Source organism: Homarus americanus, unplaced genomic scaffold, assembly GCF_018991925.1.
Source record: "Homarus americanus isolate GMGI-L3 unplaced genomic scaffold, GMGI_Hamer_2.0 scaffold48406, whole genome shotgun sequence".
In the NCBI taxonomy this organism is placed as follows: Eukaryota; Metazoa; Arthropoda; class Malacostraca; order Decapoda; family Nephropidae; genus Homarus; species Homarus americanus.
In genome coordinates, this window is record NW_024753828.1 from 1,714,519 (window position 1) to 1,786,607 (window position 72,089).

General features: G+C 38.9%; 2 protein-coding genes across 6 annotated transcripts; one reads left to right on the forward strand and one right to left on the reverse strand.

Annotated features, from left to right (window-relative positions):
• Positions 1-3,457: 3,457 nt before the first annotated feature.
• Positions 3,458-45,647, forward strand: LOC121855569 (protein YIF1B-A-like). Of its 4 annotated transcripts, XM_042350572.1 has the most exons (9): positions 3,499-3,550; positions 11,160-11,217; positions 11,339-11,500; positions 18,862-18,971; positions 19,801-19,983; positions 22,231-22,367; positions 26,625-26,780; positions 34,774-34,867; positions 41,903-45,647. In XM_042350572.1, the coding sequence occupies exons 3-9, from the start codon at positions 11,395-11,397 to the stop codon at positions 42,050-42,052; spliced, it is 936 nt and encodes a 311-aa protein (XP_042206506.1). In that variant the 5' UTR covers positions 3,499-3,550; positions 11,160-11,217; positions 11,339-11,394; the 3' UTR covers positions 42,053-45,647. The 4 variants fall into 4 exon arrangements, with proteins under 4 accessions (XP_042206505.1, XP_042206504.1, XP_042206503.1 ...); XM_042350571.1 differs by lacking the exon at positions 11,160-11,217 and having other exon boundaries at positions 3,458-3,550; XM_042350570.1 differs by lacking the exon at positions 11,160-11,217 and having other exon boundaries at positions 3,484-3,623.
• A 2,129-nt stretch (positions 45,648-47,776) lies between these two features.
• Positions 47,777-56,189, reverse strand: LOC121855570 (NADH-ubiquinone oxidoreductase subunit 8-like). Of its 2 annotated transcripts, none has more exons than XM_042350574.1 (6): positions 56,092-56,189; positions 53,962-54,120; positions 53,587-53,668; positions 49,461-49,551; positions 48,604-48,732; positions 47,777-48,395 (listed from the first exon to the last, which is right to left on the reverse strand). In XM_042350574.1, exons 1-6 carry the CDS (start codon positions 56,126-56,128, stop codon positions 48,264-48,266), a joined length of 630 nt encoding a protein of 209 aa, XP_042206508.1. In that variant the 5' UTR covers positions 56,129-56,189; the 3' UTR covers positions 47,777-48,263. The 2 variants fall into 2 exon arrangements, with proteins under 2 accessions (XP_042206508.1, XP_042206509.1); XM_042350575.1 differs by having other exon boundaries at positions 53,962-54,105; positions 56,092-56,146.
• Positions 56,190-72,089: the final 15,900 nt, after the last annotated feature.

Below are 72,089 nucleotides of genomic sequence, written 5' to 3' on the forward strand. Positions count from 1 at the left end.
GAGGCGTACCATATGTCCCAACGGGATGAAGAAAATGTACTAGTTGAGACTGTGTGTGAGAAGGACCTAGGTGTGTATGTTGACAATGAGCTGAAGTTCTCGGGCCATTGTGAGAAGAAGGTAAATCAGGCAAATAAATTATTGGGTCTTATAAGAAGGTCGTTCAGATATCTAGACGGTCCGTCCCTCGTGACGATCTTCAGGAGTGAAGTGCTTCCCCATCTGGAGTACTGTCACCCCATCTGGTCCCCGAGATATGCTAGGGACTGTCAGTTGGTTGAAAATGTTCAAAGGAGGGCCACCAAGCTGGTGCCTGCACTTCGGCATCTCAGCTACCCTGCGAGATTGGAGCGCCTGAACTTGCCTAGCTTATACTACAGACGGGCAAGGGGGGACCTAGTTGAGGTTTATAAGCATCTCAGGGGGCACTACTCAGTTGAGTGTCCTTACTTGGAGCTGGCGGACGCTCGCCCCACAAGGGGTCACAGCTCAAGATTGAAGAAGCCGCAAGTCCGGAAAACCGTGAGGGCAAACTTTTTCGGAGTGAGGGTTGTAAACTCTTGGAACAATCTACCAGAGAGTGTTGTGACGGCACCGAGTGTGAGCTCTTTCAAGAGAAGACTTGACCAACACTGGAGCGGGTTCAGGTACATTCAGGAGCCGGTGCATGCCCAGTATTTGCCAACAGTGCGTGACAGAGACGTGACCGATCGCCCGGGCGGCTAGCGAGCCGACCTTTTGGTGAAGAATATAAAGGAAAAGAGTCGTGACCGATCGCCCAAGCGGCTAACAAGCCGATCAGTGGCGAAGAGGATAAAAAAAAAAGTTAAAGTTATTTATGAAACAAACAAACAACAGCGGGCCCAATACACTACCCTGCGGTACCCCACTTGTTACAGGTACAGATGACGATTTCGTGCCATTAATCACCACACACTGCTTGCGGTCATGTAGAAAGTCTTCTATCCACGCTAGGACATTTCCCCGAATTCCGTACCCTTCCAGTTTGATTTTCAGCCTTTCGTGGGGTACACTGTCGAAAGCCTTGGCAAAATCTAGGTAAATATTGTCGATATTACCACCCCGTTCTAGAATATGGGTCCAAATATCCAATACCTTGAGCAATTGTGTTAAGCAAGAGCGCCCGGCATAAAACCGTGTTGGCAATCTTTTACAAGGTTGTTTCGTAGTAGATGTTCCATCGCTGCATCTCTGATAATACTCTCAAGTACTTTACATATTATGCTGGTCAGGCTCACCGGTCTATAGTTGTTCGTGGAGTGACTATCGCCCTTCTTGAAGATAGGACTCACATAAGCCACTTTCCATTCACTGGGGACCATTTGTTCATCCAGGCATTTACAAAACAGAATCTTCAGGGGCTCTGCAAGCTCGTTGCACAGCTCTCTTAGCACTCTAGGATGCACCATGTCAGGTCCGGGACTCTTATGGACCTTTAGCCTGGACAGTTTATTTCTAATACCCTCTTCTGTGAACACAATGTGGGTCAGTGCTGTGTCGAACCGTCTGTCCTCAAACGCAGGAAGGTTAGTTGCATCCTCTCTTGTGAACACTGAGGAAAAGAAGCTGTTCAATGCCTCAGCTTTATCCTGGTCAGAATCTGCGTAACTACCAACTTCAAGCCTCAGGTCTGATACTCCTACTCGCGTTTTCAATTTCGACTTTGCATAGCGGTAAAACGCCTTTGGGTTTGACTTGACCTCGCGTGCAACCAGCCTCTGGAACTCCTTTTCAGCCCTCCTACACTCTATCTTTCCTTGGTTTCTGGCTCTTGCATAGACCCTCCTGTCTTGCTCATCGTTTGACCCAACCCACGTCTTGAATTTCTGGGTTTTCTTCTTAATTTTGTCGACCGCCGCATGGTTCATGTGTAGGGATCCCCTCGTATTCCTAGAAGCACTGGGTTTGGTCTTGGGTATATATTTATCGATCAAATGGGTCATTTTACTAGTTATGATATTCAGCGTAGTGTCTGCGTTCTTGTACCTTAATAAGTCAGGCCAGTTAATACCCCTCATCTCTTCCCTCATCCCATTGTAATTTCCCTTGTAATATTTGCACCTTGGCCTGGCCTTATCTTGAACTAGGTAACAGTTAAATCTGAATGACAACACTGTATGGTGACTGGTGCCAACTGGGGCAAGGTGTTCCAGTTTGGCCACCATACCCTCCTCGTTTGTTATGATGAGGTCAAGTGGCTTGGGTGTTTGCTCCCCTCTGTAATGTGTTGGGTCTCTCACATGTTGGCAAGTACTGGTTCCAGAATGTATCTACCTGCGTCACTGTTGGTCAAATCTGGTCTTGAATGAGCTCACACTGGCTAAATATCTCAAGTGTGACTTATTTCATGACAGTAGATATTTTGCTAAGCACTGGCTGTACTGTTTATAATATATAACAAGTTGTTTCTAATGCTCTGGAATAAAGCCACTATGCTGCTCTGTATAGCATAAACTAGTTAGATTCAGATTTCAGATTTGCCCCCGAGGGGGCTAGTTTATTGGGCACCCCCTTACATCCTGTGCAAGGTGAAGCGCAGAAGCGTTTACAGCGCCCAACAGGGAAGTATGAAAAGTTCATACTTGCCTTTATGACTCGTACATTAAGGGCGTAAAAGCCTGAAGGGTCATAGGTTTTGTCAAGTTACATAAAGTGAGAGAATGATGAGTGTGTGGGGGGAAAGTTCCCGGTACATTTCATCTGTTTATGGCAAAGAGTGGCAGGTCCCTAATAATGTCAAATGCCAGGCCTGTGACTAGGAGGAGGGATATCTGGTCTGGGAGGGAAGAGGTGTTGGTAACGGCTGGGGACCTATAGGAGGAGGTCATAGGGCAAGTGAGGATGTAGTGAGAGAGGGTGTGAGAGTCGGGTTGGCCACAAAGTTTACAAACAGTGCGGTGAGGCTCAGGGTTGCCAATGTACTCCCATAGGTACCTGTACCCTAGGCGCAGTCTCATGTATATAAGCTGTTGAGATCGAGTCAGGGATTGATATTCTTTGTAGTGGCAGTTGTCGTCACCGGTTACAGCGTCATAGTGGCATAGTGTGATGCTACCCCGTTGTTTCAGGTAGCATAAACTAGTGAGAAAACGAGTAGTTATTTGAATATTTGGACCTACAGGCGCACACCCAATAATCTAATTAAAACAAAGAATATTAAATAAATGATATTCACTATTAATAGTACACGAATTCGAATGGTCTATGAAAATCCAATTGAAATAAGAATTCCCAGTTCATCAGTCTTTTCCAAAATCTTGCAGCTTGCCCCTTTAAATTTGCCGCCACGAGAAGGTCTTTAAATAAAATCTTTTACGAGTTTCACAGCATCTTGAACATGAAAAATTATAACTGTACTTGTGAAAAAATATTAATATCAATGAAAAAAAAATATGTTTTAGAGATGTAAGTGGAATAATATTAATTTCTCATTTGATTGTTATTTTCAAGCCAGTGTGTGTGTTGGCAGTGGTGGTGAGTAGATGGTTGTCAACATCAGCTGGCCGGGTCATCCTTTATCCTGTTTAGTGTGAGTTACGGCATTTTCCTGGGGGTTACGGTGTTGGACAAAATGGACTACTCGATAGCAGGAGGGAGGCAGCGTAAGTGTACGTACAAAGAGGCGCATGACCTGCCTGTTGCAGCAGATGGCTCCTACCTACCCCGCACTCCCTTTACCCTAACCTGCCTAGTAAAAATAAAAAGGGTATAATCCTCTCCTCTTTAGATCTTCAATATAATCTTCACGTAGAGAAACACACTGTAATATCTATGAATTATATTGTAATAGAATGTAATACAAGTAGATTATAAAGGTAATGTGTAGTGTATTGTAGATGGTGTTATCTGAGCTGGTAAGTTCACTCGTATTATGTAACTGATTGTAGTAGTAAAACACTGTAACTTATGGTGACTGTTTAGTAGTTGCCACTTATAAAAAAGAAGGTGGGCACTGGGAGGCTTTATTCAACTTAGTGCAGCATCAGTATCCATAGATGTGTAATAAACAGAATAAACAGAAATTACAAATTAAGATTGATTAATCTTAAGTAACAGAATTAGCTGAAGAAAAATAAACATAGGTTATTATTCGGCTTAGCACATTTTCAAATCGCATAGAAGCACCTACTTTTCGGCAATTTCTACCTAATATATACATTCCTCAACCCTCGAACCTTTTTGGAAACGTGTTTCTTTCAGAAAATTCGCATAAGTGAGTCACGCTTAAGAAATTGATCAATAAATCTCCACCCGCCATTTCTTGTCCCACCGCGAGCTGTCTGGAGCCGTGAGGCATGTCACACTGCCTGCCACCTGCAGGGGTGAGGTTAGCTTAGGTTAGGTTAATTTAATTTAGTCAAAGCTAGGGGTCTAGATGTTTGGTTTCTGATGTATATGGATGTATTTTGTTCATATCTCACCTTCGTTTTTGATGGAAAATAGCCGTTTTTTATCAAGGATGACTTGCATCTCTTTTCAAAAACGACGCATTTCCCATGGAAACAAAGGTCAGATCTGGGTAATATTTCGTTAACCACCCATCACCTTTTTTTCACATGAAAAATGTACTTTTTGCTAGTTTTCTTGCCGTTTTAGATGATTATCTTTGGGGCAAATCACTTTTTTTTTTCTTTTATTAGTTATTCCCCCCCCTTCCACCCCAACAATGTAGGGGGCCACGTTGGGAATGCAGGGTTTGGGGGTAGGGGGTGCTGAAAACGAGTGATTTTCACCAAAAATAAATGTCAGAATCATTTAAAACACCAAGAAAAATAGCACAAAAAAAATTTCAGAAGAAAGGTAAAAACTAAACAAGGTCTATGCACTAACCTAACAGGCCACATCCTACAGATGCACAGTGTTATGTAATTTCCATCCATAACATCAAGTTGGGACTTAGAAAAATTTGTGATTCTTACAACAAATATATCGTGGATATTGCGTTTATTTTTGGAATGTCCCGCTAAATACACATACATATATTCTTTTGTTTCTCGAAGAGATCTAATAAATGGTAAGAGAAAAATTAAAAAAAAAATGTGATGGGTGGTTAACGAAAATGATACAGATCTGAACAAAACACATCAAAATACAACAGAAATCAAACTTCTCGTTAAACTATTCGAGGGTGTGTTAAAACGAATAATGGGTCCGACTAATTACCCAAATGAACCCAAATGTACCCAAATGTAGCCGCAATGAAGTCAAATAATGGTCCTACATGAATAAATAGGACTGCCAATCACTTCTCGACTAGAATTTGGTGTCACAGTCACAAAAAATTGGAAAACTTAATTTAATGTGAGTTAATAGATCGCGTGCATGTACCTAACCTGACCTAATCTAACTCAGATTAAATTAAGTTTATTAATTTTTTGTGACTTTATGACACCAAATACTAATCGAGAAGTGATTCACAGCCTGATTTACGCTTGTATGACCATAATTTGACTTCATTGTGGCTACATTTGGGTTCATTTGGGTAATTAGTGGGACCGCGAATAATTACCCAGACATGACATAACATAAGAAATATAAGAGAACTTCAAACAATATAATCTAGAGCACAACCAACCAAGGTGACTTTCTGCCTCATTTACACACAATTGCAGGGTCTCAATTGTTTCTGTTACCATTGACAGCACAACATACATATTGTATATTGTTTCTCGCTCTTGATCGTTTTTTTCATTTTTGTATTTCTTTATTATTATTATTATTATTATTGTTGCAGTGTGATTATTATCATCATTATTATTTTATTATTTTTATTTTTGTATTTTTTATTATAAATTTTACATACCCCGTATCTGAATTATTATTATTATTATTATTTTTATTTTTATTTTTATTATTACCGGTAGTATATTTTCGCCCCCCAGGCCCTGATGTGGGTCAGTGACCTGTGCCCGGGTGGGCTAATCCCCGTAAAAAAAAATGAGAAAAACACACAACACATGAGCCACCACCTACTGTAATTACCTTTTGAAAAAGGGTTTTCATAGTGTAAATCATCATGTTAAATACAAATATGACCTTCATTGCCGTCAGAAATAAGCAGTACGTAGTTGAGGTATTGAAAAATAAGTGGAAGGTCAAACAATGGAAAAACCTCAAAATCTAAAAAAATCTAACCTAACCTAACCTTCCTAGTGTGTAAGAAACTTACCCAAAGTAAGAGATACAGGGGGATAGAGTGATGTGACTTGAATGAGGAGCTGGTCCTTATACTTGTATAATATGGAGTTAAATATTTCCTCTTTTCATGGTCTGAAGCAATTTTTATGAAAGTTGCACATAATATAGCAGCTGCTTTACAAAACACATTAACTACACCAATACCACCTTGTTTGACAGGTAAATACAGAGTTTGTCTTTTAATTGGCTGATACATACCACTCCATATGTATTTAAAAATACATGATTCAATTTTCTGTGAGTACATTTTATTTAATGGAAATGTATGGGATAGGTACCATACCTTGGACAAAACTTTTGAGTTCACAATAATTGCTTTTTGGTACAAGGATAATTTTCTTTTTGATAAACAATTTACAGTAATGCTGATATTTTCCAAGATTTTGTTCCAATTCATATTAACAGTGTGTTCGTAATTTTCATAATATATAGTGCCTAAAATTCTGGAATATTCTGCTGATCTCATCCACAGCACAGGCCATAAATCTCTCTTCTTCCACTCACCCAAGCCCATAATACTTGTTTTATATTTGTTTAATTTAGCACCTGTTGCTGCTTCAAACCTTTCTATTTCTCTGCTAACCTCAATTATGGACTGGTTAGTGACAACAAAGAAATTGTAGAATCATCAGCATATCCCAGTCTGGGAATTTTTATGTTGTTTGGTATCACTCAGCTTTTTGACACATAAAAGTTGGTGTGTTGCTCCTTTGGGGAGATGATTTTTTCATTTCTGGGATTTACCAGTTTGAAAAACTTCATGACAACAAAAATATCCCCAAGGATTCCTGTAAAGCTGTTTACTTCCAAAATGATAAATGGTTGGTGAGAGAAATCTCAACTTGCATTACAAAAACTCAGACTTTTATCATGTGTCAAAAAGCTACAAAATGGATTTCTCACCAACCATTTATCACAGTGTACAAAAATTAAAGTTAGATTTCTCTCACCAACTTTTATTGTGTCTGGATTTTTCTCACCAACTTTTATCATTATACAGCTGAGTTTTTTATAATGATATAATGTATAATTTACAGTTTCATTCAACCTGAGTTTAGAACAATATACAGCTAGACCCCGACTTACGACGGGGTTAGGGACCCAAATCCAGGTCGTAAGTCCGACAAAAAAAAAAAAAATAAATAAATAGAAAATCTACAATGAAATACAGTACAGTAAAAGTAATAAATAATGAGGAATGGATACAGTGTGACTGAGCACTTACCTTTAATGTAGTCACTTGAATGCACATGGGGCCCCCATAATTTTCTAATTATACATGGAGACTACATTAACTGGAAACGTTTTGGTATAGAAAATGCGTGTGTCATTTGGAAAAAAAAAGCGTTCCCTAGTCCCACCCAGTAGGTCGAGGGTTCGATTCCTTGCTGGTGAGGTCGTTGATTATATGTTCAAAGTCTGCGTGTTATATGGACTAAAAATGAAGTATATATATGTACCTCGCGTTTCATATACCAGCTGGATTCGGTAAAATGCTACTGACACCACATAAGAGGCACGGGCAGTTTCCCAATGAGGTTCACGGCGCCATCAGCTCGATGAATAGGCTTTGTGTGAAATATAACAGAGTCTAGAACTGCTTTTAGTGTCCTTGTGGCCTAGCCGGTAAGCGTTCCCTAGTCCCACCCAGTAGGTCGAGGGTTCGATTCTTGTCCACGTGTTATATGGACTAAAAATGAAGTATATATATATATATATATATATATATATATATATATATATATATATATATATATATATATATATATATATATATATACATACATACATACATACATACATACATAAAGTATATATATCACACACACACATACAGTCGGCCCTTAACATACGCTGGGGTTAGGTAACAGAGATACCCGTGAATGTTAAAAATCCGTGTACTATTGCTAACCCCCCCCCCTAAAAAATCCCTGGCCCCCCATGTCCTTATTTACCGTATATACCTGTGTATAGTTTGAGTTTTTAAGACCAAATTATTTGACAAAAATTGGGGGTCGACCTCTAAACGGGTAATAGTTTCGTTAGGTTGAAAAATATTTACCAGTAACTACCAGTAAACAATGGAAACGACCCACCAACGCACCATCAGCTGTGAGTGTCGGTACAGTCGCCAGGGCAGATCTCTTGCGTCATCATAGCTAGCCCAAAGTAGCCAAATGCATGGTATGGTATACACAGGACGATGTAAAACATAAAGTATTCATTTTTTAAAGTTTATTTATAGATACTGTCCATAAATTTTTGTTCATTACATTTGAAACATCAATCTTTGTTAATTAAATTTGATACAAAAGAAAACTACGATACCGCATTTTCATTAAAATATTACATCACAAGTATATTTTACCTTAACTGTGACTGAATGAATATATTCTCAGAAATAAATATGGAAATGTAATATTTTGGCTGAAATGACGTACATATTACTGTACAATGGAAAGTGGGATAAAATTATGAAAACAATGACTTTCGCTTTCTTTCGTTGTTCAAAAGATTTTACCGTAATCGCTTTTCGAATGGTTTTCAGTTAAAAAACTGTTGTACTGTACTCGTACTGTATTACAATAATAATCTATCTTATCATTAGCCTTATAATCCCACAACTGAAAACCATTCGAAAAGCTATTACGGCAACATCTTTTGAACGAAAGAAAGAGAGAGAGTCATTGCTTGCGTCACAAGTTTATCCCACTTTCCACTGTAATACGTACATCATTTCAGCAAAAATATTACATTTCTATGTTCTCAGAAATAAATCTTAGTTTTGTTGAAACGTAATGTACAGTATTTAATATTAAAATGCAAAAATAGCTATAAAAACAATTAATACACCCGAAATATATTGGCTGGCATCTCCACTCGTCCCTGCTCCTGCGTCCAAGGTCACCTCACCACTCCTCCCAACTCGCTCCCTCCCCTCCCTCCGCACCGTCACTACTGCCGACAACAAACACAAATGCTTTGTGAATAACTGCACCTCCACTTCCTATGTACAGCACTTGTACTGAACTGTACTGTGCTGTGCATTTTTACAAACAATAAACATGGCAAGAAAAGATATTAAAAAAAGAGATAAGAATTTCACTTTACTGTACCGTACCTCTCCTCGGCGACAGGGCGGGGATCATCGGGCTCATCGCCACTCAATTCCATAACAGGTGGTGAAGTGGGGGCGACTGTGGGTTCAGCTGCTTCCTCACTGTCGCCAGTGATTGATGGTGTTAAATCTCTCCTTCGGTGATCAAAGAACATGGTGATGGGGAGTTGTCGTCTCTTTCTTTCATTTCTTCCATGAAGTTTTTGTATGGAGCGAAAACGTCATCCATCCCTCGCATGAATTTCAGGGCGCGCACCATGGAGGGGTCCATACTATAGGCCAGGTTTTTCAGTGCCTCAATATTCCTGGTCATCTCCCCCAACTTCTCCAACGTTATTTCTTGGTGCTCTTCCTCATCCTCTTTCCCTTTCGCTTCCTCTTCCTTGCCTGAGTCTACTAACTCCTGTAGATTCTCCTCGGTCAGCTCAGTGTCGTGCTCTTCAATTAGCTCCCTAATCTCGTCCTCTGCCATGTCCCGGAAGCCTTCAGCAGCCACTATCCTTGACAGTGCCAGGGTCTTTCTGAATATTTTCATTAAAACCCATCAAAATCATTTTCCTTGTCATCGTCTTAAGCACCAAACAGCTCCTCCCAGTCTTCTCCTTGAACAGGGCTAGAGGGTACGTGTTTTTCGAATCGTTTTAAATTAAAAAAATGTTACAGCACATGCATATTTTACCTAAACTGTGCCTGAATGAATATATTCTCAGAGATAAATAGTAGTTTTGCTGAAACGTGATGTATTTCAATGTAAAATAGGATAAAATACATGACGAAAACAAAAGACTTTACCTAACCTTCGAATGTTCAAGAGATGTTACTCGTTTTTTTAATAGTTTTCGGTTAAAATACTGTTATATTACAATGATATTATATTCATACTGTGCTTGATATACTACATTCACGGAAATGTAATATTTTTGCTGAAATGACGTACGTATTACAGTGGAAAGTGACGAAAACAATGACTTTCGCTTTCTTTCGTTCAAAAGATGTTACCGTAATCGCTTTTCGAATGGTTTTCAGTTAAAAAAACTGTTGCATCACAAGTGAATTAGGATAGAATATTATTGTAATACAACAGTTTTTTAACTGAAAACCATTCGAAAAGCGATTACGGTAACATCTTTTGAACGAAAGAAAGCGAGTCATTGCTTTCGTCACTTTCCACTGTAATACGTACGTCATTTCAGCAAAATATTACATTTCCATATTCTCAGAAATAAATAGTAGTTTTGCTGAAACGTAATGCATTTCAATGTAAATTAGGATAAACTACATGAAAACAAAAGACTTTACCTAGCCTTCCGATGTTCAAGATATGTTACTCGTTTTTTTAGTAGTTTTCGGTTAAAATACTCTTATATTAGTGATATTCTATTCATACTGTGCTTGATATAATACATTCACGGAAATGTAATATTTTTGCAACTACAATGCTGATGTCAACACAAGCGTGGTTACAGCGAGACTGACTGAGTGAGGGAGAGCTATGCGTGTGTGTGTGAGGTTGCGGGAGCGGGCGGTGTCCCGTGTTCGGTGCGCGAGTTGAATGGCGCGCGATTTGAATGTACTTCAATTACTTCAATGTACAGAATATTCCTCCGGCGGGGCAATCCGCGTATTTGCGAATCCGTGAATGCTAAACCCGCGTATGTGAAGGGCCGACTGTGTGTGTGTGTGTATGTATATATATATATATATATATATATATATATATATATATATATATATATATATATATATATATATATATATATATATATATATATATATATATATATATATATATATATAATTTTTTTTTTTTTTCTAAGCTCAGGTTGAATGATCCAGCATTCTTAAATACTGTACTGTGGTTACTGCCTCACTCCATACAGGTATAGTCTACCTCTCCCCTTTCTACCATCAAATGTATTATAGTGTACTATAATGTATTACAGTATTAATGTTCTTTGTCAAATAATATATATTTTTTCTTTTTCCCCATGTTTATTTTAGCTCGTGGTCGAAGAGTAGCAAGTGACAACCCATCGTCAACTTTAGGTGGAGGAGACATGCAAGAAAATATGTATGATCAGTACGGGCAACCTCGGCAACAACAGGCACCGCCCCAACTCTTTGAAGATACAAGTGGGCAAAATTATGACTATGGAAACCAAGGTAACAAGTTCAGTACACTGTTTTAATTTATGAGATATTGTAACCAAGGACAGTACATACAGTAAATGAATTGTAGATGATGTTTTGAGGGGATTGGGTATCTATCGTTTGTTTTATACGATTGTGTAATTGGTTCATATTTTTACATAGAATTTGTTAGGTTTCAATTACAAATTAGAGAACCTTACTACCACTCCTGTTGTTGTCAGTACAGTACAGTATTTACTTCTGGGTTTTTATACTCGGGTTAAGGAATAATGTTTCTTTAGTTACGGAGATGGCCGAGGAAAATTTGTACTTTAGTTGGATTTTGTTCTGGTCAGTGGTACTGTACTGTTAATTTGTTGTTATATTATAATCTTCATGATTAATTAACTGATTACAAAATTGTGGTTAGTGATGTAGGCTGGTCAGTAAGTTAGCCCTCCTTAGCATTGCTTTGATTAAGTTTCCATAATGAGAGGTTGATGTATTCATTTAAAAAGATTTAATGGTAATTATGAGATCGTCACTGGCAGTCCTATTATGTTCAGGAAATAAACAAAGGAATAAGTTTTTACGTGCATAGAGATTCCATAATACATTTTCAGTAACTCTGGATGAAAAAAATTTTCTTGTGAATATTAAAATGACTCCACACTGTACCACATGTGGTATATTGGGAGTAAGAATGAAATTAAGCACAGTACAAGGGGTCCCCGGGCTCTGAATGAGTTCCGTTTCTGAGGATGTCCTTAAGTCGGAAATGTACGTAAGTCGGAACACATACCATATGTGCACTACTGGGGGTCCCCGACTTACAAACATCCAACTTACGAATGCCCGCCAATACAAACGGGGTTAAACTTGAAATTTACAGAACAGCATGCCCTTAAAATTCTCGGGGTTAGGTTCTCAAAATGGCCGCGAATAGTCAAATCTGTGAATAACATTTACTGACCAAGGGAGGAGGGTACATTTTCACCCGTGTGCAAAGAAATGTATACAGTATTTCCTTTATGTATTTGCCCTTAGGACAATTATTTCTTCTACCTGTATTATAATGCTGGTATGTGTTTGTGTGTGTGTGTAGACACACATACACGAAACACATACAAATACTGAAAGTAATAATGGGAAAATCCTCTCACGAATAATCAGAAACAAGACAACAAAATGTATTAAAAATGTTAGGGTCTATCCTCAAGTTAACTCTGTGCTTTGTTGTAACTTTAATAACAAATACAATTTTGTTTTGTTTCTGATTACTTGTGAGAGGATTTTCCCATTATTACTTATTTGTATGTATTTTGTGTGTGTGTCTACACACACACATAAACAATACAGGTAAAAGAAATTACAGTGATATCTCCGTTAGCCAGAATCCCTCAAACACGGAACTCTCCGATAGCCGGAATTGAAATTTTCCCAGGGGCACATTTTTGGAAAATTCCGAGAAAATTATCCTGATACCCGGAAAATTCTGGGGATGAGGGAATTTTTTTCCGGGTTCGAGAGATGATGTAATGGGCAATTTCTGGAACTTCCGTTACCCGGAAAATTCCAGGGATGAGAGATATTTTTCTTGGTTCCAGAGAAGATGTGATGGGTAATTTCTGGAATTTCTGAGAAAATTTTTCTGTTACCCGGAAAATGACCTGGGATGAGGGATTTTTTTCCCGGCTTTGAGAGAGTCGTCTCGTTACCCGGAAATCACTCATTCCCGGAAGTGCTCTGCGCCAATTGTTCTGGCTAACGGAGATATCACTGTACTGTCTAGAACAAATGGCTCCCTGTCCCGGCTGTGAAATTACCAGCTACTTTAAAACTACTCTTAGACATTCTTGGGTACATCCAGCGTGTCATCCGTGAATAATCGAGGTCCGCGAATTTTAAGGGCATGCTGTATTTTATTTACCCGATGACTTATTTTTTTACTTTCATTTCCTATATTTTGTCATTTTATTTCTTACGTTGTCTTAAATTAAGTGATTTTAGATGTATATAAGGACTTAGGCTATGATATAGTGGGATTTTCAACATTGTTCTGTAAGTACGGTATGCACATCACATGTGTTCCGACTTACGTACAAATCCGACTTAAGAACGTCCTCAGGAACGGAACCTGTAAGTAACCCGGGGACCCCCTGTATATCATAGCCTAAGTCCTTTTATACATCTCAAATCAATAATTTAAGAGAAAAGAAGAAATTGAATGACAAAATACAGTAAAGGAATCTCGAAATTAAAGTTTAAAACTTAATTTGAAACCTGGGACTGGCTTGGATGTGGAGATGGGCATTTATAGGAGTGACAGAGGCTTTATTGGGATGATTAAACTGAAACTTTCTTCTTTTTTGTCATAAATCTTTCTGTAGCATCGTAGACATTCGGTTATACTTCTGTGAATCTTGGTGAATCTTTGATGTGCTGATATCTTGCTGTTAAAATTTAAACAATCCTTCTCCAATAAGCTTAAAACCGCCTGCCATTTCTTTTGTAACGAGTCGCTTTGGTTCTGGAGTTTGAGCTTCCTCTACATCCTCTGACAAAATTTGCTTCTCCAGTTCAATCAGGTCCTCATTGCTTAATTATTCAGCATGAGACTCAAGCAACTGTGTGACATCATCCTCCTGAATATCAAGCTGGAGTTGATTCCCAAGGTCTACCACTTTCTGTGTCACTTCCCCAACATCATTTTCAAAGCCCCGAAATTGGGAACAAACTGTGGGCAGTGTTTTTTTCAAACACTCTATTTGCCCTTGCCTTGAACTGATTAAACCAGCTCCTACTTGCAACAAAATCTTCCCCATCACTTTCACCAACACATTTAGCCTTCACGTCAGCGTGCAAGCTTCTCGCTTTTTCTTGAATCAAGGTTAGTCTTACGAAGCAAATGCCGTTGATTTTGATCTTCTACCCATATCACTAACAATCTTTTCATTTCAATTAACAATCCATTTCTTTGTTTTGTTACAGTTGAGTGCATTGGTGTAGATCCTTTTACATATTCAAGAATTTTCTGTTTGTCTTTCAAAATTGTTCCGATCGTTGACAGACTGAAGCCCAACGCTTTACAAACGACTGAGGGTGTTTAGTCTTTTTCAGAAAGTTTAATTACATCAACTTTTACTTCCATTGTACAGTAATTTCCATTTCTTGGATGCATTTGCATCAGGTTTGCACTTGGGAGCCATGATGAGGGCAGAAAAAGAGTTAATAAGCAAAAAACAACAGTTTGTACTTGATCACGCAGGTTATTGTGGTGAGGGTAAAGTCTACTGACACTCCTTCAAGGCGTGTGGCTGGATGATGCATCACTCTCCACCCGCCACTCCACCTTGCCTGTACGCCACGCAAACTACCGTATTTTATGGCTTATAAGACGCACTGCCATATAAGATGCATGGCCATATAAGATGCATGGCCATATAAGATGCATGGCCATATAAGATGCATGGCCATATAAGACGCACTGCCATATAAGACGCATGGCCATATAAGATGCATGGCCATATAAGATGCATGGCCATATAAGATGCATGGCCATATAAGAGATGCATGGCCATATAAGATGCATGGCCATATAAGATGCATGGCCATATAAGACGCACTGCCATATAAGACGCATGGCCATATAAGATGCATGGCCATATAAGATGCATGGCCATATAAGATGCATGGCCATATAAGATGCATGGCCATACACTACCATATAAGGCAGCATGGCCATATAAGATGCATGGCCATATAAGATGCATAGCCATATAAGATCACATGGCCATATAAGATGCATATTATATAGATGCATGGCCATATAAGACCTTACTGCCATATAAGGCGCATGGCCATATAAGATACATATTACATATAAGATACATGTGCATATAAGATGCATGTGCATATAAGATGCATGTATATAAGATGCATAGCCATATAAGGCGCACTAACCATATAGGCATGGCCATATAAGATGCATGGCCATATAAGATGCGTAACCATATAAATGCATAGCCATATAAGATGCATGGCCATATAAGATGCATGTATATAAGACGCACTGCCATATAAAGCGCGTAGCCATATAAGATGCGCCAGCCCGTATAAGATGCATGTAGCCATATAAGATGCATGGCCATATAAGATGCATGGCCATATAAGATGCGTAGCCGCCGTAAGACCTGCCATATAAGACGCATGGCCATATAAGATGCATAGCCATATAAGACGCATGGCCATATGAATGCGCCATATAAGACGCATGGCCATATAAGATGCATGGCCATATAAGACGCATGGCCATATAAGATACGCCAGCCATATAAGACGCCGCCAGCCATATAAGATGCATAGCCATATAAGACGCATGGCCATATAAGACGCACCCATGGCCATATAAGACCTTATAGCCATATAAAAGATGCATGGCCATATAAGACGCATGGCCATATAAGATGCATAGCCATATAAGACGCATGGCCATATAAGATGCATGGCCATATAAGACGCATGGCCATATAAGATGCATGGCCATATAAGACGCATGGCCATATAAGATGCATGGCCATATAAGACGCATGGCCATATAAGATGCATGGCCATATAAGACGCATGGCCATATAAGATGCATGGCCATATAAGACGCATGGCCATATAAGATGCATGGCCATATAAGACGCATGGCCATATAAGACGCATGGCCATATAAGACGCATGGCCATATAAGATGCATGGCCATATAAGACCGCATAGCCATATAAGATGCATGGCCATATATAAGACCCTTTATGGCCATATAAGATGCATGGCCATATAAAGATGCACATGGCCATATAAGACACATGGCCATATAAGACACATGGCCATATAAGTTGCATGGCCATATAAGATGCATGGCCATATAAGATGCATGGCCATATAAGATGCATGGCCATATAAGACGCATGGTCATATAAGATGCATGGCCATATAAGACGCATGGCCATATAAGACGCATGGCCATATAAGATGCATGGCCATATAAGATGCATGGCCATATAAGATGCATGGCCATATAAGACGCATGGCCATATAAGACGCATGGCCATATAAGATGCATGGCCATATAAGATGCATGGCCATATAAGATGCATGGCCATATAAGATGCATGGCCATATAAGACGCATGGTCATATAAGACGCGCCCCCCATTTTAGCAGGGAGTATTTAGGAAAAAACTTTTGTGTGTATTTCCTTCCTGTTGCCATAGTTTTTTTTAACAATACTTGTATATACACTACCAATAAGTGTGAGGAATAAACAAAAATATCAATAAATAGCTGTAAGTTACAAAAAAAAATACTGTATTGCGAAACCAGTAAACAAAAGACAAACGAAAGTTTAGCACAGTTGCCATTTGCATATACAGTATATCTGTACTCCCTGTTTACCATAGCAATGGCGACGCTACCTCCGCCGATTATCTAGCAACTCCCCACCAGCAACTGCCTAGCCATCCTCCTGCTTCCCTACTAACCCAGCTAACTCGTGTGCAAAGAAATGTACATTCATTTTATGTGTTTGCTCTTAGGACAATTATTTCTTTTACTTTTTTCATAATATGTCTGTAGAAGGGTGTGTCCATATACAGTGAGTTCTGCTACAACGCGTGTTTTGATAACGCGAATTTGCTCTAACGCGATTTATGAATTAGGAACGATATTTGTATAACGCGAACGCTTGTTTGCTATAACGCGATTTTTGCTTACTATTTCTCCAATTTTGTGGTACAGTGGGGTATGCTATAACGAATCTAATTGGTTCTAGAACCTTGTTTGTTATAGCATTCGTTCGTTATAGGATTAATCCGTTCCAGGCCCCCAAATACAACCACTTAACACTGAAAAATATAATATAAAATTGTAAAAATTGTAAAAAAGTGCATAAATATGCATCTAAACCCCTGAAATAAAGAAGATCATTAATATTTGTAATAAAAAAACAATAAATTAGAAAAAGAAAAAATTAAATAATGTTCGTTGTAGGAGTTTCGTTCGTTATAGCATTCTCAATTTTATAGGTGAAACCGTTCGTTATAGGAATATTCGTAGTAGGATCCATTCGTTATAGCATACCCCACTGTATTAACTGTGAATATAGTTAAGAAGAATATCAACAAGAAGCGTTCTGGTGATAGAATTCCCGGTGATGATCGTAAAAGAAAGGATATAACACTTGAAGAGAAGCTCGGTGTTATCAACCTCAAAATCACCCTTCTCCCTCATCAAGTTATATTCATATTTTTTCAAGGTAAAGTGTTACATTTACTGTATGATTTCATTATTAGATATGAATGTAACATTTATTTAGACTGTGCTATCCTTTGTGTTAGGCTAACTACTAAATTTTTTTCGATTTCGAGTAGTAATCTGCACCTAACCCTATTTTCTCCATAAGCCCTGTTATTTCTATTACGCGATTTTCTATAACACGATATTTTACAAGAACACAATTATCGCGTTATAGCAGAACTACCTGTATGTCAGTAAAAGTAAATGAAGAAAGTTACGTATATCTACCCAAAATTATGAGTTGTAAAACAACAGCCTGGCCCAGTAGCCTGTTGGTTATGGTGACGACTCTAACCTGGCTACAATGCTGCCAGCGATGTTAACAGATGTAAATGTGAAAAGAAAGTTATCTGTAAATCTTCATTTGTTTCAGGTATTTATAGATTAAAAAATAAATGTTGCAGGTATGGCATTAATTGATTGTAATGCTTGTAAGAGTTTAGAAATGGTTATTGCTTAGTTACCTCTGAAGAGTTGGGTGTCTTCCGTATGGATGTTAATTGTCTCAGGTTATCATCATTAGTACACTACAGAGAAGTAACAGATGACCTTTTATATTTACCATAATTATTTTTTAATTAATTAAAATAATAATACCTGTGATGTTTAAGTAAGCAATAACATATTTTTAATTTTAGAGTTGGGTTAGGTAGAATTTAGCCTGCTGGAGACAGCAATGGGGGGAACATCAGCTTGGGGGAGACTGCAACTTCACATATAGCATGCAGGCTGATATTTTTAGCCATTTTTCGGACAAAAAAAATGTCTTGTCTTGTAAAATACGGCTGTTCTCGTACGTAAATTCTACGAACCAGTTGTACTTATATTGGATTCTTAAAATAATTGACCTTATGGAACCTCATTCATTTTGGCGGGTGTTCGTAAGTCGGGGACCCAATGTATGTGAAATAACCTTTTGGTAATAAATATGTTCATGTTAAATATTTGAGGGGTAGCAAATTATTAGTTGACTTTCTCACCCACTTCCATTGATGCAGTTTATGTCCCATTCTTGGTGACTCCTATATTTATATGGACAGTACACCTTTACAGGATATGGTGGCATGAACTATGGGTACCCACCTCCTGGACAACCAAACCAGGGGGCTAGTGGAGGCTATGGAGCCTACCCAGGAGCTATTCCAGGACCACAGATATTCCAAGTCAGTACAGTATTTATTTTATTTATACATTATATTGATTTATTCAGTTTTAATGTTAATACTGTGGGATCATCAGGAAAAATTAATCTATACAGTATGAGTATTGTCTTTATATAGAGTATGTTCTGTAATATCCTAAATAAAATGGACCTCTTTATTACTGGATGTAGTGGTAAGAGTTGAAAGCAAGAGATTAGAGAGAGGACTACAAGTTTGGTGAAAAATAATGATGGGTACTTATGGAATGTGAGTCAGCTGGTGTTTCCTGATACTTGTGCTGAAGTGGGAAAATTAGATGAAAACCTGTAATTATCTGGTGGTTGATGTGTTAACAAAGGGAATAATGGATTGAACCAAAGAAATATATGCATAGAGAGAGAGTGATCAAAATGGGTGTGGATCCAGGAATATTACTTTTTACAATACAAAATACCTGAGTACAATACTGCATTAAGAAAAAGTATTGGAATTTTCTGATGAAAAGGGGGGGCCCGGACCCCCAGAATCCCCCTGGATCCACCCCTGCAGAAGAGGCAAGCATATGGGTTTATAGAGAAATTGTTCACCAGGCATTCTTTTATGGTTATGAACCTTAGGCACTCTATATGCAAAAGGAAGAAGCACATTCGAAGCAAGAGATAGGATATACTTGATAACACAATGTATGGAGTGAAAAGGACTTTGGGAATAAGAAATACAAAAATAAGAAATGGGAAAATTCAAGAAGAGTCCTGACTGAGCAGAATATGATGGATAAATTTTGTCATAGGAGACCGTAGTTGAACTCATAATAGATTATAACATTATTTTATTTATTTATTTTATGCAGGACCCTCTGGTGGCTAATATGGCAATGCAGTATGGACAGTCTCTAGCTAGTCAGGGCCGGGAGTATGTGGACAAAAAACTGGAGAAGTATGTCAGCATGAGTCAAGTCAAGTATTATTTTGCAGTGGATACACCGTATGTAATGAAGAAACTCCGACTGCTCTTCTTTCCATTTACACATTCGGTGAGTTACAGGGTGAAACAGAAGTGTATTTTATGAGTTGTTTTTTTCTAAATGAACACCACTTTGCAGGTTCTTCATATTGCCAGTGTTTTATTTTTCTGTGGTTTGTTATTCTAGTCGTAGATGTTAGTTTTGTATACTCAAATAAAGGCGTCATGGTGATGTTCTTGAATGAAAATAATACAAGATTTAGCCTAAATATCCAGTTAGAACAGTTTTAGATGCAGGTACCTTCACTACATATAGCCTGTGAGTAAGTACAGTATAGTCTGCATTTACGCGGTCAATTGAACCCGTGGAGGTCCGCGTAAAACGAGAAACGCTTAAACGAAATAACAGAACATGTGGGATTAATTACAGGTAGTAGGTATTAGGCAGCTACCAAACAGGGAGGTACTACCGCCTGGGAAGATATTGGAAGCATAATGTGTTGTCTATGGTAGACCCTGCTGCTATATGGCATCACGAAAATTGTGACCAAGTCCCAGGTTGCTGATCTGACTTTTTGCCTCATTTACACACAATTGCAGGGTCTCAATTGTTTCTCTTACTATTGACAACACAACATATATACTGTATATTGTTTCTCACTAATTTTTTTTTCAATTTGTATTTCTTTATGGTTCTTTATTATTATTATTATTATTATTATTATTATTATTATTATTATTATTATTATTATTATTATTATTATTATTATTATTATATTTTCGCCCCCTTGGCCCTGATGTGGGTCAGTGACCTGTGCCTGGGTGGGCTAATCCCCGTAAAAAAAAAAAAAAATTGAAATAGAGACTGGGCCGACTCCCAAACTCCACTTTTTCCGACACAGTATGTACCTTGTAGTAAAAATAACATCATAATTTTATTATGGTATTTACACACACAGTATCTAAATAAAAAACTACAAATATAAAGGTGTTGAACACTTACGTTAGTAGAAGCGATGGGTCGGCACACGTGGATGGAGGCTGGTTCCGAGGCAGAGGGCAGATTAGTTGCCCTCCGGTGAATCACTTTCACTACTCGCAGAGGTTTGCAGGGCCTCCCAGACAAAACCCTCAAAGTCCATATCCTCACTGTCACTATCACTGACTTGGGCTGGCTGTGGTTGTGGTGGGTTGCGGGCAAAGCAGTCCTTAATACTATGTTGACGACTAGCATGGATGTTGTCGAGATACATCTGGATATACGGCTCCATAACTTTCAACAGATGGTTATTAGACACTTCATACTGATGCTTGTGTGGGTCGTTGTCAAAGATGAGCTTAATTTTCTCCCCCAACTCGATGATTTCTTTCACATAATCATGGCTTGGTCCAGGTAATTCAAGGTTTTTCTGGGGTGGTGGGGGTCCAGCGGAAGCCATTGTGAGGGGAATAGCGGGCACAAGAGAGAACTGTATACGCGGACTGAGAACAATGAGACTGGCCCGGCTAGGTCAGCGACTTCTGGTGGCAGGGCACGTTATGTTACATTAGACCATTACATTAGACAGCTAGCGGCGGAGGGAATGCGTGGGTGGTAAGGATGCGTGGCTCAATCACAGTCTGATACGCCATATGACGTCAGCGATAACATAAGAGCAACCTAATGTTCACCCCTCACCGCGCTGCTTCCCGCGTATGGTCAAGAATGGATCACGTGAGTAAAAAATGACGCGGCGCGTCTGGACCTCTCCAGCCGCTCGCCGCGTAAATGATGAAATGTACCGCGTAATTAAAACATTTCATTCTGGCAAGGCACCGCGTAAATGACCAAACGCGTAAACAAAAACCGCTTAAATCCAGACTATACTGTATCTTGTGTGAACTACTACATTAAGTCACATTCTTCATGCCGTACACATTGGCCTGCAGTTTTTAATTGCACAGGCTGTGCATTTTGTGTATGTTGTCAGGGATTTGAATAAAGACTTGGGTGTAAAGTAAATGCAGTGTGTTTTAGATTTTGCCAAAATTTTATCATTCATTTTGTTACGCCTAACGTAATTAAGAGAATACTGTATGGTTGACATTTTTTGTGTGTTCAAAATAGGATTAACTCAATTTGTACCTATCTTTAAATCTTTCCCCTTTGTTTGCCTCAAGAATATACCTGTATATTGTTCAGTGTGGGTTGAATTTGTTTATAATACAGACTAGATTGTTGTGATGGAAAGAAGTCACCAATCTATTTAGAGGTTGATGTCATACGAGACCTTAGATTAACATGAATTGGTTGTGATAAATCTTTACATGTGTAAAGGATTGGAGTGTGCGGTATGAGCAGGATGAGCCGGTGCAGCCCCGTCATGAGATCAATGCCCCTGACCTCTATATTCCCTTGATGGCTGTAGTGACGTATATCTTAGTGGCTGGACTCTGCTTGGGACTACAGGAAAGGTGGGTTGTATAACTGCATACATATTATTTTTGTGATTGTTAATAGCTTAGCGGAAATTTCTTAATATGTACTGTACTTTGAGTTTTATTAAATTAGTCTATTATATATATATATATATATATATATATATATATATATATATATATATATATATATATATATATATATATATATATATATATATATATATATATATATATATATATATATATATATATATCTTGATAAAATCACACGGGAAAATGGAATCAACGGAGTACCTTAGCTTTCGTCTTTATTCAAGACATCTTGCATAAGTTTAAACTTGCCATATTAAGAGATTCCAGTAAGGGTATGTTTTCAAGTTTTACTTACTACATGCTTGAACAGTAGATATTGGTTGGTTCTGAGTGACGCCTCCACTGCCAGTATCAAATTCCACTATTTTCTTTTTAAATACGATTAGATAGCCTGGGATATTTTATGGAAAGTGATAAATATACTTCATATTATGTAAGATAGTAACCTGGAGAGATTCCTTTTATTCATCAAGTTAAACTTAGGTTCTAGAGCTATTGATGCACTGTACCAACCTGCTTTTACTGTATATGGTCTCTTGAATACCTTTTACATATATGAATGTGCTCATTATCCTTTGTAATATTTTACAGCAGAGTGAGTCATGCAGAATCTTTCTTAATGTCAATGGTTCTTGCAGGCAGTGTTACTTTAATAAACAGTTGCTCATTGTAATTGCCCTTCTGCTGACTTTGAAGAATGGTGGATAATGTTGTCTGTTTTGTATGTGCATGTCTCGGTCTTTTCATATTGCTTTGGGAAATACTGTATGCTGTTTATACTTAATTTACTTTTTCTGTGTATGGTAATTGTTTCAATTTGAAAATCTTCACCTATACTCATAATCAAATTTTGTCCATGTGTGAAATGATGAGATGTAGACATGTTACAAGTGTTGGACAAACTGGATAAGGTGTACTGAGGTTGTATGAATGTATTGAGAGATTGGGGAGTGAAAGATATGTCAACAGAATGTATAATTCAGGAATGGATGGTAATAGGGAGACAGGGAACCAAAAAGGATGTACTGTAGAAAGAAAAGGGTGAATGATGCATTAAATGTGAATGGGATAGATAACCAGGAAGCAGAAGAGTCCTTGAATGACATAGGAGTGTTGAATTTAGTGGGTTAATGGGATGGATGGATGATGTGAAGTTGTATGAAGCAGTAGGAATAAACCAAATAGGTTTTTTTAAGAGAACGCCATCACAAAGCTCACCTGTTACAGCAGTAAGTGATAATTGATCACTAAAATATTTGGGGTCTAGGAGTAATTGATAACCAAGATGTGTGAGAAAGGTTCTGCATGCATTGCGCTGTTATTTTAGTAGAAAGGAAATGGCATTCATATGATACAATTAATTGACATTATGTTCTTTGGAGTATACATTATGTTTCTTCTGAGTTCTTCATATTGTAAGTCAAGGCATGAATAATGTAAAGTTCAGTTGCTCGCACATGTAATGTTCCTCACCTCACAGGCTACTCAGTACATGTGGCAACACTGCAGTGATACTCAAAGTTCCCCACTCCATCCCCCCCAACCATCCCCAGTTGGGTACCTTGACTATCTTTGCAGAGTTGCCACATGTACCGAGTCATGTGTGAGGTGAGGAACAATACATATGTGAGCAACTGTACATTTATTTACATCATAAAGGTAATCTGTTAATTTTGTGTACAGTTGCTGGGACTGCGACCTGAAGTACACCAGGTAAACTTGTAGTACTGTATCTGTTCTCCTCTCCTGGTTAATACATTTTTGAGATTGATGTCCCCTGTTTGTAATGAATTTGTTCTTATATATTCTTGAGGAGTGAAAATATCCCAAACTTAAACCTCACATCAGATGTCAATATTGTCTGTGAATCTGTATGTTTTGTTAAAAATGTATGTCCACTGGGAGTTTTGAAGTGTTCACAGTATAGACCTGTTTTAACTAACTCCAGTACAGTACAGGTATTTCATAATCAGCCTAAAACTTGTAATCTAACAATAAGATTTATTAACAGTTTTAAACTTTTGAACTTAAATAAATATTTTGTTGCTTGAAACCTACTAATATTATTTTAACTTGGTAACTATTTTTTTACCTAGTATTTTTAGGTTACTTACTGTAGTCACCTGGTGTGTGTAATGTAGCAGCTTTGTAACCACTTGTAATATGCATTTTCCTAACAAGTGTATGAATAGAATAATTAGAAACGTTTATTCTATTATTAATCTTACAGAAACTTCCTCCATTGTTGTATTAGGGAAAGTGTTTTTTTTTGTGATTTTACTTATACTGTACAGTATATTGACATAGTAAACATACTGAGAGGAGATAATTATTTTAAGAACTTTTGCAGTTGGTTTGCTTGCCTCTTTGAGTGTGCTGGCTGTCAACTGCTCAAATTATTACGGCCATAGCATTGTTTCTGGTGGTGTAGTAGGGAGTGGAGTGACCCATGTGGTGTTATATGGTACGGTAGTATTGGGTCATGGAGTCGACCCATGGCATGCCTCTTTGGTGTTTATATCTTCTGTCATCATCTCTAGGTTGTAGGACATCTTTTTCTTGTCATTAAGCAGTCATTTGGTCATTGGCGTGTGATGTGATGTGCGTTTGAAAACCTTAAACACGTTGAGAATTAGACATCGTATATGCAAGGTTTTGTGGGCGGTTGTATAATTTTTACACCCGGAAATGCAGCTTAAACCTTCTTCATTTGAGTAGTCAGCTCTTATGCATATACAGTATAAAAAACTGTGAAATTAATACTCACCACTGCATAGATGTGTATGTTGCTCAGAAGATACTTTATTGTTCATTATTGAAAAGTACCTGTATATAAATACTGATTTTGGAATCGAGTAATGTTCTATCAGTAGAATAATAGGCAACACAATTATACCCATATACAGTTAACCATAGTTGTATAGTCACTGGTTGGTAAATTTATTGAAGATGATCAGTTGGGGAAACACTGTCAACCACCACAGCAGTGCCTTGTACCTGTGTTGTGTATGGAAGAAAGGGAAGCTTTACTGGACACTACTTTTAGATATTACAGTAGTTAAATTAATGACAAGCAATTAAGTTCAGTAAAATTCATCTTGTGATGATTGATATCTGCTTCTGACAGTAGGGGAGCTGACCTGAACTGATGAGAGTTCAACTAAGAACTTAAAGTGCTGTAGATGCATTAATATGTGGGGTATTATCTCTTGTCTTTTTATTTCAGGAAATATCAAACCAGTGTTATTGTATATGATATTTTGTCTAATTAATATCACTAGCCTTTGGGCTGACTGAGAGATGGATGAAACGATTAAAAAAAAAAAATTTACACATGTAATTATTACAGAAAGTTTGTTCACAAGTGATATACAGTAATATCTCCGTTAGCCGTAATCCCTCAAACCCGGAATTCTCCGATAGCCGGAATTGAAATTATCTCGGAAAATCGTTCCCAAAGCCGAAATTTTCCAGGAAATTTTGGTTTTGGAAACGATTTTCCGGGAAATTCTGAAAAAAAATTTCCCGATGGCTGGAAAAATCCATGGATGGGGGATATTATTTCGGGTTCAAGAGATGATGTAATGGGCAATTTCTGGAACTTCCAAGAACATTTTTCTATTACCCGGAAAATTCTAGAACATTCCTAGGATGGGGGATATTTTCCGGGTTCGAGAGATGATGCAATGGGCAATTTCTGGAACGTCCAAGAACATTTTTCCCTTACCCGGAAAATTCCGAGAATGAGGGATTTTTTCTGGCTTTAAGAGAGTCGTTTTGTTACCAGGAAATCTCTGATTCCCGGAAATGCTCTGCACCAATTGTTCCGGCTAACGGAGATATCACTGTATTTGTAAAAGGTGCGATGATTACTGTATAACAAAGTGACTTTCCACTCCACAGCAAATTTTGTCAATTATTATCTACCTTTGTTAGTTCCAAGGGGACAATTACCCCTTTAATGAGCCCCTGCCCCTTCAACATTCAGGGACTTTTTTGTTATGAGATTTGAAAAAACCTGATGTTATGTGGTTATAGTTTTTGTATTTTTTTAATATAGTTTTTAATAGTTGTAGTATTGTAGAAACTTGTGTTTACAGTGGTATTGCTATTCTGTATGATGGTATTATGTAATTTTATGTAACTGAGTGCTTGCGTGAGAGCAGAGGAAAACTGTATTTATTATGTTTCTTCTAGATTTTCACCTGATGTGCTGGGCATGCAGGCAAGTTCTGCTCTGGTGTGGCTGGTGCTGGAAATATTTGTTATCTTTGCCACCCTGTATGTAACAGCTATACAGACACACATCAAATCATTGGACCTATTAGCATTTTCCTCGTACAAATATGTTGGGTGAGTATTATCCAGTTTTATAACCAGGATCAGTGATACCATACTGTGTTTGTTAAGGCCAAATAGTAGTCATTGTAGTTATAAGGTTTACATAATATATCATCACCGAAAGTGGTCATCATTCTGAAGTATATAATTCCAACTCACACTCATTGCTCTCTGTCCTTAATTTTTATCTGTTAATATTTAATTCTGTATTTGTGGTCTACCTCTTTACTTTTCCATCCTCCAATATGAAATCTTATACTTCTTTTTCCCATCCTTAAGTATTACTAAATCAAAACAATCTTTCCATTTATATATATTGTACGTACAGTAAAGCCTCCAATAACAACAGTTTGACCAACAATTTTTCATATTTAAAACCCTAGTTAATTTAGGACCCAATTCAATTTATGTCCTTATTTCATTCGTATTTACGACCAATATATATTTAAAAAACAAAAACAAAAAACTTACGTTTTCATATGAATAATAACTAAATTCCGATGTATTATAAAAACAAAATGAATGTAAAAATTAGAGCGCCTTGGCATAAGCTACCCTTCCTATTAATTGGTAAACAACAGTAGGAGCTTGGTGGGCCTTTTGTTTTCAAGCATCTGGAAATGGAGACAGGAGAAAAACTTTCTTCAGGTTTCTTACAGCATTTTTGCATCACTATTCAACATGAGCAAGAGAGCAAGTGATGGTAGTGTTGTTTCAAAAGCTAATAGAAAGTGTATAAGCAGCGAGAAACTAGTTAGCTGAGAAACTAGATGTGTTAAAAGCGATATGAAAAGGTGAGAGGTCTGTGGATATTATATGGAGCAGGCAATGAACATATTTTCTGAAGTGGATCCATTAACAGAACAAAGCATAAAAATTTAAATAAATGCAAATGGCCTCTACATAAAAATGTATAATGAGAAAAGAAAGCAGCTGTGCAAGGTTCTTTCGACAGCTTTATTATTCTGAAGGCCTAAACCATCAACTTCAGCTACACCATCAAATTCAGCATCATAAGCAGCTTCAACATCAACTTCAGATTCAGTGACTGTTTCAGCAACAGCTTTATGGAAAGCTACAGCTTCATCAGAGTTGAACCTACAGCTTCAGCCAGAGTTGAACCTGATGACCGTCATCAAGTAAAAACTTCGCACAATATTCATTAGCTGTCCTTATGTTTTAGACTTTACCACCATTGGTAAGTAGAATTTTTTTTTTACATTAAGTAAATATTATTTAAAAACATATATGAACAGCAAATAAGTGTTCTTTCATATTCATATGTAGAGAAATGATATATTTTCACATATACGCACTTACTGTTCATAGTTGGCGTTCCCAATCGTCTTGCTTTATTTCTTTACCATTGTGGTTAGCTACTTGCTACTTCTAGTGTTCTATTTATTAACATTAAATAACATTACTTAAACATACATGCAGGTATTCAATTTTTTAAAATTAACGTCACTACAGCTACAACCAGGGTCTTATTTTCTTCAGTTTCTTATGTAGAACCATAGTCACTCACGAAAACAATGCGTCTTGTCTCCTTGTGTATGTTTAATATTCTCGTATTATTAATGAATTGCATTGTTCATTTCACATATATAAACGTTAATTCAATCAAATACTTATTCAGTAATAAACAATAATGAATCTTTTTATATATTCTTAAGATAAATGACTATGTTTCCTTACAGTTGTATGCGTATACATTGGCTTCACTATCAGTCTCACTATTTCTTTAATATCAGTGGTTACTTCTACTGTACATTAAATAACATTAATTAAAACATACATATTTTTTACAATATGTAAGTGGAAAACGATCTTCCTCAGTTACCGCTGCTAACTCTTCTCTTGTTTGCTGGTGAGGATAACACTTAGGGTGGTTGGGCAGAGGTGAAGCAGCAGCTGCTACCCGGGTCTGACCGGTTCAACCAACGCCATACAGTCATTATCTAGCTACCCGCTGTTCGTCCAAATTCTGGCTGTGATCTCATCATAGGTCCTGGACTCGATGGGCTGTCCCCTAGGCCTTCACTTATCGAATGTCCATTCTCTGGTCATCTACCACATACCACGACTGTCATTCATCTCATTTCCATCTGTGCTCCCGTGTTTCTCCTGCCATTTCAAGGCGTCCGGCTCGAGTGTGGAGTTGAATGGGCCTTCCTACCTAGTGTGGATCACCGTGTTCCAGAACCTTTAGGGCTACTGCCGTGGAAATATCTGTTCATTGTTTTATTCTATCGGTTGTTGACTCCCATTAATTGTTTGATTCTATTAATTGCTGACTCCCCATTAAATATTTGCTCCTTTTATTTTTTACTTCCATTAATTGTTTGACTCCATTAACTGTTGACTGCCTTAATTGTTTGACTCCATAATTGTTACTTGATGTTTGTTGAGTGGTGTCAGAGTTTTGTGTTATATTTTTTATCGTAAAGAGATATCAATCTCAAAGCGGTTTGTTTGCTATTCCTCAGAAAACCATGGCCTTGATTTTCCTTTATTAAGAACCTGATTAGTCTGGTAAGGATTTCTATCCCTAATTTCCGAGCTTGACACAATAATTTTACTCCAACAACAACAACAACAAGGTGCTTATTTTCTTCAGTTTCAGATGGATAACTGACATTTTGGTTAATAACACAGACAACAATGTCGTCTCGTATCCTCTTGTGTGTTTTAATATTCTACGTATTATTAATGAATTGTATTGTTCATTTTCTCATATATAAAGATTAATTCAATCAAATACATATTCAGTAATAAACAATAATGAATCTTTTGTACATATTCTGAAAAAAATAAATGACTCGTTATCCTTAAATGCGCACGTTTATGTTGGCGTTCCCAATCCATCTTTTTTTTCTTTGCCATTAGTAGTTAGCTACTTCTGTTGTTCCATTTATTAACATTAAATAACATTACTTAAAACTATATATATAATTTTTTACATTAATTTTACTACAGCTACAACCAGGATCTTATTTTCTTCATTTTCTCGTGTAGAACTATCGTCCCGAACTCCCTGCTGTAAACATAACGAAACAATGGCGTCCCATCTCCTCTTGTTGACCATATTATTATTCATTTATATTGTATCTTAAGGTGCATTCAAACATTATTTAAGAATATAGTTTGCAATTTTCATTAATTGTATTGTTTTGGAAAAGGGTAAAAGTCACACAAAAGATATGAAAAGGTTACACTTGGGAACACATCTCATTATTATTGCTTTATTTTAATGGTAATTAATGATTCGCGATACGATGATTCACCTTACACTGCAATATTGGAGGACACATTAACATCGTTATTAGAGGCTTTACTGTATCCTTTTTACCATTACTGCTCTTTACTATACATCTTTTATTCTGCTACAGTACTCGTAATTTTCTACCACTTAATTTGTTTTCATACTGCAGCAATTATATAATTTTGTATCTCCTAAAATCACCAAAAAACATTCTTATCAATGGATTTCAATGGAAGTTTATACCAGATTTGCTAAAAATACCTTACTTAATTTTATTCACTTAATTCATTTCACTATGAGTTCTGTCACTGTGTAAGATGTTACACTATAATTAACATTTTGGTATCAGAATGTTAGCACTCTGGTGGCTAAAGTTAGATTAGAAGGTATCCTCCAAATTATTAAGTTCCAATGGTTAATGTTATGATAGTGAATTGTTAAGGCAGTGAGGTTAAAGTCCAAAGTAGAAATGGAATCTTGTCTCTTGCTTGAAGTCATTGAGTTCAGATACCATAATATTATCCTTTTAAATTTTTACGATGACGACATAATTGAAATTATTTCCTTGTAACTTTCTCCTCTCAGATATTCGCATTCTCAATGGCTTCTTGATCAGGGCTTTGCAGTGGAAATTATTGGGAGAAGTGTAAATATGAGTTGAACTTTTATTTTTGCTTTTATTTGGGGTAATCATCCTCTTATCATATACAGTAAGTCCTTGCTAATGTCGTGGTTCCGTTCTTGAAAACCACAGCGTTAATGGAAACAACGTTATCGGAATCAATTTTCCTATAAAAATAGATAAAAACGGAGTTACGTTCCCAGCTACCATTTGCCCCATAAAATCCATTGCATATACAGAAATTCAGTGTAATTTTATAGAAAATAGAGTATATATTTATATATATATATATATATATATATATATATACAGGGTATGCTATAACGAATCTAATTGGTTCTAGAACCTCGTTTCATAGGATTAATCCGCTCAGGCCCCCAAATACAACCACTTAACACTGAAAAATTTCTGTGAAATTGTAAAAAATACGGTATTTTATCTTACCTTAGTGTTGTTCAGCATGACAGGAGGCAGAGGAGGAGGGGAGGAGAGAATTATGGAGAAGAGGTGGAAGGAGGAGTCATCCTTCCTAGCCCTCTTTGGTGACTGTCTTACAGGCACTTTGTCTGTTTATTTATAATTTCTTTCTTAGTTTTAAGGGTTATTAGTTTTCACTCGCTTTTGACGATTCAGTGTTATAATTGTACACTTGTATAACAAAATAGTTATAAAAATAACACGAATTTACATCAAAAGACGAAATTTCAACAAGTTCAGTGGTGCACTGACTAATAATGAACCAATATGGCGCCCGACTTTTGCTGTGAGCCGCGTACAACAATATCTTATGCGCCAGACGAAATAGTCCCGTATTCATCCGCTGCTCGTTGTAGGAGTTATGCTCATATAGCATTCTCAATTTGATAGGTAAAATCGTTCAAGTAGGAATATTCAGAGAGAACTGCTCATAGCATACCCACTGTATATATATATATATATATATATATATATATATATATATATATATATATATATATATATATATATATATATATATATATATATATATATATATATATATATATATATATATATATATATATATATATATATATATATATATATAAATCATTTTTGTATTGTGCTTATTGATGGGCGGAGGTGGTGGAGCGAGTGTGGTGGTGGGGTAGTGAGGAGGAGGATGTGAGTCACTGAGACTTCCATTTTTGTAGCAAGTGATCATAGTATTGGATGGATATATTTTCAGCCTGCTCACTGTCCTCTGGTGGATTGTAGGGAAAGAGGCTGAACATATTCTCTTTTGAGTGGATCATGCTGGGCTTATATTTAGGCCTAAAAGATACTGATTGATAACCATAATTTGAGAATCAGTTATTGATTAATCTTTTGATTAATCTCAGTAGAAAGGATTTATTGTAATGTTTGAAACAATAATTTTGATGTTACTTTTCAATTTCAGTACTTGAGTACTTATGAATGAGACACTTTTTTTTTAACTTAAGTATGTGTATATATATATATATATATATATATATATATATATATATATATATATATATATATATATATATATATATATATATATATATATATATATATATGCCTCTCCAGTATGTTGTTTTCTGCCTTTCCTTTGGTCTTTATTCTGCTGACACTCCTTTATCTCAATACAATTTGCTTCTCTGCTTCTCCATCTTCTAGTTTCCATTGTACCTGTATAAATCATCGTGAACCTATCAACATCAAGCATTTCACATGTCCATGATATTGTAATATGCTCACATATGCTCCCATCACTGTGTATCTCCAAGGACTTATAACCCCTTGTATGCACATATTTTGTTTATCACTGTTCTTCCCTTTGTACATGTTATTAATAGTACTGGGTATTCAAATATTGCTCTAATAATTCTCTTCCTCCATAGAGCATCCACTATGACATTTTCCTCTATAAAAGGCTATAAGATTAATAGTTAGTTCCATAATGAGTTATACCATACTTAGCCTGTATTAATAATATTGAATATGCAAGTCTTGTATTGATTTACAGGCAGTCTCTGAGTTACAAACACTTGCACTTACGAATGGGATCCTGTTACAGTACATTCGTCGCAAAAATCTTTAATTAAAATCCCTTTTTTTTTTACATTACTTTCATTATTCTTTATTGTTTAACATCACTTTATTTACCGTGTTTACATTATTTGTTGTGTATGGGATACAGTACCTTATTACTGTTTTTTTTAGCAGGGTTGTATCTAAAATCTAATTTTTTGCATCACACTCTGACCGTGCAAAAAAATTTTCCTACAAGTCTGTTTTCCGCAAATCCGTGCTTTTTCATGGGCATTCCCCAATTACCCTTGTAGTGTACTGTACTATGTTATCACTTATCTGTGCTCATATGAGTTGAAATGAAAATAAAATCATTGCAATACTCTAATGTGGCTTAGAAATAAATAAAAAGTAATACAAAACTATAAACTAAGAAAAATGAAGAGCATGGGTGTGTATGTGTGGGAAGTGAACACACACGTTTAGGCAGTGGGCTGTAACTACGTCGTTGACTCACCAGCCCAGCAGCCACCCGCACTCCCTCCCCCTGATGTGATGTCATGGTATACACTCATCGCAGCTGCAGCCACATGTCTCTTGACTCAGCTGGGTGGTTGCCTGGCTGAACTGTGTCACATCGCCCAGAGGATGGTTTGAGTGTGAGAGGAGCTATTTTTATACACAGTACTGTACAGTATATAAAATGTGCTTTTGTAATTTATGATAAGCTATGTATCAATTTTATTGTTTATCATCGCATTTTTTTTTCATTTTTGACATGCAATATGAAATTTGTTCAAATTAGGCTAACCCCATTGGTCACTAAATTGTTTGACTCAGAACCACATCATTAATATAGAGTGGAATAATTATTGAAGAACTGTCCAATAAATATGGTATTGAAGCATAAGTTTTTGAACAGTAAAGATTTATGTTATACAATTAATTACTGTAGATTTAGCTTTTTAGCAAATAATTAGAAAATATTCCTATGATTTTTAATGCTTATTCCACATATACTTGCCTTTTGAAATTCGGCCATGGTTGGATACCAATTGGCACTAATTTGTGAGCTCAGGCTGTACTTTACATTTTTTAGCATTACCTGTACTTCATTTACATTATTAGGTGGTACAGCGATAACGCACATAACTCTCACCAATATGTCAAGGGCTCGAGCCTCTGCCCAGACACACGGGAGAAGGGTGTTATCTAGTGTGACCTGGTCCCTGGTTTCCTCCTATACTAACGCTGGATAGACGACCCAAATGGCTAGTAAGCTGATAAGTGGTGAAAATTATATACAGTACGCCCAGATAATTCGCGGATTTTTATTTCACGGTCCTTTATTATTCGTGGATGACACCCTGGATGTACCCTAGTATGTCTAAGGGTAGTTTTAAAGTTGCTGGCATTTTCGTGGCCAGGACAGGGAGCCATTTGTTCTAGAGACAGTAATTTTCTTTACCTGTATTGTATATATGTGTATGTGTGTGTGTAGACACACACATACAAATAAATAATAATGGGAAAAATCCTCTCGCAAATAATCAGAAAAAATTTATTAAAAATGTTGAGTCTACCCTCAACTCCATTCCATGCTTTGTTATTAATAGAGTACAGAGTAGACTTGAGGGTAGACTCAACATTTTTAATAATTTTTTTCTTATAATTTGTGAGAGAATTTTCCCATTATTATTTATTTGTATGTGTGTGTCTGCACACACAGACACACACACATACAGTATTAACAATACAGGTAAAAGAAATAATTGTCCTAAGGGCAAACACATAAAGGGATTTGGTGATTCGTGGCCATTTTGTGAACCTAACCTCGGCGAATATGAAGGGCATGCTGTATTATTTTCATTATTTGTTATGTATGGGATATTATTGTTGTTTTGTTTGGGCAGGGTTGTGCTTTAACCTAACCTAAACTATGGAATTAACACTGTTCCGACTTTCAAATGGGGTCCAGGAACATAATCCGTTCGTAACTCGGGGACTGCCTATGCGGTACTTTGTAAATACTGTATGTATGGGTTATATATTTACAGTACAGTATATATACTCATATGTTCTGGTTTCTTTTTATTTTCCAGAATGATTGTTGCTCTGTTGGCTGGGTTAGTGATGCAAAGTTTGGGTTATTACTGTGTTCTCGCATACTCCAGCTTTAGCCTCGTTGTTTTCATGGTAAGTTGGACTTTTACTGTAGTTTGTTTAGAGTGACTGTTGGGACCCCAGAATGTAATCTCATTTCCACCTTAGATGGAGTTGACTTCTGTTTTATGATATATACAGTCTGTGGGTCTGACAGAACATAAACCTGTAGATAAAGTGGGATCTACTGTAGGGGTGTTTCCCATGAGGATTGATTATTATATCATGAAGAATATGTGAGCATCTTCTGAAGTAACCTCACCTTTAGGGTGTTTGAGGGGTTCATTATGTCTTTTGCATTCATATAATTTCTTTGTTTGACCATAAATTTGACTTGAAATAAAAATGTATAATTTTGACCTTATTCTCCAGACTGGTATAGTTAACGAAATTGAAGTTAAAACTATCTTTTTCCGATGATTCTTGATAGTGTTATGAACGAATTTGTCCTTCATCTCTGTTTCTGATATAAAGCTCTGAATCTACATATTTGTTATAAAATTCAAGGTAAAAAGTGTTCAAAACTAAAAAAAACATTGAAAAATAGTTTTGAACCAAACTTAACCTAACCTAACCTAACTATGGGGCTCCACAGTCGTTTGATGTTCTAGGTGTGTACGAGCATACATAATAAAATTTTAAATATCTAGCTTACACGTAATTTGTGCCAGAAATGCCACTGAAGAAGTGTTTTAGAATTGTCAAAATTACTGATTGCAACTATAAAATTCCTGATACAGTGACCCCTCGTTTAACGAACGCCTCGGTTAATGAAATTTCGGTTAACGAACTGCCTTCCATAAGGATCTTCAATTCGGTTAACGAACAAAAATTCGGTTAACGAATTTCTTACGAACCGACCTCAATATGTTTTCTCTTGCACTGACCGGGCAACCAGCTTTAGCATCAGTCCGCCAATACATTAATCGGTTCTAGGGCTTAAATTCCTTGCTATTTTAGTAAATATCAAGAAGTTTATACTATTCAATAATTTTAAAAGTTTAATATTAAATTTTTTAGTCATTTTAAATTGAACACAGCAAACAGGAGTTAGTCTCTCTCTGTTTTCACTGGAGGTAACATCTTGCTTGAGACTCTCTTCAACTAAACGCTTTTTTTCTGTGTTTCCAAGCAAATTATTGGTCATTTTGAAATATATTTTACATATTGACAATATATAATGCAGTGCAGTGTTGATTTAAAGAAAATAATCTTGAATTACACCAGAGAGCTAAAATTTTATGGGTGAAATGGCACCATGGGGTGACTTCTCTTCCACCCCAATGCCTTCTCTTCTTCCTTCTCCTCCACCCCCATTCTAAATCCCATCATCATCCAGGAGCCTTCTACATACACACCTCAAAGTAAGTGAACTTTTCTACCATTTTTGTTGAATTTAGGAAATTTTCGGTGAGCTGGAACCAATTACCCAAAACCCATTGAAACAATGGTTTCGGTTAACGAACTTTTCGGTTAACGAACGACCTTCTGGAACGGATTGAGTTCGTTAACGGAGGGGTCTCTGTACTGGAGTCAATAAAATCATTTCTAATTTAGTTAAGAAACACCATTATTTTATCAAAATAACCCTGAATACTTTATCTAAAAGTTTGGTTAAATAAATGTTTAAAAAAATATCTATATGATATAGTTGTGAATGGAGCTGTGTGTTACAGCAAAAACAGTGGTATTTTTCATGAGTCTAAATGACACATCTTACAGGACCTGTATTTATTTACACAAACACCACTGTACATACAATATTATTCATAGTGTAAACAAAATAATGTATATACGACTGTATAGTACTACTATACATACTGTACTCACCAGCAGATCCTGTCATCTTTTTCCAAGAATAGGCAGACATTTCACTTAGCTGACTGTAATAGGCAGACACTTCACTTAGCTGACTGTAATAGGCAGACACTTCACTTAGCTGACTGTAATAGGCAGACACTTCACTTAGCTGACTGTAATATACATAACTGTAATCACTTCTTAACACTTATGATGGAGGTTGGTGGGAGATTATTGGGTCATGCTACTAACTTGTCCTGATGCAATGTCAGGTCACCCATTGTAGGGTGGGGGATTAGTGGGTCTTATGACCTGAAGATGTCTTGAATAAAGACAAAAGCTAAGGCATTTTTGAGGCATGTGGATGTTAGCAAAAAAATTTATCAACTTTTATTCACAACATCTGCTCTGATTGTGTTAAGAGAAATGAATTTCGTACCATTGCATATACTGTATGGAAATGCATTTCTGATGACATTATTTTTTACCTATGAGGTATATACATAGTACTGTGCTGTATTGTATATGAAGGGTACAGGTATTAATAATTACAGATTATTACAGTAACGTATCTGTACTAATTAATGAATAACAAATAAACTATATTGTATCATGAAGGTAGGAGTTGCTGACAAACACTAAGTGAGAGGTGACCCTTTGCTGGGAGAGGGGTCACATTTACCCTCCAATAGACCCTTGCCCCTCTCCCTTCCTACCCCCCTCCCTCAGAGTATTTGTTATAAACTACTAATTATGTTAGAGGGGTGAATTTGATACCATAATGATCCTGAATAAATTCTATGAGATGTTTCCAATATGATATCCTTAAACAAAATATTTTGACATGATATAATGGGAATTCCATTAATTTTTACAAAAAAGTGTAAGAAATATTGATACCGGAGTCAGTAAAATCAGTTATAATTAAGTTAGACACACCATTTTTTTTTTGTACCCAAATGATCCTGAATATTTTATTTTACACAAACACCACTGTACACATACAATATTGTTCATACTGTAATACTTTACTGTAATCATGTTTAACACTTGTGATGGAGGTTGGGTGGTAGATTACTGGGTCATGTTACTGACCTGACCTGATGCAATATTAGGACACCCATTGTAGGGGTGGGGGATTAGTGGGTTTTATGACCTGAAGATGTCTTGAATAAATATGAAAGGTAAGGTGCTCCAGCGTTTCCCACTTACTCAATGAACAATGAAAGATAAAAGTCGTGTCATGAAATTTGGTGAAAACATATGCCGAAGGGCTAAAACTTTTGGTGCGCTTTGCCTTGTGGTAGGGGCTCTCATAATGTTTCACGAGTTATATTTAATCTTCGGACAAAACTGCGACACGACTTTTGTCTTTGATTGTCCAGTATAGTATATGTAAATGTAATCACTTTTAACTTTCTCAACACTGCTTTAACACTGTATTCTTGGCTGGTTTTGTTCTGGAACAATAATGTACAGCACTGCACAACACAAATTGTACACAAAAACAGCAACCAGTGAGGGAACGGTCTTCTACAATGACAACAGAATATGAACTAAGCGAACCAAGCAACTGGACCATCCTTCGCCTGGCCCGTGGGGATGGGTTGGGGCATGATGCAATCTTTCGGAATGTCTTGAAAATATATTCCCAGACCCAGAAATAAACATGTGTTGAGATTTTCCATAATTTTTCTTGGAATTTTCATAAAATAAGGCCGATTTTCAACCTCTGATTTTGTTTCCAAGTCTGGAATTGAGAGAATTTTCCAGAAAAAATTCCAAGCAAATTTCAATTCCGGCTATGGGAGAGTTCCGTGTTTGAGGGATTCCGTCTAATGGAGATATTACTGTAATACAGGTTGTACCTCTCTAGTCCGGCATTCTGTGGTCCGGAAACTCCCGTGGTCCGGAACGATTTTAGTTTGTCCAATAGGTAGATAGGCAGCTTTTTTTTTTTTTTTTTTTTTTCCTTATCTGAATTATTATTATTATTATTACAGGAGTATTAAATTTTTGCCCCTCAGGCCCCAATGTGGGTCAGTGACCTATGCCCGGGTGGGCTAATCCCCTTAAAAAAAAAAAGCCGCGGGAAATTAAGGTTTGTTTACATCCGGCAGTTCGGCTGCTCTCTCTCTCTCTGCTTGTCTATACAGAGTACAACATTTAACCCTTCAATATATATGAGCAGTAAATAAGTGTTGCTTTCATATTCTTATGTAGAGTAATGACGATATATTTTCACATGTGTGCACTTACATACGAGCAGTCTCACTTTTTTTTTACCATTAATGGTTAGCTACTTATATTGTTCCATTTATTAACATTAAATAACATTGCAGGTACTTCAAGCAACCATATTCATTTTTTACATTAATTTTACTACAGCTAAACGCAGGGTCTTATTTTCTTCAGTTTTATATGTAGAACCAATCAGTCACTGGTTTCGTAAGCTTTAACATAAACAATGCCGGCAGCGGTCTCGTCTCCTCTAATATTCACGTATTATTAATAAATTGTATTGTTAATTTTGCACACACGTACATTAATTCAATAAAAACAAATTCAGAAACATTAATTAAAATATATATGAACAGTAAATAAGTGTTGCTTTCATATTCTTATGTAAAGTAATGACGATATGTTTTCACGTGTGCGCACTTACATATGCGATCTCTCTTTTTCTTTACCATTATCGTTAGCTACTTCTATTGTTCCATTTATTAACATTAAATAACATTACTTAAAACAACCATATTAATTTTACTACAGCTACAACCAAGGTCTTATTTTCTTCAGTTTTATATGTAGAACCAGTCAGTCACTGGTTTTGTAATCAACGAAAACAATGCTGTGTCATTTCCTCATGTGTTTTAATATTCTACGTATTATTAATGAATTGTATTGCTCATTTTGCACACATAAACATTAATTCAATAAAAAAGACATTCAGTAATAAACAATAATGAATCTTTTGTACATAAGAGAAATGACGCTGTTTACACGATTATGCACGTCGTCTGCACGTTGGCGGGCCGTTCAAACCCGTCGAAATTCAAGTTTCCGCCGTCAAAATTTTTATTTATTTATTTTTTTGTGTGTTCCAATAAAATACGTTAAGAATTAAAAACTCGCGAAATTTGAGGAGCTACTATACGACATTTAACCCTTCAATATGTCTTCAAAGAGACCATGACGCAGAGAAAGTGGTGCTAGTGCTTCCAGGCATAAGCACAAGTCACTATCTATCCAGGAAAAGGGTGAATTTCCATGGTCCGGCACCGGTCAGGTCCCGAGGTTGCCGGACTAGAGAGGTACAACCTGTACTGTACTGTATATATTTTCTTTATTTTGGCAGTCTATTTAACCTAAAAAATTTATTTGTTAAACTTGTCATTACTATCATATGAAGGATAAAACAGAAATATATGGTGTGGTGTCCTTTAAGCTTTATTTTGATTCATAATATTTAAAAAAAATGAATATGTACAGTATTTGTTGAGTAAAATATTTAACAAATACCAACCCTACTTGGTGCAATGGAAAAATATAAATTATTTAACAATTTAGAAAGCTTAACAGATATAGGTACTCCTCGACTTACGACCTACTCGACTTACGACCACCCGTACATAAGACTGCCGCAGTTGTACCAAAATTTTGTCAAGTTATGTATTTTCAAGTCCCTACGTTAGTGATTGCGCTGTGTACCGACAAAATTTTCATTTGTAATTCCCGTTAAAATGACTGGCAAGCTTAAAAGTGAGAGTTTTGTGGTGCTGAGAAGAAAAAGAGACACCCATTTTAGATTTTCTATGTATTATTTTCGACTTACGACCAATTCGACTTACGACATGGATTTGGGTCCCTGACCCCGTCGTAAGTCGGGGACTGCCTGTATTTTAATGACTGTATTACATGTAACTACAGTGGTCCCTCGGTTAACGAGCACAATTTGTTCCAAAAGGTTGCTCGTTAACCGAAAAATTTGTTAACTGAAACCATTGTTTCTATGGGTTTTTGGGTAATTGGTTCCAGCTCACCGAAAATTACATACAAACTAAAAATAAGTTCGGTAAAGTACACTTACTTTGAGGTGTGCATGTAGAAGGCTCCTGGTTGATGATGATGATGATGGGAATTAGAATGGGGGTGGAGGAGAAGGGAGAAGAGAAGGCATTGGGATGGAAGAGAAGTCACCCCATGCCGCCATTTCACCCATAAAATTTTAGTTCACTTGGTGTAATTCAAGATTATTTTCTTTAAATCAACACTGCACTGCACTATATGTTATCAATAAGTAAAATATATTTCAAAATGATCAATAATTTGACTGGAAACAGAAAAAAGCGTTTATGTTGAAGAGTCTCAAACAAGATGTTCCTTCCTCTGAACCGATAAACAAACTGACGCCAAGCTTGGTGTGTTGAGTGGCTGTTTGGCACGCAAAAAACTAGTTTCCTGTACTTCAATTATGTTCAATAATTGTTAAAATTACTAGAAAATTTAATATAAAACTTTTAAAATGATTGAATAGTACAACCTTGTTGATATTTATTAAAATGGTAAGGAATTTAAGCCCTAAAACCGATTACTGTATTGGCGGACTAATACTACAGCGGATGAGCAGCCAAATGCAGGCGAAAACATGTTAGGAAAAATTCGTAAGGAATTCGTTAACCAAAATTTTTTCGTTAACCGAGGTGAAGAATCTTATGGAAGGTAATTCGTTAATTGAAATTTCGTTAACCGAGGCGCTTGTTAACCGAGGGATCACTGTACCATAAAGTAGCTACTTTATTGTTAAAATGTAATCACATAAATTGGTTTAAACTAATCCACCCTGAGGCTAAGGGACACCACATCACCAATTTCTTTGTTTTATCATTTGTATGATAGTAATGATAAGTTCAACAAAAAATTTTGGTCAAATACACTTCTAAAATGTAGAATTAGTGCAAATAACAGATCAGAGTGCATTGATCTGATAGAAGTACAAGATGGTATGAGAGCTGTGGAGTGGGGCCTGGTGTCTTTGCAATAAAAAAGCAAGTTTACTGTAGATAAAAATGATAATTACTGTATAGAAATGAGAGAAGATGAGATTAAAAGCTATAAGGAGACGATCTGTGTTACATTAGTTATAATTGCTGGAGTATGCCGTGTGTAACTGTACGGTACCTGTGTTAGCGACTCGGTTCTCCAATTCTCTCTTCCATTTTTTCTTGTTTCTGTTTAAACTACTACATATTTATTGTTTCCCAACAGTTCCGAACACTACGGTGGCAAGTTCAAGGTGGTGCAGCGATGGAGGCATACAGTGCAGGCAACAAGCGACGTCTCTATTTGCTGCTCTTCATGTCAGGTCTTCAACCTCTAATGATGTGGTGGCTTACAAAACATTTGGTTGCAGTCTGAAATTCTACAGTACTGCATAGTACATAGATGGCCTTCAACAGAAGATCAATGTTACTTTAATTATTAAACACAGTAAATGGTATTTTATCAGATATTTTTGAGATTTCCTTGCATAATTCATGGGTGTTAAGAGGCTTATCAGTTATAGCTTAATAAGAACACAAAATTTGGCAAACAAAGGATAATGTTGCTAAATTATTTTTAAATATAAATTGGCTTCACTCACTCATTCCTCACTGTAATTGAGGGATAATTTAAAAAAAAAAAAAAAAAGCTTGTTTATAGTGAAACCATTTAGAGCAAACCTAATTTTTATTATTATTATTATTATTATTATTATTAGGGATTGCTTTCCTGATTATATATTCTCACTAAGGAAGTTATAGAGAAAAAAGTAATAAATTTAATGAATCTAAAACTAAAGTACACATATGCAAGTAACACCAGGACTCACCAAGGACATGTATAGGCCTAGGTTATCCATATCCATTCAGTTTACTGTACATTACTAAGATATGCTGGTGTAGGGTGAATGCTGAACTCTACATTTCTCACTCAGCTTCTTATCCTCTCTGATAGTGAAGTTGACTGAGCTTTTAATCTAGTCTGCATTTGTCCATGTTGAGTGTACATCTGACCAACTAATGTTAAGCACATGATCTAGTGCTGAGGTTCCCACACCACTTTCAAGTCATCAGAGTATGCGCAACTTGGTTTTCTAAGTTAAGGTCTTAGATTTCTTGATGGGGATATCCTTGAATTGTAGAAGCACTTTATGAGTTGTGGTGGTACCATAATCCTAAATGACTGGGGTGCATGAACAAAGGAGAAAGAGATTGGAAGGTTATTTTAAATTGTAAACACTATGTATGTCCCAGTGAGAGTTAGGCTGTGCATCCTGAATCAATGCGAGACTTGCAGTCCCAGGCATCTCAGCAGCTGGGACTCCAAAATGGCTTGGTGCAATTACCATGTTCATGTGCAAACCACAACTTGTACTTATAAAATTTTGGTGGTAAAAGTTACATCGTTCACCTGCAAATTGGATTGAATCAACATTGTTTAAAGGGAGGAATGGATGCAGAATGGCCCAGGTTAAACTCATTTGAAGTATGTGATGATAACTGTAACCTGGTTGTAATTTAAATACATAACAGTAAACCTCAGATTTCTGTTAACTCCTAGTTTTCAATTTGAATGTGCCTGTGCAATGATGAACCAATTGAGTTCATTATTTGCCATTCTGCCCTACCATTTCCTCTACTGCATTTTTAAAAATTTATGCTTTACTGTGAAATTTTTTATGACTGCGGGATATTTTGCAGTGAATTTAAAAACTTGCTTACAAAGTCTTGCCTTAGACATGTTGCAAATATTCATATGTTATCTGCAAGATTGTTACTTAACCATTATATATTTTTTATGCTGGGTTGGGTGTGTATGTCTGTGATACCATCACTTACTCTGAAATTCTATAATCCAGAATATTTGATATAATGAAATGAGAAGTTGACAAAAATGTAAAAGTGACAACTGGGGAATTTGTGATTGAAATGATTTGTCCCAAGACATGTAAATTTTGGCCAATTTTAACCTTTATCAAAGGTTACCCTGGCCATTGTGTTAACTAAATATTCTGGGTAACAGAATCTCTGATGTAAGAGGTACTACATAAATTACAATAAAGAAAAGGCTAGTAAAGTAAAATATGAGAAAGTAATAAATTCTAGAACCAATTCCAAAGTTCTTAGCACATGTAAATGCATTGGTTCATGAACATTAAAATCTCACTTGTCTTGCTCTGTTTTTGTTTTGTTATTTTTCTTCAATGCAGATCCAGATTAGATCTTGGCCCATTCCTTCTTTCACTTCTGCATCTCCATATTTCTCATTCTCTGCATTCTATTTACCCCATGCATTGCTTTTAAGCTTATTATTTCTGTTGCTTCTAATTTGCTCCTTCCCTTTGCATTTAGGGTCGTTATTTCACACCAGTATAATAATATCAGCTCAAAAGTTCCCCAGTACATCCCTATCTTTTCCTCCATTCACATGGCTCTCTGTTTTTATATATTGTATATATATACTGTACAGTATATAATATGATTTTAGGGGAAGGGTGTGCTGCTGATGTATGTGAAGTGATGGCACACCAGATTTAGGCTCTTGTTGTGATGGGGAAATACAATTGGTCAACACAACTTTACAACTACGAATAAAGGAAGGTCAGTTAATGGAGGGAAGATGTGCCGTGTATGAGTTCCTTTCTGTCTACCTTGAATTATAAGCAGGAAAAGGCCTGGCTTGAAAGTGTGTATGCATACATTTCTTTATTTGTCGTGGGAATATAAAGAGCCATAGCTTTTCTATATTTAAAATAAAAATATTGTGAAACGGTAATACAGTATTGTATATTATCATTTAATAAAACCTAATATACTGTATGTATATGGAATATTTCAGTGTAGAAGTCAATGTTCCCAACTGCTATTTTTATTTATTAAATTTTTTTCACTGAAATTGTACTGTCAAAACAGTGGAAAGCCAGATTGTGTAATTTAAATTTTAATGCATCTTGCCCTCCATACATTTTTACTACTTAGTTTATTTTTATTTAAAGGGAAAGGCAACTTCAGATGTTAACTATTTTTGTGTAACAGAATTATAACCTTTAAATACAAAGAGGAGGTTGTCTGACATCCCAGGCTGTTACTTCACTTTCTTTCTGCATAGAATAGTGACAAGAAAGAATGTATTTATGTGCATGCGTATGTGCATTTTTTTTCCAGAGTTGAGGTAATACCTCGAGTGAGGATATGTGTAGTTGCTCGTAAAAATCCCCATAAATACTTATTAGTGTACTTATGCTTTAGTACAGTACAGTGTATTACTATTACTTTTTTCTTCTTCTGCAGAGCCTTATACAGGAGTATTTGCTATGATGTATAAACTGTCAAGCATAATAGTGACACTTAAATAGAGATCTGACACCCAACAAGAACAAACAGCAGCATTTGTAATGCTCTAAGTCAGGGGTTCTCAACCAGGGGGGAATTTCCCCCCCTCAGGTTTTCAGGGGGGGGGGGGAAACTGATACTAATATGGAAAAAATAAAGGATTTTCAGTATTATATGCAATTATTTGGAATGCACTTTTTTGAGGCAGACAATCTTGGAAAGGAGGGGGGAATGACATTCTGACATATGGTGAAAGGGGTGCATGGGGCAAACAAGGTTGAGGACCACTGCTCTAAGTATTGTACAACAAACACCGAGATTGTACATCTGTGGTCCCGAAAGTTTACACTTGTCACTGCGATTATTGACTACAGTACAGGTTTATAAAAATAATTGCAACAACCTTAACAAAATTAACACAAATAAAATATGACTATAAATTAAGATACAGTTTGTTATTTTTATGCATGATCAATTTCTTTTAAAAATGGTAAAAAAAAATATATATATATTTTTTATACATTCAGAGAACAAAGTTTCAGTGCCCTGAGTAAGTCAGATACTGTATTGACTGTTTTTATACTGTATATGCCTACCATGTATCATTAATGCTTTAGTAAATAAATTGCTCACTTTTATTAATGGTGTATTGACAAAGTTTCAATCATTATCATATTGGCTGTGATAATATCGTATTTTGTGCCTACACACTTTTTTTTTTATTCTGGGCTTTCAATGTTTTTAAAAATGAATGTCTTTTGAAAGATAAATGTGACATCTGCAATGGCATTAACTTCTAGATGTTTGGGAGTACATATACTGTACTGTAGAACTCTTACAGGTACTTTGACTTGAAGTTTTTAGATTTTTTTATCAATTTATTTTTTGGTATCTTGTTTATTTACACTTTAAACTTTATTTTGAAAAGTTAAATGCGATATTGACTCAAATTTGGTGTATTTTATAAAGTAACATGTGAAATGGTCTTAAGTTCATTGCATCAAAAATCTTTTCGTGTAACTAGGTAGGTAACAAAGCACCCTTGACGTAATTGTTCACTTAGACCTTGTAATACAGTTATCTCCGTATTTATGATGGGGTTATGTTCCTGAAAAACCATCACAGGTCGAAATATCGTAAATTGTTTCATTATAACATGAGGTTCAATGGGATACATTCATTGTTGGTCAACACCCACATGTATCACTGGAAAAAAAATCCTACTCTAATACTGTACAAGTATTCCTTACAACACACACCACACCATTAACCCAATAACTGCAGTAGAGTGATTGGTCCATCAACCCCCCAGTCCACATTAAAGGTATACAGTATAAATTTTCTCCCAACACCATTTTAATTCTTGTGGATTAAAAGATATGTAGAAGAATGTGGAAACCAAATACCTGTATGAGTCTATTACTTACCTTAGTTTGGCCACCAGTCTCTCATAGGGTGGAAAAAGCATTCTTACCTCAATTGACAATTTCACTCAGTAAATATATTGAAATTTTCATCATCTTGAATGTTTCAGCTGCAAATATATATATATATATATATAATTACGGTAACACATGCATTCATTCATAATTTTAAATATATATATTGTACTGTACATCAACAGGAAATTACGTGAGATTTCTGAAATGGAGGATAGCAAAAACGTACGTTGTGGGGGGACTCGAGAAACTGTCAAGTATAAACATCCTATACTGGACCCCACGACATCAAAAAATTTGCGCGCTGCATTCAAACGTTCTGAATTCCAGAGTGTAAGACACACTCCTCCGCTTATCATTCAAGAATGCATATTGCCGTTATTGGGTTAAGAACAAACCTGGTCGTCATTACATGTCCCCTTCAAGGCTAAGGGGACTCTTGAAGGGTTTGGAGTGGAGACATCACTCTGACTCTCACACAACCTCTGTGGAGTCTTATGCCACTTCACAATGTCAAGCTTCACCTCCAGAGAGACAGTTTTCCTAGGTGCCTTGGCCTTCTTAGACATTTTCAAAGTTACACTGTTCTCTTCACAGTTGCAAAAAGAGCGAATGATGATAACATTATTGCAGCCGACACTGCTCACATCGTGTTCATAACAACAGAGGCAAAACACTTTACAGTCACAAAAGACACAGCAAAAATATCTTGTCACAAAAACAGAGTACAATGTGAACATTAGTGGTGTCCTCTCACTGTAAGGTAAATAAAACAAAACACCAATGATCAGTAACACCACCAACATTGACTAATAATTGTTGAGCTACACAATCATGACCATGTGCAATCACCATGGAACAAAGCTTGGTACTGTAGTACACTGGGTGGCCACACAGGTAAGAACTGCAACTGACAAGTGAACTGGGAGATGCATTCCACATTCTCCATTGGCTGGACAATGGCCATCGTTCATGCAGATTTAAATTGGGGGGTGGTCTTAATACATCACCATTGTTGAAGAGGAATATCGTAGATAGGGAGAACACTTGTATTATTTATATTTGGAGTGTCTGAGGTTATGAAGCAAGTCTAGAAAATTTGTGCAAGTTTTTTCTTTGTGAAAGTATCTCAGAAATGTCTCTTCATGCTTAGTGGGGCCCCCTTTTACTGTATACTTTTTAAATGCCCACCAAGTTTTCACTCAACTGACTCCTCAATTTTGCATCATGTGCATAACTTCATTCCTTTAAAATTTAGATTACAGTAATTGACCAAAATATTATGGACAGGAGTAGGTAACAGTAATAAAGGTTAGTAAAACAGAAAATAAAGTGTTAACATTGTATTTACATTAAATATTTATACGCCATAGAAGAGTGTAGCTTCTTTACCATGCCTCAAAAAGTTAAGTATGTATCAACAATCAACACTTCGCAGGTGAAAAATAAAACTACCACTTCAGCTGTGTAAGGCTGAAGTGTTTTGTCTTCCAATGTAGACAATTCATTCCTATTGATAGGTAAAAAATTTACCTATTTACACAATAGAACAAACCAAGTACAAATTGTAGTTTTAGCTATTTTGATCGACTAACATTTATGATAGCTTTATTTTATTTATTTTTTTTTTCAGTTTGCATTATTGTCGTCTATCTGATGCCAAATTTTAATTCGTACCTTACGACCAATACAATTGATCTAGTCTTTGCTAATAAAGGTAAGTAAAATTATGGAGGTAAATTATTTCATTGGTAATTTTTTTTTCTAAATTTCCTGGGAAATATGACAATGATACCGAAGACTTACCAAATACATTTATCGATACAAATGATCTGCTTTGATGTTAGCTGCTATTTCGGGTTCCCATTTGTCACCATTACTAAGCAATTTCTCCTTGTTGTACAGCAGTTCTTCATGAGTTTCAGTTGTGAACTCGAAATTTGGACCCTGAAAGTAGAGTTGTATACTCAGAATGTATTATCTATGCTGGGGGAGACTTTGGTAGTTAGTTAAAATGCAAGAAAACTATAATATATTAACCAAAATGAAGCCACTTTAATATCTGAACACATCAACATGCAAGCAGATATTAAGTGGGATTGCTTAGGGATACTTTATATATAAAAAAAAAATGGGAATAATCTTGTAATCATACCTCTACAATAGCATCAACTGGACATGCCTCCTGGCAAAAGCCACAGTAGATGCACTTGGTCATATCAATATCGTATCTTGTGGTACGTCTGGCACCATCTTCACGCTCTTCTGCCTCAATGGTTATAGCCTAAAGAAAATTGAAAACCAATGTCATTAATCACACTGCAATGGAGGAAGCCATCCATCAATCAAACATAACGTATTGACAATACAGAACTGTACAACAATTTTAAATGGAGTGGAACAATTACATCAAGCTTTGCATGACTCATAAATTTGTTCCTCTTTCAATTCATATTGAACAAGACAAGGGGCACTATTACTTCCTCATTGCCAAGAGAGATGTGAAGACACTTAGCACCTGATGTTGTACATTTCTCACCACATGCAGTTGATAATTAAGAAATGTTAGAAGACAAGATTTGGAGAAATACCAGAGAGTGAGATCGTCTCATGAAAAAAATTCTAGCATTTAAACAAATGGACCCAAAAAATTTCACCATAAGAAATAATTTTTAGTTCTGAAAAGTTACTTTCATCTTTATGATATTCAAGAAATATACAGGATTTATTCTTTATGACCAAAACATGAATGAAACCTCCCGAAAAGAGCATCCATAGTATTGTCGGGGTCAAAGGTTCATTCCCCGTGATGGAACAAGTTGCAGGAATGAATCTGAACTGACTTACCCTGACTCGTTGGGTGCGGGTGTCCTGTCGTATTTCATTTGAGGTTGATACGGTTTTTTGGGAGGGAGAAAACTTTTGACCCCAACTGTACATCTAACATAAATGCTGACTTTCTTATGGAATTTAACAAATTCCATATAACAATTTCTCCAGGTTTGTACTTACTTGAGCAGGACAGATGGCTTCACATAATTTACATGCAATGCAGCGCTCTTCACCAGATGGGTAACGACGCAAGGCATGTTCTCCTCTGAACCTGGTGAGTAGAAGCAAAAGCCTTGTAATTTCTGAATGTACATAAAAAATCTCAATTGCATATACAGTACTATACAATACTGTACTGTATATTCTATACTACTGTTCACAATGGTGAAAATCATTGACAACAAAATAACAAAAATGTACACTCGGTAAAAAATCTATCGCTACAATTCCTGCGCGAAACAAACTGACTCTACAAATGAAGTGTTTCCAAAAGGCCCCCGAGGCATTTCTCGCATTGGTAGCCCTGCGCGTGTACGGTTTCGGCCACACAAGCTCGAAACAAGTGATTGGCACTGAAACGAAACCCAGTACTAGACTTAACGGAATTATCGACCGTATGGTAATACGTCATTGGGCTAGGTTCCATTATGACGGCATGCGAAACTTGAACTACCGCATATACTCGTGTGTAGTTCGAGTTTTTAAGACCAAATTTTTAGGCAAAAAATTGGGGTCGACCTCTACATAGGTAGTTTTGTTAGGTTGAACCCGTGCATGATGGGAAGGGCGAGGAGCAACTTTTAACTTCAGACATGAAAAATATTTACCATTTACTACCAGTAAACAATGGAAACGTAAAATATGTACCAATTAGTAATGAAAAGTTGTGCAGTTCCTTCAGCAGATGAAGCTCACCAACTTACAATAGGCTAAATTATCTTACAATGTGCTTTCAGTAGTCTATGTTGAAGTTCTTAGCACAGGCTAACTTATCATATATACGGTATCACAGTACTCATTGATCTACAAAAACTACCGGTAATAAAAACCTTTTCGATATTTAACACGTAATATAATACCTGGTAATCCACTTCAACCTCCTATTGTTTACAACGATGCATGACGCACCACCAGCTGTTGCGTATCAGCTAGACGGTACACGTGTTTTTCGAATCATTTTCAGTTAAGAAACTGTTACATCACACGTATATTTTTACCTTAACTGTGCCTCAATGAATATATTCTCAGAAATAAAGAGTAGTTTTGCTGAAACGTGATGTTTTTTAATATAAAATAGGATAAAATACATGACGAAAACAAAAGATTTTACCTAACCTTCCGATGTTCAAGAGAAGTTACTCGTTTTTTTTTAATAGTTTTCGGTTAAAATACTGTTATATTAAAATGATATTCTATTCATAGTGTGCTTGATATAATGCATTCACGGAAATGTAATATTTTTTCTGAAATGTCATACGTATTACAGTGGAAAGTGGGATAAAATCATGACGAAAACAATCGACTTTCGCTTTGTTTCGTTGTTCAAAAGATGTTACCATAATTGCTTTTTGAATGGTTTTCAGTTAAAAAACTGTTGTATTATAATAATATTCTATCCTAATTGACTTGAATAAATACTACGATACCATATTTCTGAATATTTTCATTAAAATCCATCAAAATCATTTTCCTTGTCATCGTCTTCAGCACCAAACAGCTCCTCCCAGTCTTCTCCTTGAACAGGGCTAGAGGGTACATGTTTTTTAATCATTTTCAGTTAAAAAACTGTTACATCACAGGGTATATTTTACGTAAACTGCGCCTGAATGAATATATTCTCAGAAATAAATACAGCAATACCCCGATTTACGCGGTCAATTGAACCTGCAGAGGTCCGCGTAAAACGAGAAACGCGTAAATGGAATAACAGAACATATGGGATTACAGTAATTGAAATAGAGACTGAGCCGACTCCCAAACTCCACTTTTTCGGACACAATACCTATGTTGTAGTAAAAATAACATCTAAATTTTATGATGGTATGCACACACAATTAATATTTAAGAGAAATACAGTCGCCAGGTTAATGTCCATTCAAATAATGGACTCAACTCCCCCCCTTCCCACGCTCGCTGGCTCCTCCCTCTCTGAGAAATGTTTGGCAAAAACACTAGATTTTAAGGTATAGTAATAAATAATACCTCAGACTAAAGTTAGGATAATATATTTGACATTGCTGGATTCCAGGAATATTTTGAATATACACGTCATATATTTTCCACAAAAGATAACATATTTGCTCTGTGTAAACAAAATTCTTGCATTAAATCTAAAATTTGTATGTCTAATGCAAAATCCATGATGTTTACATTCAAAATGATCATCATATTGTAAGAATTCCAGCAATGTAAATTATATTCTGGCCGGGTAATTTGTATGAATTTTATGAGCTAAATAAAAAAATTATACTTCACCCGCGTATATGAGTAGATGCACCGCGTAAAGTGGGAATTCCGGTTCTGGCAGGGTACCGCGTAAATGGAGAAACGCGTAAACGAGAACCGCGTAAAGCGGGGTATTACTGTAGTAGTTTTGCTGAAACGTGATGTATTTCAATGTAAAATAGGATAAAATACATGAAGAAAACAAAAGACTTTACCTAACCTTCCGATGTTCAAGAGATGTTACTCATTTTTTTAATAGTTTTCGGTTAAAATACTGTTATATTACAATGATATTCTATTCATACTATGCTTGATATAATACATTCACGGAAATGTAATATTTTTGCTGAAATGACGTACGTATTACAGTGGAAAGTGGGATAAAATCGTGACGAAAACAATGACTCGCTTTCTTTCGTTCAAAAGAGGTTACCGTAATCGCTTTTCGAATGGTTTTCAGTTAAAAAACTGTTGTATTACAATAATATTCCCTCCTAATTGACTTGAATAAATACTAGAATGGAAATATACAATATTTTTGTTGAAACTACCCGCATTTCAGTGTAAAGTGTCGTAATAATAAATGGTAAACAATTTGCCTTTGGCACTCGGTGTTTCAGGCACAGAGAGCCTCAGTTTATAGGACGTAGAGTGTTTTTACTGAAGGTTTTGTTGTTCCATTACCCTCAAATACTTGGGTCGACCTATAAACGAGGAATATCATAAATTAACGATTTCTTGGTAAAAAAATCAGGGTCGACCTATAAAGAGGGAGGATTATAGACGAGTACAGTAGTACCCCGCTTAACGCGGTCAATAGAACCCACAGGGTACCGTGTTAAGTGAAAACCGCGCTAAGTGAACAACAGAACATATGGGATTAATTCCAATAGAAACTGGTCTGACCACCAAACTCCACTTTTTGACGACACAACTATGTTGTAGTAAAAATTTTATCTTAACTTTATGATGGTATGAACAAACAAGTAATATAGAAGAGGTTAGGTTAGGAAAATTAAAGGTTAAGTTAGGAAAAATAAAGGTTGGGTTAGGAAAACTAAAAGTTAGGTGTAACACTTACGTTAGTAGAAGACAAACACCTTACAGTGCGGCTTGCCCAGGCGGAGGAAGGCGGGAGGGAGGGAGGAGGAGGGAGAGGGGAGAGGCGAGAGCAGGCAGGCAGGCGGGTGGCAGGTGGGGCGAATCTAAAAATAGCGTCTCGAGCCGGACACTGCGCGTATATGTGGAAAAAACCCACGTTAAGTGAAAGTTCGGCTCTGGCGAGGCACCGCGTACACGTGAAATCGTGCTAGGCGAAACCGCGTTAAGCGGGGTATTACTGTATATGTATTCAGATGTTTCGGAATGGCATGGTATATTTTCCAATACGAATAAAGAATGACATGATGTGGCATTAGCCAAAAGTGAAGTAGCAATACAAATACAGATTAAAAATTCGGTTGCAAAATTATCTTATACCTTTACTATATCCACTAATTCTGCCAAACATATACTGTACTCCGTAATGCGTTCCGTTATGGCAACTCATCCACTTCCATGGTTACTGTAGTCCACGGTGTGTGGAACATTTAATATAACATACAGTTTAACTTATCCAGATATACTGATATTCTCCAGTCATATTGTAACAAAGTAATTCAATCCTGTCAATGAATTAGCTAATTTTGGCCTACCAAATTAAGTACGAAATGTCTCGCATTCAGGCCTACCAACCCTCATGAGACAACGAGAATGTTCAATTGGAAAATCATCGGACTCCACCTGTACGGTAGTTTTTTTACCGAGTGTACAGTACTTTATTATTCATCACTGAAAGCTTTAGCTGAACCTTTCAACCAACCTTGGGCTTAGTGGTCCCTTCTCAAAAGGATAGTTTATGGTTGCAGGTTCCTTGAAAATATGACCCAGTGTCACAGCAGCACCTGCAAAACATGAGTTTCTAAGGAAAATATTTATAAACTCAACATAATAAATGCCATGAATGAAATTTGTTTTGACTAGATGCTAGACTTTGAGCAGTTTGAACAATTAATGCAAGTCATATCTTGGCCAATTCCAATTCACCAGCATAATCAACTATAAGCACAATGAGTGACAACAGTAAGATTACACAATGACAAATGAGATAAATAGTAATGAATTCTATTCAGAAAAAGGACAAATCTGTAAAATTGATGAGTTCAGATGATGCAATGAAGTAATGTGCGAGTCTAACCTCGCCAGAGTTCTGTCCAAAACACTGTAGCAGCTGCACGGTCAGTAATGTCCCTCCACTCCATACTTGGTTCCTCTGGGGACACATACTTGTAGCAAGAACGTGCTTGTGTTACAGCTATACCACGCACACTCGACTTCAGTACTGAAACATTTGAAGCTGTAAAAAAAAACAAGGAAAAATGATTTAAGTCCTAAGCCATGTTTCGAGGGAAGTAAAAGCAAAAACTCTGTTCAATCCATCTCTTCTGAATAAGTTTTTGCATTTCTTTATTATGACTGAAAAAAATCCACAAATTTATATTTTAATATGAAAAATGCAGGTCACAGTATACATATAAGAGATTTATTTGACAAAATTCCACTACAGTACTACAAATTTAATCTGGTATGTAATACAGTAGCTGTAATTAATGGGTCTGTTGTTAAACATTTTCAAATTACAATACTGTACTACTGGGATTGGGTTTCTTACTAAAAATGTACTAATGGGCAATTTATGTTTTATTATCATGGAGAGGTGTGGCAAAGAAGCAGATACTTTACAGTGGTTATCTGCACTTTCATTATGTTTGGTTAAAAGGGGGCTCAGTTTTTCCAAATTCCCAGATTTTCTAAGAAGTATACCAATGCTCAGTGGTCCATTCCTGTTAAACTCTGACTTCAACCCGTGATGGTTTCCTCTCCAGAAATATACACAGCCATGTCCTGCTCAGATGGGCAAACAGGTACTGTTCAGTACAAGTACAGTACAGTACTTAGTTATAGTTTATCTTTCTTGCAGTCATTAACTATGGCCTTAAACACTTTATTAATAGACTAAAACGTTTGTTTTAGTAAATATTTATTAGTTGCCAACACCTATTTGTATATTGAGTCTTTTTATAGGGAGAAAGAAAAAAAATGGAAATTTTTCTATAGCTTCTGTCAGAAATTTATACTTTTTGAGTATTTTAATAATAAAATTAACCATAAAATTAGTTGTCCAAAGTGGGCAGTGCTTTGAAGTATATGGAAAATGTGGGGTAAAATACTAAAAAAATCAATAAATAAAAAATAAATAAAAAAATATAATCTTGAAAACCCTAGCTAACCTTCAATACTCCTAAAACTATAAAAAGCTTTCCTAATTCATGTTAGTGTGTGTTGGTGTTGTTTTCAGTGCTCAGATGAGGAGGGATCCATAAACTCAAAAGCAATTCTTAACATTTTTACAAGTTAGGAAAGATTAGGTAAGGCTATCGAAGGTTTGTCTGGTGTTCATTTTAGTAAAGTATTTAACCCTACATTTCCCTCTACTTCAAAGACCCGCCCACTTTGGACAACTAATATTATGGTTAATTTTATTGTTAAAATACTTGAAAAGTATAAATTTCTGACGGAAGCTATAGATAAATTTCTTGTAATTTTTTTGCTAGTTGTTTTTACCTTATTATTACAACAACAGTATCCTACACTGAGAAATGAATACTTCAAAATTTTATGACTTTCTAATGACACTGACCAAGAGCTTCTGATCATTACCATCATTTGTTTCAATATCATAAAAGCCTAACACTAATGAGGTATAGTAAAGTATCTTTTTAAATCTTTTCTATCTGTGTAAGATACCTTCAATCTACCTGTATTTCCGTACTCTATTCCAACAATAGTGGAAAACAGTTAAGAACAAGAGCCCGGACAAACCAGCTACCTCACGAAAAATGTCAATAGAACTTGGTTTTTGTTATAAAATAATAGTAAACTGAGGCCTTTCTCCTAAAATTTAAATAAACTACTGCACATTTTTTCCTTACTCCACATAATTACTTCAGTACATAACAGCAACATCCATTACCAAACTATCAGATAATCATATAGCGACCCTCTCTTTGACAGGTTATAGCGTGAAGTAAAATAGTTATAAACACAATAAAAGTAACAGATTAATATGGAGAGTTACGGCAAGTTAAGTCAAATAGTTATAAATACAATAAATGTAACAAATGTGATGAATTACGGTATGGTCTTTCTCTTCAATAGACGGATACTAGACCCTACTCTTAGTGTCTCTGTAAATATTTCTCACACGCTAAGTTAAGACCTGGCAAAAGCAAAAGCCCTACTATATCGTAATAATATTCAAACATACCATTTCGCCCTAAAGAGAAAAGCCGTACAGTTGCCATGTTTACTACAGGTGAGTATAAACGTTAGAATAGACCAAATAGTTATAAACACCTTCAAACAAAGAAGCATCACTACTATCATAAGACAATCGGTTTATATTCAGAGGGATTATGTACCACTGAGTAGCTCTTCAGCATCACTTCTCGGATATGAATAGTCTTAGCTAATTTTCGAGCCATTATCTTAAACTATAGCCCTTAAGATCATTACAATTAACAAGTCTTCGCCGCCTAAAGCAAAAATGTATGGGATTAATACAATGAATGAAGGATCACGTGAAAATTAGCCCCCCTTGGCTTATTTCACTTGATGATTAAGCACTAATGTTGGTGGTACAGTGGTAACGTGCGTATAACTCACCAATGTCAAGGGTGTTGTCCAGTGTGACCCTACCAAACATCACAGGTTTCCCGGACTCCGGTTTCCTCCTGTACTAATATTGGATAGAACAACTGCCCGAACGACGTTTGGGGGGTCTAATCATCAGGTGAACTAAGTTGGAGAGCAAATCTTCAGGTGATCTTAAAGGAATTTTCAACCTGTAGTAAGCAGATAATTACTTTTTATTTTTTTATTTATTTTTACTTTAATGCACTTCGCCACTGATCGGCTCGTTAGCCACTTGGGGGTCGGTCACGTCTCTGTTAAGCACTGTTGGCAAGTACTGGACATGCACTAGTTCCTTTTTTACCTTTATCCTCTTCGCCACTGATCGGCTCGTTAGCCGCTCGGGGATCGGTCACGTCTCTTACGCAGTGTTGGCAATTACTGGGCATGCACTAGTTCTTTTTTTTAATTTTATCCTCTTCACCACTGATTGGCTCGATCAGTCACGTTTCTGTTACGCACTGTTGGCAAGTACTGGGCATGCACCGGCTCCTGAATGTACCTGAATCTGCTCCAGTGTTGGTCAAGTCTGGTCTTGAAAGAGCTCACACTCGGTGCCATCACAATACTTTCTGACTGATTGTTCCAAGAGTTCACAATTCTCACTCTGAAAAAGTTTGCCCTCACAGTTTTTCGCACCTGCGGCTTCTTCAATCTTGAGCTGTGACCCCTTGTGGGGCGAGCGTCCGCCAGCTCCAGGTAAGGACACTCGACTGAGTAGTGCTCCTTGAGATGCTTATACACCTTAATTAGGTCGCCCCTTGCCTGTCTGTAGTATTGTGGGGTTATGTGATATTTGGTTCACACTCAGGATGGGATAAGAACATAAGAACATAAGAATGGAGGAAACTGCAGCGGGCCTATTGACCCATACTGGGCAGTCCCGTTTATACCCAACCCCTATTGCTCATATAAGCATCCAACCTATGTTTGAAGCTATTCAGCGTATTCGAGTTAATAATGATATTTGGTAACTTGTTCCACTCATCCACTACTCTGTTTCCAAACCAGTGTTTACCAATTTCGCGCCTAAATCTAAATTTGTCTAATTTAAAACCATGGGTTACGAGTTCGCTCCTGGTTGGATAGTTTGAGTACCTTTGTAATTTCCCCTTTGTTTAACCCTGACTTCCATTTATACACCTCTATCATGTCGCCCCTCACTCTACGTCTCTCGAGGGAGTGCAAATTAAGATGCTTTAACCTGTCTCTGTATTCAAGGTTCCTAATACCTGGGATTAGTCTTGTCATTCTCCTCTGGATTCTTTCCAATGATTCTATATCCATTCTGTAATACGGTGACCAGAACTGAACTGCGTAATCCAGGTGAGGTCTCACAAGCACTAGATATAATTTTAAGATGACCTCGCTAGTCTTGTAACTAACACTCCTTTGTATGAACCCAAGTATTTTATTAGCCTTGTTACGAGCAAAAACACATTGTTTAGTTGGCTTAAGATTCCTACTTATCATTACTTCTAAATGTCTCTCGCAGTCGGATTCCACAATGGCATCGTTGTTCATCTGGTAACTGGTTTCCCTGTTTACATCTCCTATACTGAGTACTTTACATTTGTCCACATTGAATTTCATCTGCCATTTTTCCGACCATTCGAAAAATTTGTTTAGATCATCCTGTAGTTTTGCAGAGTCCTCGTCAGATTTAATTACACGTCCTATTTTAGTGTCATCAGCAAATTTACTTATGTTGCTGTCTATGCCAATATCTATGTCGTTTATGTATATAATAAATAATAATGGTCCAAGTACTGAGCCTTGGGGAACTCCACTAGTGACGTTGCTCCAATGCGATTTAGTGCCATTTATGCTCACTCGTTGTTTCCTGTCCTGTAACCATGCCCTAATCCATTTGAGGATATTACCTTTGATGCCATGCGCTTCTACCTTTCTAATTAGTCTTTCGTGGGGGACTCTGTCGAAGGCTTTGCTAAAGTCGAGATGTACCACATCATAATTGTGCCCCTCGTCCACCGATTCGAAAACTGATGAAAAGAATGTTAATAGATTAGTTAGACATGAACGCCCGCTTGTGAAGCCATGTTGGGAATCATTGATCAACTTGTGCTTCTCCAGGTGGTTTCGAATAGAGTTTGAAATAATTGATTCTAGTAATTTACCTACTATTGATGTTAGACTGATTGGGCGGTAGTTAGAGGATAGTGATCTATCCCCCTTCTTGAAAATCGGTATTACATTCGCTATCCTCCAGGATTCTGGCACGACACCTGTTTTTAATGACATGTTAAACAACTTTGCTAAGGGCATACTAAGCTCTTCCTTACATTCCTTTAATACTCTGGCAAATATCTCATCGGGACCAGGTGACTTATTAGGCTTCAGTTTGTCTATTTGCTTATTAACATCGTTACTAGTCACTACTATCTCGCTTAATTTGTTTTCTTCACTATCTCTGAACAGAGTCGGTGCCTCGGGTATCATGTTTAAATTTTCGGTGGTGAAAACTGCTGAAAAAAATTTATTCAGATTATTGCTCATTTCTCCGTCGTTATCAGTTAGCTCGCCGGTATCTGAACGTATTGGTGCAATCTTATCTCGTGTTTTAGTTTGATACATTTGGTAGAATCCTTTGGGGTTTGTTTTCGCCTCCCCTGATTCCTTCAGTTCATAGTTCCTCTTGGCTTTTCTTATCTCGGTCTTAACCCTACCGGCCAATACCTTATAATACTCCCGGAGGTAAAATTCGCCACGATTTATCCTTCTACCTTCCTTTGTCCAATAATATTCTTTAAATAATTATTTATCCATTTAGGGTCATTGTTGTCTGATCTGAGTTTTTTGTATGGTATGTTCTGCCTTTGTGCATTAAGTAACTCGTTATTTTAATTGTCGTGGAACTCGGCAATCTCAGATCTCGTTATCAGGTCGGTGTCATCTTGGTTCACATCCAAGCGTGATACCCCCTCTCTCAGCTGCCTCTTTAAACTATCAAACTTTGCCCTTCTGAAATCTGGGACTTTAATGGTATTCCCTTTACGTCTGACCTGAAAATCTAACTGGAATCTAATTTCTTTGTGATCGCTGTTTGCAAGTTCTTTCCCTACCTCGACATTGCTAATGAGGTTTTCTCTGTTCGACAGAACAAAATCCAGTATATTATTACCCCGGGTGGGTTCGGTTATATATTGACTAAGGAAACAGTCCTGGATCGTTTCGAGGAAATCCTCTGATACTGAGTTACCCGTAAGGTCAGTCCAATCTATTTGGCCAAGGTCAAAATCGCCTACTATACAGGCTTTGTTGTGTATGGAAGCCCTGCCCATTTCATCCCAGATAAGTCGCTCATTAACTCTATCAAGATTGGGAGGTCTATATATTACTCCTATGATTAATTTTTCCCTACCGTCGATTAATTATATCCAAATTGTTTCTGTATTCCGCTCAGTTTTTATTTCCTTATTTATTTCGCACTTCAGATTATCCCTGACATAGATGGCTACTCCGCCTCCTTTCCTGGACGGCCTATCAGTATGGAACAATTTGTAATCCGCAATTTGGTATTCGACAGGTAACTCACGTGAGTCTAGGTTGATCCATGTTTCAGTGAATGCTAATATATCGATTTTTTCGGCACATACTAAGGCCCTAATATCATCCATTATGTTTCTCATGCTTCTACTGTTCGCGTAGTAGACATTTAAGTTAGTAGTGTTCTGAGTCCTCCCTTTACCGCGTTTAGGTTTAAATTCCCTGTCTAATTTAGTTTTGTCATCATACCTAACACTATTTCCCTGTAATCTTTCACTTGGTTTACCCGCTACCACTGCAGTCTCCTCCACCCCCGTGCTCTCATGCTCCCCTAGCAGTTTAAAGACTTTGATATCTTTTGAAGTGCCCCCTCTAGAGACCCAGCCAGGGTTGCCACCCCCTCCCGAGACAGGGGCACCCCATCCCTAGCATAAAGGTCCCTTCTGCCGTAGAAGTTGTCAATGAATGGGACTGATATTGACTTACAATATCCGTCAAGACGGCCGTTGACACCAACTGCCCTTGACAACCATTCATTGCTAACTCAACTTCTAGGCAGGACACCACATATGATAGGGATCCCTCCCTTAGTCCTAATACGATCTACAGTACTGTATAGCTGTCTTGAACTTATCAAGAAGCTCCTCACTCCTACACCGGCCAATATCATTGCCTCCTGCACTGAGGCAGATAATGGGTTTGTTCCCATTACCAGACAAGATATTGGAGAAAGGAAACTCACAATGTGCTCTCTGTATACATATTGTATTGGATGTACAGTGCAGCTTGGTGCTGGGAAGTGGCAGCGTGGTTACAAGCGTGATGTAGAGAGAGCTGGTTGGTGAGGGTGCTCAGAGGAGGACCAGCTTGTGGGTCGCCATGGTCGCCGGCGGGAGCGAGGGCCGCCAAGCAGGAGTGGAGGAGGTGTTGCTTGAAGACTGGCTGTAGGTAGAAAGAGGTAGGTCACCACGAGGTGAGATCTTATAGAGCAGAGGTAGGCGTGGCTTAATAGTTGACCTCCGTCATGTAAGGCGGCTCTGGTTGACCTAGACCACGAGGCATACACTGGGGAATTCGCGGGGCCTGCTACTCAGCGACAAAAGCGTTTGTAGGGGAGGAATCCACTACAGTATAAGCTAGGCAAGTTCAGGCGCTCCAATCTCTCAGGGTAGTTGAGGTGCCGAAGTGCAGGCACCATTCTGGTGGCCCTCCTTTGAACATTTTCAACCAACTGACAGTCCTTAGCATATCTCGGGGACCAGACGGGGTGACAGTACTCCAGATGGGGAAGCACTTCACTCTTGAAGATCGTTACGAGAGACGGGCCGTCTAGATATCTGAACGACCTTCTTATAAGACCTAATAATTGATTTGCCTGATTTGCCTTCTTCTCGCAATGGCCCGAGAACTTCAGCTCATTGTCAACATACACACCTAGGTCCTCACATTCAGTCTCAACTAGTGCAGTTTCTTCATCCGTTGGGACATATGATACGCCTCCTTACCCTTGGTACGCCCCAGGTGCATCCTCTTACACTTCGTGACATTGAATCTCAGCAGCCATTTCTTCGACCATTCTTGAAGCTCACAAAGATTCTTCTGCAGTTTTTCACAGTCCGCTTGTTTCTTGATTTCCCCTAAATAACTTGGCGTCATCCGCAAACATTTGTATGAAGGAGTGTACAACGTCAGGCAAGTTATTTATAAAACAAACAAGCAACAGCGGGCCCAATGCACTGCCCTGTGGTATTAGGGTGTGTTATAGGAGGGAAGATCAGCTAAAACTAATGGCCCATCACTTTTTTGGTAGATTTTAGTGTATATAAACAGAAAATAATTTCAGTTTCAATATTTTGCAACCTTTTGCTAGGTAAATTTTAGCGTGAAATTTTCGAGCTGCATTAGTGCATTACAATTAAATAGTGAACATTGCTTTCTGACTTCATTCTTTAACAACCCAACTAACAATATTTTTTTCTGTTTCAGATTCTGATGCATTTATAAGTTGATAATATTTGCGATGGCTGCTTGTGTCAGGACGAGGAACCAAAAATCCAGCCATCTCAGTCACTATCTTGGGTCTGGGAGAGAGCTCCTGAAGTCGGAGTTGCCTACATTGAGAGATGCTTTGAGATACGGTGTTTTAATCAGGCAAATCAGTGAAAAGAACTGTGGTGGGATGCAATCCTAGACAAGGTTCTTGAAACTCCAGGGCACGAGCAGTAGATATATTCAATAAGTATTACAAGACTTGGCAGGATAACCGACAGGTACAGAAAAACAGGGACAAGCAAAAGGGACTCCGTGCCGTAGCCAGGCCGAAGCCGATCTGAGGGAAGTTAGCTAGCTAGGCAAGGAGAGTTGCTAGACATTACTAGGACAATAAATGAGGTCTTCTAGTTACTCGACTAGCGCGGTACAGACATAGTACATCGGTACATAGTAAGTGAACATAGGCATTAGACATAAGCATAGATATCAGACATGCTATAATAATATGTAGTAATACAGACATGTGAATAAATGGTACAATGAATGGTAACAGAGTCTTGGCGTCAGGCGTGTTCACATATCTTGGTATTTACATATCTATACACCTCCCTCCCCCTTTACGCTCGTAGTGCAATCTCGAGCGGCTACGGACTCTTTTTCCATGAGTCGGGGGGAGCGGCGAGGGACAATGGGAGGATCAACTGACGACCTTCGTTCCTGGTCTGGGCAAGGGGGCACAGGGGACGGGGAGGAAGGTTCGTCACTAGAGGATGGCACTGGGCGGAGATGGCGTCTGTTTCGCCACCACACACGACCACTGGGGAGGCGGACTTGGTACGAACGAGACTCGCCACGGCCCATGACGACCCCGACCTTGTCCCAGCGGTGTGACGTCGGGTCCTGGATTCGTACTTGCTGGCCGACGGTCAACCTGGGAAGGGGGCAGGCGTGGGCGTCATAGTGGCTTGTCACTTGGGCCATCCGGGCAGCCTCACGGCGGTCACACTCGTCCGCCTTGATCTGCCATTCATCTAAGAAGGACTGGGGGTGGGCAGGCACACAAGTACGAAGGGGGCGGCCATACAACACCTGGGCAGGAGAGCGTCCGGCAGGGGTAGGGGTGTTACGGAGTTCCAGTAGGCCCCTGTCGAACTCCTCGCAGTCCAGGTTCCCCGTCGGTGCTGTCTTGAGGATGAGGTATTTTACGGACTTTACCGCTGCCTCGGCGTGGCCATTCGCCTGCGGGTAATGAGGGGAGGTGACGATGTGGTGGACGCCCCAGCGTTCGGCGAAGCTCTTGAACTCGTGGCTATTGAACGGGGGCCCACCGTCGGTTCGGAGGCGGAGAGGCACTCCGACTTCCCGGAAGAAGCAACAAAACATCCGGATGACCCTGGAAGAGTCCCGACCACAGGGAACTACCACGGGCCATCCAGAGAGCCTGTCGGCGACCACCAGGAAAGACTTTCCGGCCACATGAAAGAAGTCGGCGGACACAGACTCAAAGGGCCGCTTCGGGAGGTCATTGCACAGGTACGGCTCTTGTTGCTGGCTGGGCTGGAGTTGCTGGCAAGGCTCACAGGCCTCAACCGTGCTCTTAATATCGGCGTCAATACCAGGCCAGAAGACGGTCTGACGGGCTCTGCGCCTGGTGGCTTCAACGCCGCGGTGGCTGTCATGGAGGCGGGATAAGGTGCGCCGGCGGAGGGCAGCGGGAACGACGATCCTGGGGCCGTACAACACCAGCTCTCCGTCCGCATAGAGGCTATCCCTTAGCTTCCAGAAGGGGAGGGCGGAGGCGTGAATGTCATAGCGGTTGGTGGGGAATCCAGCGGAGACGTAGTCGAGGAGTTGGACGTATGCCGGGTCTTGAGCGGCGGCGATGCGAAGCTCCTGGAGAGTCCTATCGTCTTCGATGGAGGGCGTCGTCGTCGTCTTGTCAGCAAGAGAAGTGGCTGTGTGTGTCACTAAAGACCGAACGTGAGCAGCGGCCGTGGTACAGTCGACTTCATCTTCAGGTGTGGGGCGACTAACAGGGGCTCGGGAGAGGGCGTCTGGTATGCACAGAAGCTTCCCGGCACGCCACACAGCTGTAAAGACGTAAGGGGCGGTCTTCTCTTTGAGACGTTGGAGGCGAGGATTTTCGATGGCGTCCAACGTGTAGTGATTGAGATGGGTATGAGCGGGCGATGGTCCGTCATGAGGGTGAAATGCCCAAGGCCGAACAGGTAAAGGCGGCACTTGGCCATAGCCCAGGCGACTGCCAGCATCTCTAGTTCGATGGTGGCGTATCTGGTCTCCGTGTCGGTCAAAAACCTGGAGCCACACTGAACTAAGCGCAGTCTACCCTGGCCGTGATCTTGAAGGAGGGCATATCCGAGGCCGTATAGACGGGAGGCGTCGGTCTGGAGGACCACTGGTAAGGACGGGTCGAAGGGTGCCAAGACTGGTGGTGACAGCAACGCCTTCTTAACATTCCTGAACGCTAGGTCGTGGTCAGGAGTCCAGAGGAAAGAGCGCTTGGGGCTCATGAGGGGGCGTAGAGGTTGGGCTGATGTGGCGATTTTAGGGGAGAAGTCGGCCAGCTGATTTACCAGGCCCATAAACGAGCGAAGGTCGGTCAGGTTCGCTGGAGTAGGGAAGTCCCTGATGGCCTTGACCTTCTCCTCATCAGCTGAGATCCCCTCTGGCGAGATGTTGTAGCCGCAGTAGTTAACTTGGGGGGCGGCGACCACAAATTTATCTTTGTTCAGGGTGATACCATGGGCACGACATCTTGTGAGCATCAGATGAACTCGGTTCAAGTGGGCCGGGAGATCATCGTCGAAGAGCAGGATGTCATCTACGACCTTCACGCAGTTGGTGACACCCTGCAGAGCCATATCCCCACGGAGGCAGTACGCATCCCCCGTTGCTGCGAAGCCCATGGGTCCGCGGCAGTGTTGGAAGCGGCCGTAGGGCGTGATGAATGTAGTGAGGTGGCGATCTTCTTCCGCCAGGTCGACTTGCCAGTACCCATGTAGTGCATCCGCCGTGGTAAAGAACTTTGCAGACGGGGTGACGCTGCGGACTGCTTGGATGGGCGTAGGCGATGGATGGGCGGGACGGGAGACCTGCGAGTTGAGATGGGTGAGGTCCACTGTAATGCGAACACCTACAGGCTTGGGTGCCAAGACCATAGGGTGGCACCACTCGGAGGGCTCCTCACCGGCGTGTCTGATGATCCCCTGCTGCACCAGAGAATCGAGCTCCGCCTTCACCTTGTCCCGTATGGCAAAGGGGATAGGCCTGGGTGTGTGGATGGCGAAAGGCGTCGCGCCAGGCTTGAGGTGGATTCTCATCGGGGGGCCTGTCATCTTCTTGAGCGGCGTCTTCTGGAGGTCGGACTTGGAGACAAGGACGTCGCTGAACTGACGAAGAAAGAACTCCCGGGCGGCAGCAGGTGTGGTCATGGCTGAAACAGGTATCTCTGCACACCTGTTGAGGTGTGTCACGGCGAGGATGGGCTTTGGGAACTCGGATGAGACGATGGCCAAGTCCTGACAATGGCCACATGACAAGAGAGGGGTTTGGATGCCCTCATGGACGTGGACTGTGGCAAGGCAAGACTTGGGACCGAGCTGTAGTGTTGCCTTGAAGCAACCCAAAGGTGGAGACATCGGGGACCCGTCCGCTGTGAGCACGTCGTTCATGGCTGTGGGTGACAGGCTACTCCTGGGAATGTTGAGGGCGTCCAGGTGTGTTGGTCCAATCACCGTGATGTCCGCGCCCGTGTCAGGTATCATCAGGAGGTTGGAAGAGTTGGTACCGTAGGACAGACGAACATTGACGGGCTTGGGGGACCTGTCACTCGAGGCATCATCCACGCGTCGGCATCCTTTGTTGTTCTTGGGAGACGGTGGTGTGGACGTTCTGTCGGGCTGTGAAGAGACGTTTTGACCTGGAGATGGAGGCTTCTTGGTGGACCTGCAACACTTGGCGAAGTGTCCTTGCTTGTTGCAAGCGTTGCATGAGACCTTGTTGGCAGGACATCGAGTTGTGCGGGGCCAATGGCCTTGAAACCCGCAGTTTCGACATTTACTATCAGCCGCAGGGCACTTTCCTGGACCGTGCTGGCGCTGACAGTTTCTGCAGGATTCGGGAGAAGAAACTGGTGACTGTGACGGGGGCTGTGGAGAGGACGCCGTCTGCATCTGGCGTTGATTCCTCTTGTAGGTGGAGACGGCGTGAACTTGAGATGGCGATGAGTGTATAGCTGAGGCAGCCTCTCTTGTGGCCTCATACGACCTGCAACAGGTGACGAAGTCGGTGAGGGAAGAGGCGGCGTCGAGGGTGAGGAGTTTCTGAAGCAGGTCCTCGTCACGTACACCCATCAGCAAGATCATCTTGAGCTGGATCTCAGCACAGGTTACAGGATCGCCTGTACATAGGTCCACCTCGGCTGCTAGGTCCTTAAGTCGTGCGTAGAAGTCTGAGAATGATTCCCCAGAAGCTTGTTTGCAGGATAGCAGTTCCCTACGACGCAAAGTTTCATTGCGGAGGCCTCGGAAATGACTCTGCAAGGCGTTTAAAACCTCTGTCACTGACATGGGGGAGTCAGGGGAATGGCTAGCGTGTGCTCTAGGAGGCGTTGAACATCGAGGGAAATGCACGATCTTAATTGGATGAGTTGTTTATGAGGGGGCATTCGGTTGAGGTCAGACATAACAGCAAAGTCTTCGAAACGACGTCGCCATTGACGGTATACTTGATATGTTGCATCAGATTGAAGAGGTGGGGGGCTGGGAACTGAAGACTTGCTGTGCAGGGGTGTACTCGAGACGGCAGGTAATGGAGGAGGCACGGAGAGGTCGACGAGAGTTGAGACTGGAGCAGGTGGTTGAGAAGGCACTGAGGTATACCCAAGGGGGATAGGTGACGTGTGAGGAGGCGTTGTCTGAAGGATAGATGAAGAGGCTGAAGCTGGCGAATTGGTTGTGGCAGCTGGTGAAGTCGTCCTCGTTGCCAGCAATTCCAATAGTTCCAGGAATTTGCGGTTATCAGCTTGGTGTTGTTGTTGAAGTTGAAGACGGTAAGCTGATTCCTCTGACTGTCTTGACAATTCCTCTTGACGTCGTTTTTCCTCCTCTAATTGACGTCTTTGGGCTTCCTTCTCTTGGGAAACTTGTAGGAAGTGAATTAACTGACGTATATCCTGGCTCCCATCCTTTGAATTTGGCGCGCCCGGCGTGTGAGGCTTCGTCTTCCTCATAATCCTCATATAAATTTCCCAGCATCGTCAATGTACTTGCCTAAGTGCAGGAACTGGCGGGCAAGTAAAAGAGTATTGACTGTAAAATTTGTGAAGTGAGAGGAGGCGGCTGGCGGCGGTGATACTGGTCTCTGTATTCCTCCGCACGCCCGGGCGAAATGTCAGTGATGACTCAGTCGAAGGGGGGCAGTGGCTTGCGGGCCGGCACAGACTGATGATGTATGCCTAAGGTGCTCTCTTGAAAACTGGGCTAAAAGGGTTTCTGCTACCTGTAGGGCCCCAGAAACATAGCAAAACAGACATGAAAGGCACTGCACTTCACTTAGGGCACTTCACAAGGTCACAAAGCACTTTAAATCCAGGGGCACGGTGGAGTATATCTTCTGGGCGGGAAACAGACGAGGCCGGCTCTTGCAACTTGTAAACTGTCGTGTTGGAGCTATTCTCAACTGCGCCATGTGGTGGGATGCAATCCTAGACAAGGTTCTTGAAACTCCAGGGCACGAGCAGTAGATATATTCAATAAGTAGTACAAGACTTGGCAGGATAACCGACAGGTACAGAAAAACAGGGACAAGCAAAAGGGACTCCGTGCCGTAGCCAGGCCGAAGCCGATCTGAGGGAAGTTAGCTAGCTAGGCAAGGAGAGTTGCTAGACATTATTAGGACAATAAATGAGGTCTTCTAGTTACTCGACTAGCGCGGTACAGACATAGTACATCGGTACATAGTAAGTGAACATAGGCATTAGACATAAGCATAGATATCAGACATGCTATAATAATATGTAGTAATACAGACATGTGAATAAATGGTACGATGAATGGTAACAGAGTCCTGCCGTCAGGCGTGTTCACATATCTTGGTATTTACATATCTATGCAAGAACCAAAGAACTTACACAAACAAAGACATTGCCAGTGATATGACCAAAGCTGTCTTGGCACAGTACACTCTGGCTAACGCTCAGTTCAAGCCTCCAGTCATAACAAGTCAGAAGAAGATTAGTGAGAGACTGCTAGCCAGTTGGGAAAAGGCAAGAGATATCTCTCTTGGGAGAGGAAAACTTGCAGTTAAGGACAGCTTGCTGCCAACTGGACCAGTTATTTGACATAATTACTTGCAAGTGCCCAATTGTTCTCTGTCCTGAGTTTGGATGCGATCGTGACTGTAAATCCGAGGCCCACATCTCCTGTATTTGCAAGCGTGAACTGAAGATTCCTGTGATCGAACTGGCATTTGTCAAAGCACAGAGAGAGAAGACTGGCAGTATAGGGGCTCTCATGATTTCTAGCCAAGATATTCCGGAGTCCAAGAGACAGGAGGCTGCCACAGAGAGACAGAAGAGGAGAAGAGTTGCTGAGGAAAAGAGACTTGAGAAGGCCCAGGGTGAGGTAAAAAGGCTGATGATTGGAGTCAAGCTGATTCAGAGTTTAATGACTTCCCCATGGCTGATCCGAGTGCTGACCAGGAGAATGGTGACTTTGTCCCTAACCCAGAAAATAATGATCCCAAACCTTCCAGGCATAAGATTCGAAATAGGAAAGATATCCCGAGCATAGCTCTGGCCAGCATGCGACACCACACTGGTCTCAGAGAAACTGCAGAGATAGCAACAGCTGCCTGGATTGACGGTGGTTGATAACACCTGATGATGTTCACCTGGTGATAGATCATAACAAAGTAAGGAGAGCTCAGGAGAAACTTGTCAGTAACCTAGAAGAGGAGTTTGATAAGGGATAAGAGAAAATGGAATCAATTGTTTGTTCTTTGATGGGAGAAGGGATGACACTAAAGTGTTCATGAAAGTTGGAGATTCTGACAAGTTGTTCCCTGCCATGGTGAAGGAGGAACACTACTCCTGCTGCAGTGAACCAGGAGGGAAGTATTTGTGGCATTTCACCCCAGAGAAAGATGACATCAGGAAACCAGCTGAGATAGTGGCAGGTAACATTGTGAACTGGCTCAGAGAGAGGAACGTAGACCAGACCCTGCAGGCCATTGGAGGGGACAGCACCAACACGAACACAGGGTGGCAAGGGGGGGCCATACAGGATAGAGCGGAAGATTGGGGAGGAAGCTGGTCTGGATTGTTTGTGACCTCCACACCAACGAGTTGCTACCAGACATCTGATCCAGGAGCTGATGGCATGACTCTTTCAAAACAACAGATGGTCTGGTCCTCTTCTTGGCAAGATGCTGACCTGCCACTGAGTTAGAAATAACCGAGCTTTGAAAAATCACAGTTGGCCCTCCACTTGTTGAGCTTGCACATACTGTCATTGACGACCTGAGTACTGACCAGTACTATGGTTACATGATTTGCAGTGCCATCAAAACTGGGGTCATGCCTGATAGACTTGCTTACCTGCAGATAGGTCCAGTCTCACATTCTAGGTGGCTCACAACGGCTCTCAGGTTCTGCAGAATTTGGGTCGCTCATCATAAACTGAAAAGGAACCAGCTTCACAACCTGAGACTTATTGTCCAATTCATCGTGAGTGTCTACTTGCCAAATTGGTTCAACACTAAGGTCAAGTCATCGTTCTCAAGGTCCGAGGCATGTTCTCTTCCAGCTTGAGCTCCTGAGGAGTCAGCCAAGGAAGGTTGTTCAGATTGTGGAGCAGACTGTGAGGAGATCTTCCTGGTATGCTCATCCTGAGGCAGTTCTGCAGACAATGCTCTGCAGTAAGGATGAGGAGGAGAGAAGAGTGGCAGTCAAAAAGATCTTGGATATGAGACTTATGAGAGGATCTGGGCATGACGAATCAGTTGGTGACGATTCCTTCAGGGTCAGGAAGACTCCTGAAGTCAATCTAGGTGCCAAGACCCTCACTGATCTCATAGATCTGGATAACATCCAGGCTGGCAGTGAGCCCCCTCTTACCTGCAGCCTCACCAATGTTCAAGTCAGAGCTTTCCTGGACAACCCCATGCATGTCCCTGCCTGGCCCTCGCACACCCAGAGTATAGAGCGTTGTGTACAGCAAGTGAGCGAGGCCAGCAGTCACGTGTACAGCCAGGAGAGGAGGGAAGGCTACATCCGAGCTCAGGTGGTCAGCAGGGAGGTGATGAGTAGAAACAGAAGCAAGAAAGACATGTTCTCTATGGTGTGCAGCAACACCGGGTCGTAGTAGTAAAACCGGTTTTTGTATTTGATGATTTTGTTTTCTAAAGGAATATTAAATTTAATAAATGTGTCAAGATCATTCGTTTCACTATTCTGGATCATTTTCATCCTAATAAATTAACCTGATACATTTACTTTACTTTAAATAAGCTATATAGTGGTGTTGGTAAAAGGGTGGGAATACTGAATTTTCATAAGATTTCAAGTTAAAATTTACCTAGCAAAAAATGAAAACTTTTCAAATCTGAAGATATCACATGATTCTGCACATAGAACTACATCATTAATACCATGGGCCGATTTTTCAAACTAAAAAAAAAAAAATTCGCCTCTGTATGACACACCCTACTGTGGTATCCCGCTTGTGACAGGTACAGATGATGATGCCTGAATTTATTGGAACCTGCTCGAGTTGGTCAAGTCTGGCCTTGAATGAGCTCACTCGGTGCCGTGAAACGTTCTCTGGCAGATTGTTTAAATAGTTCACAATTCTCACTCCGAAAAAATTTGCCCTCACAGTTTTCTGGACTTGTGGCTTCTTCAACCTTGAGCTGTGACCCCGTGTGGGGCGGACGTCCGCCAACTTCAGGTCAGTACATTCGACCGAGTAGTGCCCCCTGAGATATTTATACACTTCGATAAGGTCGCCCCTCGCCCGTCTGTAGTATAAGCTAGGTAGCTGCAGGCGTTCTAATCTCTTTGGGAAACTGAGGTTCCGTAGAGCAGGCACCAGTCTGGTGGCCCTCCTTTGGACATTTTCAACCAATTGACAGTCTCTAGTATACTTCGGGGACCAGACGGGGTGACAGTACTCAAGGCGGGGAAGCACCTCTTGAATGTCGTGACGAGCGACGGACCATTCAGATATCGAAACGACCTTCTTATAAGACCTACTAATTTCGTTGCCTGATTCACCTTCTGACAATGGCCCGAGAACTTAGGTTCATTGTCGACATACACATTTGGTTTCAATTAATGCAGTCTTTTCGTCCTGTTGGTACATGTGATACGCCTCCTTACAGTTGGTGCGATCCAGGCTCATCCCTTTGCACTTCGTGACATTGAATCTTAGCAGCCATTTCTTCGACCATTCTTGAAACTCATAGAGATCCTTCTGTAGATCTTCACAGTCTGTTTGGTTCTTAATTTTCACAAATAACTTGGCATCGACTGCAAACATTTGTATGGAGGAGTGTATAGCTCCTGGCATATCATTTATGAAGCAAACAAGCAACGGGCCTAATATATTGCCCTGTGGTATTATACTTGTCACAGGTACACATGACGATTTCGTACCATTTATGACCACACACTATTGGTCACACAGAAAGTCTCAGATCCACGCTAGGACACTTCCCGAATTCTGTACCCTTCCAGTTTAATTATCAGCCTTTCATGGGGTACGCTGTCGAAAGGCATGGCAAAATCTAGGTATATATTGTCGATATTTCCGCCTTGTTCTAGAATTTGGGTTCAAACATCCAGTACTTTGAGTATTGTGTTAAGTAGGATCGTCCCGGCATAAAACCGTGTTGGCATTCCTTTACAAGGTTGTTTCGTATTAGATGTTCCATCAGGGCATCTCTTACAATGCTCTCCAGTACTTTGCACAATATGCTGGTCAGGTTCACTGGTCTATAATTATTAGTGGAGTGACGATCACTCTTCTTGAATATAGGACTCACATACGCCAT

Coding starts and splice junctions, on each gene's coding strand:
- LOC121855569 (XM_042350569.1), top strand. CDS start 3,593: ATGGACTACTCGATAGCAGGAGGGAGGCAGCGTAAGT. Junction 11,501..18,861: donor TTATGACTATGGAAACCAAG/GTAACAAGTTCA, acceptor ACACCTTTACAG/GATATGGTGGCATGAACTAT. Junction 18,972..19,800: donor CAGGACCACAGATATTCCAA/GTCAGTACAGTA, acceptor TATTTTATGCAG/GACCCTCTGGTGGCTAATAT.
- LOC121855570 (XM_042350574.1), bottom strand. CDS start 56,128: ATGGCAACTGTACGGCTTTTCTCTTTAGGGCGAAATG. Junction 54,121..56,091: donor TTTCTCTTTAGGGCGAAATG/GTATGTTTGAAT, acceptor TTTTTTTTACAG/CTTCAAATGTTTCAGTACTG. Junction 48,396..48,603: donor CAGTTGATGCTATTGTAGAG/GTATGATTACAA, acceptor CTCTACTTTCAG/GGTCCAAATTTCGAGTTCAC.